Source organism: Sardina pilchardus, chromosome 11, assembly GCF_963854185.1.
Source record: "Sardina pilchardus chromosome 11, fSarPil1.1, whole genome shotgun sequence".
Lineage (NCBI taxonomy): Eukaryota > Metazoa > Chordata > Actinopteri > Clupeiformes > Clupeidae > Sardina > Sardina pilchardus.
The window spans coordinates 32343448-32413686 of NC_085004.1; the positions used below are offsets into that span (position 1 = coordinate 32343448).

The following is a 70239-nucleotide window of genomic DNA, read 5'->3' on the forward strand; positions in this document are numbered from 1 at the left end:
TGGAAGTTGTTGTTTTTCTTACTGGTGTTGTGTGGACAGGAAACGTTTTTGAAAACGGTAAGAAAAACTGTAAACATTTCTGTTAAACATCCCTCTATCTCATTATGAATTAAAGGGGAATAAATAATGCAGTCATAGAGAAGTAGATGACCTTTGTTTAAGTGGTGTGCAAGGGAAAACAAGAGATATGCCATATGCTGTCATACATTTTCACAGAGAAAGGGATACAACCGAAAACGTTAATAAATAACAACTAATTTTTGACCACACAAAAGACAATCACACATGTAACGTATGAGTATACGATGTTAACTTTATTCATCCTCAAGGGGAAATTGTGGTGTTGCAGCAGCAATTTACATAGAACACAACACACAAAAGAGGTAGATGAGGTAAATATAGAAATGAAATGGTTCATGTTTATTAAAAACATAAATTATTTGTTTATTTGTTTGTACAGTGCATCACACCTCATATTTGCTTGCATTAACTGTGTGTTTGTTGTGCTCTATGCAAATTGTTGCTGCATCAGCACAATGTCCCCTTGAGGATGAATAAAGTAATTATGTCTGTCTACCCTTTTATCTTAGAGTATACAGTACTCCTTAAAGTACAGTACACCCACTGTAGCCTGGAGACAGGAGACAGGACGCTGATACACCTGAAAGCTACCTATAGCTGTGCAGTCTGTCCGAGCTCAAGTTGTCCTGACAGACATATAGGCTACAAGTTTTCATGCAAACAGACGTCTCATCTAAAAATGACCTTAAAGGAGAAATCCGGTGATTTCAGTTGTCAGATCTCAGTTTCTCGAGGTGACGAGTACGGCCGGTACAAAAACCCCAAAACAGTTGGTTCCAGCTCGAGCTGCCGCAGCCAACCGCTCTGTTGGCATGTTGAGCCCCCATGTTCATCACCCGGTGAACACCAGTTAGGAGGAATTTAGTGCCCACTGTGTCAAAAACTCATTGACCTTTACTTCTTATTTTCTTTTCATTATTCTATAATTTTTCAAACTCGTACATGCTGTGCATGAGCTGTGTATGTTGTACAGTATGTGTGTATGTGTAAGTACAGTATGCTATGGTCCTTTGGAAACATACAATTTTAACATGCAATAAGGCACATTTAGTTAGTGATGCCACCTAGAGTGAATATGAGAATCTCAGTCACAGTTCAGTCACAGTTCATTAGGTATCAGATTAGTTTCTACCCAAGAGAGTCTGCAAACAGTTGCCCTGGAATAAATGCTATGCTGTTCTCTAGAAGATTAACTTCTACATTCTCAATGTCAAGACAATTGTGCTCTAAATGTTGTAATGTGTTTTTATGCCAGCATATGGATTGCCACATTTGCCCTGCGTTATCTGATAAATCACCAGCTCCTACATGAGGATCAATAAACCAGATTGGAAGCAGCGGGGCAAAATTACATTTCTAATTGGACCCATAATTCCCCTCGATATATAACACTATTTTATGAGTCACCAGCCCAGCTTGCTTCAGATATAGAAGCTCATTTTATTCTGCTGCTCAAGTTTCAGTTGGTCAAAAGATAAATCTCTAAAAATAGTTGGATACCCATGTCTCCCCGCTATACTAATCCTTTTTTTTTTTTTTTATCATCAGTGCAGTCACTTGACAAGCATCTCCAGATGGAGGTTCCAATCAGTATGCTGTCAATAAAGAGCTCAGGCATCAAAAGCGCCACTGATAAGCCAGGCTCCTCTGTGAACAAGCATGGCTGGCCTCTTTGACATCATGCACACTGCAGCTCAGATTAGAACAACTTTGAAGGTGAAAACATGTCCAGAGCGAGCCTAGGGAATTGGCTATTGGATTTTTTACAGGATGCAATTTTCCAAGTAAAACACACTGCTTCAAAACAGAAGGGTGAGAGTTCAAAACAGTGGGGTGAGGCTGCAGTTGCTGCTATCTCAAGATGGAGCCTTTGACTGTGCAGCAGAACAGACACACCTGCAATTCTAATCCTGTTATGCTTTCCCTGATGCAACTCAACTCACCTCAGCAGTGAGGCTGATCAGGAAAACAGCCAGTCACAAGGAGTTCATTCCTATCTCCTTTTTCAGAAAGCTTCTTAGTGGCCTGGGATATTACAGCCCACGAGCAGCTGATGGAATATAAGCTTTACAGTATTATGTTCTCTTGAAATGATACTTTTAAAGCAGTTTGCTCTTACTTGCTATGTACGTTATGCAGTTCAAGAGCTTTCAGGATTTATGAAAGAGTGACGTACATACTGCATATATTCTTGTTTTGGGTATAGTGAAGATGCAGTGAGAAATATAACCACACTTAGTTCTCTGGCATTTCAGATGTTAGGTTTTCAAAAGCAACATCAGAACAAACCTTAAATGTCAAAATACTTTGTGAGGGTTCATCTAAAAGAGGACAAAGCCCTAAGAACAGTTACAAACAATACATGTTAGAAAACACATAATAAACATCTGTGGTTCTTTAATATTTTGCCACAGACACATGTCTAGTGTACTTTGATAGCCAGCCATACACAGCATTTGGGTCGAGTGTATTTTTTTCTTTATCACACGGAAACCTTTGGAGGGGTGAACGCTATGCCACTAAATAAGCCCAATCAAACAGTCACAAGTTGAGATAGATAGATAGATACTTTATTGATCCCCCAAGGGGAAATTCAAGAGAGATAGCTCAGCAGGTGTTCAAAAAGTGATACTCAGCACAGGTATTTCGAAATGATCCATTCCTTCAAAGAGACTCATCCAGAAATATGTAGAACCCAACCCAGTTTGGTGGAGGGGACAGGTATGGCCTTGTCTGGGCCCGCATGCCGTCATTCACTGCAATCTGCTGCAGAGCTCTGGCCACTGGAGACCCTGCTGGATTACTCACTGCTGCTGAAATCCAAAACTCCCTCCAGTGGCTGCATCCCTCTGTAAGATGCTACTGCAGGCCATTCTCCACTAAATACTTCATTAGAGGCACCGGCAACGCAGCCTATTATACAACCAGATAAGCTTAAGTGAACAAAATCGGCATGAGTCATAACAGATTGCTATGTCCTCATATATTCTCTGCGCTAGTCTGCTTTTACATAATTAAGAGAAACTATTGCTTACAACTGTTTAAATCTACCTCAGCAGTGTCCATTTGTCTTTTGCCACACCCTTGACTTGACAAAAGCAAAACAGCACCATCTGCTGACAAAACTATGTGACCTACCTCAAAAAACGTTTAAGTAAGTGGGTATGCACAATGCCAGTCAAGCATATGATTGCCACCGACAAAGGGTGTGTCATCTTCAAATGATGTCAACTGTCTACAAATGATGCTGCACCTTCCTCTTCCCTGCATCCATTAAATGGCTTCTGAGTCATTTGTTTAACACAGGACATTAAGCACGAGTCTGGTGCAGATCTATTTGAAGGAGATAAGACACTTACAAATGGGAGTGACTGAAGATTGAAATGAAGTCTCCAAGAAGTCTCTGACTTAAAAAAAAAAAAAAAAAAACTGTCAAAGCCCAAACTGACCCTTCAGGTCAACAGATATGCTTCTCCCTGTGAACGTTGTGTCGCCACCCTCCTTCAGGCTAATTATAATAAATACAGTATATGCACCAAATTATTCTGTCTTTGCATCTGAGAAGTGTGTCCCAACGTGGTAACAATAACATGGATTTATGTCTCTCTGTGTGTGTGTGTGGTTTCGACACAGTGGGAGTGTGATGGGGGGGGTCGTCAGTGAGACCATGTGACTGTGTGTAACACCAGTGAAATCAGTGCGGCTCCTCACCGGCTCTGATGAGGTGAATGCTCCTCTTCACTCCAGTGGGCACCTCCTCCCTCTCCAACTGTCTACTTGCCCTTCTCCAGTCTTTGAGAGCAGGAGGGGTAGAAGGGAAAAGAGGAAGTTAAAAGAAATCAGATGCTAGAAATGAATGCCAGGCATAGCAAACAAATAAGACCTCTATTCCGTCTGTGAAGAGCTACTCCCTTCATCCCAAAGCAAGTATCTGACCAAAATGCACAGTAACACAGACAAGGTATTACCAATGAAATGCATCTAAGCAGTTTAGCAATTATTTGCATGCACTAATCCTATTCATTGACTAGAAAGAGAATTAGACACCACTTCCTCATTCCTCCTTTCTTCCTGCTTCACTGCTCACACTAATCAGGAGTGCTCTTAATTCAGTTGGAGTTTTGCCACGTTTACACTTACTTTCACTCACCTGTCTACATTCATCAGCGTAGCAGATGTCCTTGTTTTGACTGTACTGTCTGAACACCAGTGATGTACTAATGGCACGGACAGTGCTTCTCTACAGCTGTAGGGGGCGCCACATGGGTTAAAAAAAGCCCTGCACACTCAGTGGTGCACTCACTCACTGCAGCAACACATGCAGGCACATTCAAAAGGCAAACATATTCAAGAAGATCATACCTGCATTTTCTTTTGCCAATAAAACAAATCAATCTTCAGGGAGTGTCCAGATAACACACAAGAGACTGCCGTTATTGATCAAAATGGAAACCAATGAATTCAATAAATAATAAAATATATTTATTTTTTTCCTGGAATAAAGAATTTGGTGTCCATTTTTGGCATAAAGTGTGTTGGCAATGATACAGTGTTGCAGACAATACAGTAGCCCCGGGGCACTGAGAGGCCCCGAGGGACAAAGACATTATATCTGAAAATATCATATCTGTGGAACCATACTTGGCAAACATACATCCAAGATGTCAATATATGCTAATTGCTGTAAAATGTGGCACAAAAAATTGTACATTGATTACTTGAATGTGCTCGGAATCTTTGCATTTCAGAAGAGTAAGGCGTTCAGGATTTAGGAGAGTGCGCTGCAGGGTACATCAATTACATCTCATGAACCTGCGTGACAGGACAGCTATTTTCTTGATAACATTTCTGAGGACAACCCTCATTAAGACAAGTTTCTTTTTCATTGCACGTCACTTCAAATGCAAAAGATCTAAAAAGACACTTCTGAGTGTGAGGACTAAACAGTGTCTGAGCTACAATCTAACATCAAAAAAAAATAAATCATAATGCAGTGGTATAACATACTGTGTGTAAATGAGAGTAGAAGGGTAGTCGCAATTGCCATTAGATGCATTCACCATCCATGTATATTCTCCAACATTCCTCTATCAGTATTAATAAATCATGAGGGCAACCTCTCCCATATTTTTGTCCAATCCAATGATAAAAAGGGAGACAGTAAAGATAGCTGTTGCGTGGACTCTTAGCAGGCACATTTGCCCTTCTCAGGGTCCTGTGGTTCCGTGATGTCTGTGGTGCTGTGGCCGTTGGAGCGCACGGTGCCGTCGGGGATCCAGGACTTGTCCACGCAGCGCTCCATCCTCTTCATGATGAGGTCCAGCAGGACGTCCACGGCCTTGCTCACGTTCTCACCATTTGCTGCACTGGTCTCAAAGTATGGAATTCTGTTAAAAAATATATCATAATATATGTTAACATTTAGGTCCGCTTTGGTTGAATCATTTATTCATTTCTGAACGGACAAGAGGCATTCAAGAATCTGGATATCAAAGGACATCCCCACCCTGGCTCAACACAGATAGTAAATCACTCAGATGTGAATGTTCTTTCATTCAAAACGAGAGAGCAGTGATTTCATATCATCACATTTGACCTTTATTAAGTGAGAAATCGGAGTAAGCGGAGTAGGGCAAATGTTCAATTTAGCATGTGACATATAGACAAGCAGGCAGATTTTACATTATTGTGTGTAAAAGCACATAGTACACACATATGTCAAGAGTAAGAAATATTTCTTTGGGCATCAAAACAGATTTGATGGTGCATGTCAAACCTGTTCACAATACATTGCTTGAGGGACTGAAAGAGATGGTTTCATCTTAAAAATATTTTCTGTGATGAAAATGTTGTAAAAGTATCATGATATAGTCTTTGTTTCTTGGTCTCTTTCCACATATCTGCAACTTAATTACAGAATAAGACTGAATGTATGTGCCATGCCTGACACATGGTCAAACTAAACATGTTGGGATGCAAGAACATATAGCCCATCCCAGTATATCTGATGTCTGACTGACATTATATTCAAATAGAGCATTATGCAAACATTGACTTTCCAAGGAGGGCCCTGTTTACCGTGCTTATAAGTGCATGCATGTCCCTTGACAAACAACACTCAGCCACTGCCCTCTTAGCAAACGTGCGAGGCCCTTAAGTCATGACCTGATGCTCACCCATATTTCTCTGCCAGCTCCCGAGCCTCATCCTCACTGACGGCCCTTTGGTCCTCCAGGTCACACTTGTTCCCACACAGGACGATGTCTGGGTTCTCACAATACGCATGCATTTGTAGTTGACCTGTGGAGCAGATCAGCTATATTAGTGACTCAAACTACAGGTCCATGCAACCTCTTAAGACCAAGAGTCTTAAAGGTCTTAAATTGCTCTGTGTAGTGAAAATCTGGGCATTACATCTGTAATATATGTGCTGGGGTGATAAGTATGGAATTCTTGTCAACTCACTCATCCAGTTTCGGACATTGAGGAAACTCTGCTCGTTAGTAAGGTCGAACAAGAGCAGGAAGCCCATGGCGTCTCTGAAGAATGCTGTTGTTAAACTTCGAAACCTGATATTGAGGCGAAGGGAAAAAGACTCTTGAGTGACTGTTCTTAAAAATGAGCAACATGATCTCAAAATTGCTTTTGCACAATAGTACACTACCAGCCAAAAGTTTGCACACAAACACACTTTTTCTTACTCTTCCTACATCATTTTCCATCAGACTTCTTCTTCAATGTTGTTCTACGAAGTTCTTTATGAATATATAGCCTATATACATGTGTCATATTTTATATTCTTTATCATTTACCTTTATAACGTTGCATACTTTTGGCATCATTAGAGACAACTTAGTTATTTCAAAAAGTGCTCAAAATGTATGGGAATTCCTTCAAGACTGTAAGAAACCCATTTCAGGTGCCTACAGTATGTCAAGTTGGTTGAGAGTAAGTACATTTGTTTTTGTAAATTTTGTAAATTGAAATGTCATTTTTGCTTAATACATCATTCCATATGTGCTGTGTATGCTACACAACCTTCAGCATTGTTTTACTCTGTAAGAAGTCAAAGTAAAGAAAAAAAAACATGAATAAGTTGGTTTGTCCAAACTTTTGACTGGTAGTGTGCTTATGTACATGTAAGAGTGGAACGGAAATTTCTACTTTGCCTCACCTCTCCTGTCCAGCTGTGTCCCACAACTGAAGGTGAATTCTCTGCCCTCTACCTGCTGTGCCATCAGGACCATTTGATTTGTATACCTTTGGAAATTAGATTTAAAAAAACAGTATCTTTTTAATTACATTACTGCAACTACAATTAACATGCACTGTGAAAGTGACATAAATTATACAGCCCGTCTCATTTAGCACTTCTAAGAGTAAAATTATTGCCATTACCAAGGACAGGTCACAGATATGACGCCTATGTTTGGTTAAGCGGTACACACTGTTTGCACTTAAGGAGTGTGCCTTCTCTCAAAGAAGGAGTGTGTCTGAGGTACCATTAGTTAATGAAATTCCATTTTGCTGCCTCACTGAAGCAATAGATCAGTGTGGAACAAGGAACACTGAATGGCAGTGACTGATACACTGATACACACTGAGAGTTAAAATGACTGTGCATCAGTGGTTAGATGCTAAGAATTCAATAAGCAGTCATGTCCGTGTCAGTTATCCTGTCTTGAAATGCAAACAAATGAGGTTGTAGAAGATTGTGCATACAGACTTAATTAGTTCACTATAATCAACATCTGATGGACCATAGAAATTGTGTAACCTGCACTTTTTCTAGTGATTTTGTTTAAAGACAACTTTTCAACCTGTAAAAACCTTGGTGGTCTATTAGTAGAAAGGTAGAACTAGGAAATACAGACTGTGATTTGCTGGATTGGTACCGTACATCAGACACCTAAACTCAACTCCACATCAATAGACTCCCAACATTCTGTTCTGATTCGATCAAGATGAACCAGTATGAAGTGTATCAGCCTCCAAAATCAGCCAGGAATCACACATACAAGTATGGGAAAGCCTTAAATTTCACACCAGGAGTGCATTTCTAAAATAACAGAATTTATAAACCCTACCACTCGTTTTTCTCTGAAGTCAATTCCCACGGTGGTGATGAACTTAGAGTTAAACTTCCCATCTGTATACTGGTAGAGGAAGCTGGTTTTTCCCACCCCTGAATCTCCCAGGGCTAGGAATTTGATGAGGTAATCATAGTCCCCATCAGACATAGTGAGCGCTGATTTCTGACCTGGGGGCAAAACAGACATGCATTTACAATTCACTTCAACTCTCAGCGCCTGGACTTATACGGTGATGGAGAACAAAAGAGCCAATGTCCAGATGAGCAGTCACAACCCCACAACCCTGACATTACCACTCAAGATTGTTGCAGAGCTAGACAACAGTTCATAGAACATCTCAGAGATGAGGTCAGTGTTGCTTAATCTAAAATTGCTGGTGACTGGACATATACCTGGGAATTTAAGTTAAGCATAGAAACCCTTATATGTTTTATTATGATAATTTTCTAAATTAATCTTTGCCCATCTATGCTTTTATCTGCTATTACTGTTTTTTTTTTTTTTATGTACAGCACACTGAATGACCTCTGTATGAAATGCACTAAATAAATAAACTTGACCCCTGTGTGGCCAGGGAAATGGTTAATCAAACTCCAATTCAACCAAAGTGTGACACACTGTAGCCTAGATGTTGGTTCATGTGCAGACATGACTTCTCATGTTTGCTGACATTGTAACAGGAAGTTCAAAAAAGTATATTTTAAAAGTGCGCCATTTACAAAACCATCCCTAAGTCAGCACAACATGTCTGACTGTTGCCACTATTCCAAATTGAAACCTCGAGCCAGACATCTTATAACATGTTCCTATTTTGTCTTGCCAGAAATCTCACAGTCATACCCTTATTCTCACACTCTCTGTAAATTAACTTTATCAGATAAAATGTGAGGATTCTTGTTTCGATAGTGAAGTGAACACAGCACATTTCATCACTCATCTAGCACACAGGCAGGGGTTTGGGCCTCAATTCCCTCATCCCAACCCACATCCAAATTTGTACTGAAAACAGTATACACAATCTTTCACAAACAAGATGTACAACATGCACAACTTATACAAAAGCAAACAATATGTTAGCTGATTGAAAAGCAAAACACCAAGAACACACTGATAGGCTGTATTATGACATGAGGTACACTTTGTGTAGGTCTTGCGAAGGATGAAAATGCATCATATGACCACTGCATGAAAAGCCATTCAAACAAGTGCGGCATTATTTAACTGGCGGTAATAAGCCCTGTCCTGCCCTATAAGCAGCTTAATATCTTGGGGGAAGGAGGGGCTTGTTGAATCTGGTGTAAATACACTGTGACTGATGAAGCAATCAAACCTCAAAAGGAAGAGGCGCCACAGCAGAGCACACTATCAGACAGCCTAATCTACAGTAGCCTGCTAATGGCCATGTATGACACAAACAGAAACAGTCTCCTCCACACCTTCACCCATAGTGCACACTATCAGACAGCCTAATCTACAGTAGCCTGCTAATGGCCATGTATGACACAAACAGGAACAGTCTCCTCCACACCTTCACCCACAGTGCCTGAGCACCTCTCAACTCTATTGCCTTTAAATGCACACACAAATGAGTCTATGAGCACTGTCAAGTGAAAACCAGCTAGTCTTCCCACTGATGTCTGGGGAAGGTCTTCACTCTCCCACCAGGTAGAAGGACCAGACATCTCTGATTGATCAGATTAACCACAGCAGCTCTGCACAGAGAGAATAAATGCTGCAGCTATAGCCTACCCACTGTGCAGGCTTATCATATATGCTACTGCCTGATCTCTACATCTCTCCATCACATCCTCTGCTAAGCGTGAGCAAGGAGGAAAAGGGTCATTTCAAAAGACAAAATGAAAAACAGCATTGCTGCCAGAGGCCTGCTGTAATTTTGACTGCCAAAATCATATTGCCAGACAAACTTTTCACCGAAAAACACTCCCTGGATCCTCTACAGACCAGCTCTTGTAATCATGCCCCAGCATGGATCTAGTACCTGTTCTGACAGGAGGGCCCAGCAATGATGACACAGATCACTCTGTGCCGATGTTAAGCAATAAACTGCTTGCAGTGTAAAAACAACTTCCAGCCATATCAGAGAGAAGAGATTACGAAATACAGTATACTCAGAGCTTAAGTTAAACATATCAGCGCACATGCAAGTAACCACATAATGCCTGTGCAACACCTACAATAGCTTGAGCAACCCTCAAACAAACAAACATAAAACCATCATTGAAAAATGACAAAAATAAACTTTAGAGGCGTAAGCTTACCCCTCCACAATGACAGAAAGACGACGGTAAAATGTCAAGACCTTGAAAAAACACTGGAACGGCAACTCCTCCTAGAAAGCTCACACAATTACGAGTTCAACTCCTAACTTGTTGACAATCCCAAAGACATTCTGTGTGCAGACGGGTGGAGCAGCAGGCTGACACTACTCTGTTATATGGCTGTGTCCATACAGTGCTGTGGCTGTTCATGGAACACATGATCCTCTTACTTCTAAATAAGCAAGTGAGATGTGTTGTTGTGTTGAGCAGGTGTTTTGCACCAACAAGGCTTAGACTACAATTTAAACGGAATCTAGACCAATGTAATGTGATATTCTAGCAGTTTGAGTCTGTGTAGACACAAAACTACTGTGGATTACTTTTTAGGCTAATTATGGACATTTAGGCCAATTATGGAAAACTTGAAAGAACATGAGATTCACAAAGTTAGCCAATAATAGTTGTAAGGAAACACAAGGTAGTCTATAGAATAAGAGCTCAAAAGGAAGGAGAGTGCACTCTTCCTCCTCATCTCATTACCATTCCAGTCTTTCATCAGGACATGAACTTACACTAAAGCAAGTTGCATACGTTTAGGGACCCTACCACTTGTAGATTCATTTCCAGCCTTGTGGAAATCTGTTAACATATATGGGCAGAGGCAAATTTCTAAAATGACTACAAATGAACACACAGTCACTTGACACAGACCAAGTCAGAGCAAAATAAGAGTGGCCCCGGCATGGGTAGGCTAGATGTTTGTGACTTCAGAAGTCATAAACACCCTTTCAATAAACAAGAAAATGTATCAACAAGAGGAGAGAAGCATGCCACATAAAATCTCCCCATCTAATAATCCTCAGCTGGTCCTCATGTGCTCTCCCTGACTGGTCAGGTGACCCCAGATATTCAGCCAAGCCAAGAATCTTGTAATAACCATGTCTTGCTGAACATTCAACACTTCCATGAGGCTGCATTTTCTACAACTCACTGTTAGGATTGAGAGTGAGCAAAGGAAAATCGGTCATCAATTACTTATCTAATGGTGCATGACCTCCTTCTCTGCATTGCCTAGACAGTATACAAAAAACTAAAATCGAACATATTAAGTTTTCAAATACTCACATTTATTGTGTAAAGAAACAACAGTAGTAGAAACAACAAGTGGTCAAATGTTCTATGTAAACTTGCCTTGCCAATAAGAAGCTGAAGCGTGTAGCCTAAGGGACACACTGTTTTAACTTTTAACAAATTCAACAATATCGCCTTAAAAATATTTTAAAAAGAAAAAAAAAGAAAAAGAAAATCATAGTAGGCCTATAACTGGGCTGTCTACTGTGTTAGGCTACAATCCTGCTCACACGGTTAACAAGAAATCCCCCATCTGGAAAGAAGAGGATACCTCACACGGAAGAGCGACGTATTATGAAGTATGGACGAGGCATTTAATGGTTAGACATGTCCTTGGTCTGCTATTATTGGGACTTGGATATGTAGGCCTACATATTTCCACTGTGTCCACGTTGATAACTTCCTGCTTTGAGGGGGCAGCCAGCGTTGGAGCAAATTATGCCAAGTCAAGTTTTGTAGAAGGGTTTCACACAGGCCTAAAGAAACGACTTCATCAGTTAAAAAAAAAGCGTCGCGTTTTCAGTGGGTTATATAAATAGGCTACCCACCTGGAAAAACACTACACTGACAGGTTCAAGTCGCAATTCGTGTCCAATACACGCTCAGGTGGGTAGCGTAAATCTTAGACTCATGAATTTGAAGTGAACAATGTTACTGCACGTGTCAGTTGGCTTACTATAAAAACTCGTGCAGCCCATGATGCAATCCCATTACTGTAGCAGCTGTAGTCTACTTAAAAAGACTGACTTGCTTATTATGAACAAATTAGAGTAAATTGCCCATGCGAATGAGAGGCCGTGGTAAAAAAAAAAGGTTGACAAGAAAACCGACTGACTTCAATAGCTATGTTGAGAAGTTACATTTGGACAAAATACTTACCACTAGTGCGTCACTACTGTAGGTTGTTGGATTCCTCGACGCAGTAACTTTAATACACCAGCAATTTCAACTAATATACGAAAAAAATAATTTCCCTTTCCCTTGGAGTCATGAACTTGGTCTTGCGAGATTATTCCGTGTTTCAGAAGTCGTTTACTTAGCCAACTTCACATCACTTCCCGTTTTATTCAATAGCGCCCCTCCCTCTGCTACCGAGCCAGGAGGCTGAGGAGAACAGCTCTAACATGAATGCTTAACCAAAGTGTTCTTTTAGAAAGTATTGCCATTATTCAAGGTATAAGGAAATGGTCAAACCTTTTTCTGGCTATTCAACTGTCTTACACAGAGTCTAACTGCGAATATAGCCTACGTGTGTTGAACGCCATAGAAAGTAAACTGAAGTTTCTATAGCACTTTGGGTTCTGATCACTTGAGTATGGGCCTTTCAGCTGAAATCTGAGAGTGAGACGCCTAGTCGCCTACTGTACGATGTATTGAACTCTATTGATCCTTGACATTTATGATCGCTAGCTCCATCTTGTGGTTTGCTGATGTATAACCCATAGACTGTGCTCAGTCAGTAGGGTAAACATGTAACGAGAAAGTCTCTTGACCAGAAATATGTAACAGATTGTTACAGTGTATGAGAAATCTCGACTTGCAGTAACCTAGACCATGCGGTTTCCTTTCCAAGAGCACGTCAAGATATAACCTGCTTCTTCTAACAGCAAAAATATTAAGTTTAGGTTAACCTAACCAATTCTTAACGCCTCGCAGCAGTTGTAGGCCTATGTGAAATAATCCCATTTGGGTCATCGCGTGCATGCATATGCATCCAAAACACGAACATGTTATGAGTTTACATCATTCCAATACGGTGAACAGAAGCATCGACATCCAAATGATCATCGTCAATGAAGCACATCTTTACTTAAGGCATAACATCACAGAACATTTCACAAACAATGTAGCCGATATACTGTCTAACTGCATTCAACATCAGGACGATGATCCGGTAGGTTTGTCCGGTGTTGCATTCTCTTGCTTCTTGTCTTCCTGCAGTTCTGCAGTGTGAGGTTTCTCGAGTTCAAACATTGGTTTGTATACATATATGCCCCCGGCAACTCCAAGCAGTGTTGCCAACGCTATTTCGTTCAATGGTATCCTTCGTCGGAACATGTTGTCGTGAACAGAGAACTTCTTTCGTTGTTTCTCATTTCATGTGGCTATTATGCTAACGTCGATTTGGAGGTCGGTCCCGACAACTTCCATGAAGACTGTAAAGAAAAAAACATAGTGTTGGTTGCACATCTACCCAATTTTACCCACACACCACTCAGGCAGAACAATACAAGTTCCTGCTGGTCTAATATGACATGATATGATATTGGTGTTGCACTTCTTAAAGCTCACAGAGTCTGACATGGTATGGGAGAATCGTGACCGTACTTATCTTAAAACCTTCAGTTTTCAGTCAAATATAGTTGCAGATGCTTGTAATGCCGAACTCATCATATCATAATCTTATCATAATCATGATAACTCATCATTTTAAACAGTCTTTTCTTTACTCATTCAAGAAGCACTCGTAATCTTACCGAATCTTCAGCAGAAGGTCAGCAACATGAGTACGGAGCGACGGAGGGACAAAATGGACGAGGACAATTAGCTGGAGGGTTTTTATATAATATATAGAGAAAGTCTTATTCGATGCATTCAGATAATTTGTAGGTGGGTTTAGTATTTATGTAAATCTATAAAACTATTATAAACGTTGATTTCCCGCAAGCAAAATATGAATTTGATTTACAGGGGGAAAAAATATGACGTCACATCCAAAACACGGAAGTGGAGGAAAGGATGAGACTGAGTTGAGTTGTCGAACCTTACATGACATGACAGCATGTTGTTCATGTCGTATTAAACATGTAATACTACATACTGTTGCGGTATGGAACGAATTCGTGAGCGATTGAAGAACAAATCGACGTTTGCAGAGCCGGTTAAATTAAGAAAAAGGAAATCTAAACTCTACGACAATAATGCTGGTCCACTCCAGCCAGGTAGGCTACGGCTAAGAACACTCGCGGGCTTGATTTTGAGTTCACTCCAGAGGGTAGTCTACTGTTGACGAGTAGGATAATAAGGAAACGGATGCTACTGGCTATTTTCAATCTGCACCACAAATTATTCATCCAGTGGTTTTCTACGTAGCTCTCAGATCTCTCTATTTTTGTCTAATGTCATAAAAGTTGTCATGTTTATTTGCAACCTTGGACAGAAACTGAGAAGTCGTTCAACTATATTAGCCCACTCATAGTAATTTACATAGTACACAGTGATTCCCCATTTGTTTGTTTTGAGAGCAATATTTGGTGCTTAATTGTGGCTTATCGTTTATTAAATTCCGCACGTGTATTCGCATTTCTACTAGTTGCTTGCTACTTGGTTGGGTTAAACATTTGGTTAACTCAGGTGCGAGTTTGAATTCTTGCAAACTTCCTTGTTTTGCTGTGATGCAACATGCAATATGTTCAAGATGTCGGTAGGCTACATGTACAAGAACTAGGCTATTATTATAGAATCCTAATTGACAGTAAGCTTAACCAGGCTCTACTCCCCTCTTGTTGCATTTAAAGGGAAATATCAGTGTTAAACCAGAGTACCTGACACTGAATAAACAAGCTTGTTGCAAACATATTTCTTCTTCTTCTTCTTCTCTTTTTTTCTATTTCCTTATTTATTTACACATTGCACAGCCATGACCGTGGACAAAGCATTTCACCACATTGTATGTGAATAATATATTTGAATTGAATTGAGCACAATTAATAATACATTCTGTTCTGATTTATTTGTAGATTTTTTTGGCATCAATGCCTATCTATTCTCTGTGGCATTTCGTCTCATCAACTGCCTCCTGGTTCAGACCAACTTTGTTCCAGATGAATATTGGCAGTCTCTGGAGGTTTCCCATCACATGGTCTTCAAATATCCTTTGTTTGTATTTATACATGGGTACTTAAACAGCTGTTTGAACACACACATGTTCATCCTTAACATATTACCTATGGATATTTGACTTGGGAGTGGACCGAGGGAATCAGAGGCTACTCTTATCCACTCATCTTTGCAGCTTTTTACAAAATACTGCATATATTTGATTGTGATACAGTTATACTCTTGGTAAGTGTATATATTTTACTGTGACTGGGCATATACAGTAATAGTTTAGTGATGGCCATTTTACCTACTAAAGAACCGTTATAAAGCATGTAGTCAAATTTAATGATCATGACTGTTACCCTGGATTTATGAGCTGAGTCAAACATATCCCAGTTGTTTTTGGGATATGGAAGGCAAATGCTTCATTCTTTATACCCCAGACTAAATAAAGAAGAGCAGTCGGGCAACTGCAGACCCTGATGCCTATAATTGGCCAGTAAAGAAAATGAAAATAAATTATTATTCTGGATTCAGATCATGTTGGAGGAAACAAGATATAGTAAGCTTCTAGCCTACCGTTTAAGAAAACGTAAGGACTTTAAAATGGTGTGAGGGGACACACACACTGATGGATGGACTGACGGACTTGATTACAATTACCCTCCGATCCTGTCAGGGGTGATGATGACAAACACACATAAGCTAACTGCAATGACTCAACAGTGGATCCTGATCATGTTCCTAAATTGTTAATGATGCATCTTATTTACATTTACAGGTGTGGCTGCCTCGTGTCCTGCAAGCACTTCTAGCTGCATTTACTGATGTCAAACTGTATGCAGTCATTAAACATCTGGAAAGTCCAGATGTTGCAAAATTAACAGTAGGTTATTTTCTTCATATGATTAAATGCATTCATTTGTCTGTTTATAATGAATTTTGTCCATATCATTAGTGGACCATGTACCTTTATTACACAGCGTGTTTGTGTACACACACACACACACACACACACACACACACACGCACACACAATCCAATCCAATGTTGCTACTGAAATGGTGGCTATAGTGCGTGAGTGAGTGAGTGAGTGTTGAGTCCATCACACCCTTCTCAGGCTCTAGGATTTAAAAAATGGACCTCTGCACATATATTTGCTTTACAGTCAGAAATGTGTCTTAAAACAAGTCACATTAGAACAGTTATGTTTGAATATAATTATTTTTGTTAACATAAAATAAATAAAACTCAATTGATAACTTCCTAAATGACCTGTATTTGTCTCCAGTATTTCAGTCAGCTCTGTTCCTGGTTCACATGGTATTGTTGTACACGGACCCTGACCAATACCACTGAGACTATGCTCACAACTCTGGCTCTCTGCTACTACTCACTACCAGGATCCAAAACCCACAACAGGTTGTCCATATATAAATATATCTTGCACCAAATAAAGTGTCCTGTATCCTGATGTAAAGAAGCAAAATAAATATGATGTGTACTTTTGCTCTTTAGTGCAAAGTATTTGGCCTTGGTATCGCTGGCGGTGATTGTTCGTCCAACTGCCCTGATTGTGTGGATTCCCTTGTTAGCATTCCATTTCTGGAAAGACAGTGACAAGCTAAGACTCGTAATTCATTGTGGCCTTCCCATTGTGTAAGTAGGTGCATACTAATGTTTTGCATTTGATTCTGTGACCCCATATTCTGTCTTGAAATAATTGTTGGATTGTAATATTCATTTCCAGTGCCCTGAGTCTTGGACTTTCAACCCTTATTGACAGTCTCATCCATGGGCAGGTGAAGTGAAAAACAAAAACAAAAACAAAAAAACTTTGTGTAGATGTCAAAACATGTAAAAAAAAAACCATGATATTACACATGAATCCAAGAATGTATTAATTTTGTGTTTCTTTGTTCTAGTGGAACCTGGTTCAGTGGAATTTCCTTAAGTTTAATGTCTTCCATAATGTTGCTGAATTTTATGGGTCACATCCATGGCACTGGTATTTCACTCAGGGATTTATTGTTGTGTTGGGATCTCATCTTCCATTCTTTCTCCACGGCTGCTCTCTGGCTTCCAAAAGATACAGAATACTGTTGTTCACCATTGCATGGACCCTTGTAATTTACAGGTAAAACATGATGCATTACCTTTCCTATTTTCCCATTTTGGTTGTGAAGATATCTTTTTTTAAACTGAAGTTCTGATATATTATAGTTTACTAGCTCACAAGGAGTTCCGGTTCATCTATCCCATTCTGCCTATATGTATGATATTTTGTGGTGAGTGTCCAGATACCTTAAGATTCAGCAAAGAATTCCTATTCTTTTTCAAAAGTGCAATGCTCGGATCTTACAAAGTGGTTTTATTTCAGGCATATCCTTGGCGAGCCTGAAAGCCTGGAGAAAACCAGCTATGTGGTTCCTGCTAGTCACAAACCTCATCCCAGCCCTGTACACAGGCCTTGTGCACCAACGTGGGACTCTGGATGTTATGGGCCACCTCCAACCCCTATGTGACACAACATCAAACGCCTCTCAGCCCCAAGTTCTCTTCCTCATGCCATGCCACTCCACTCCGTTCTACAGGTATCTACTTTTGCTCTTGTAGTGACATGAATACAAGGCGAAGAGATTTCATTTTGATTCACATTCACTTCTCTGTGTTCATGCCCACTGTATAGCCATATCCACTGCCCATTGAGAATGCGCTTCTTGGAGTGTCCTCCTGACCTGAGAGGGGATGGGAGCACTATTGACGAGGCAGATGTCTTCTACTCCAACCCTGCAGCTTGGCTCACAAGAACATTTCCCTACAAGGACTCATTACCTTCTCATCTTGTGTGTTTTAATGTCCTTGAAAAGGTATGATGTTTTCATCTTCTACTTTCGCCTTATACAAGCTTGTGACTTGTGCTGTACAGATTATCAGGGTTTATGGGTGTGACAAGATGAACACACAGGAGTCATTGAAAATATAAGAGGGTTCAGAAAGATGACTTGTATAATAATCATGTTCTTAATAAAGGGCTTTAATTAACTTAAGTACTATTACTTCCCACAGGAGATCTCTGCATTCCTGGAGGCAAATGCGTTTATTAAACACACTGAAATTTTCCACACTCATATTCCTGAAGGGCGAGTGGGAGAAACCATCTTCATCTACACAAGAAAGCACTGAATCTGGGAGGGGCTGAATGTAAAAGCACTGTGTTGATTGCTGCTCAAGATTTATATTTTGTAACTAAAATATGATAACTGTAAAAATACAAGCTATAGAAATGCGATTTACTACTTATAAACAAAATTAAAATCTTGTTTACAGTTTTGTACACTACTTATGAGATGATGTTTTGCGTAACTGATAGTTCTATAAGCCCTGCTCATTCGGCAGACAGCTAAGGTGTTTATTTTATCCATGGGACAATCCCTAACATTGCTGTACCTACTGACTAGCTGCAACACAAACCAGGTCTTACAAGTCACCTGAACAATACATCATCACAATCGCACTTTATGGTTAAATCTAGGTCTCATCCCAGATTTAATACTTTGGGACTTGACACAGCTCAACTGATAAATGACCTAGATATGCTGTGTAGATATGTGTAAAAGAAAGACATGTCAGGTGCATTTCCATCAAACAATTTAATGGAGATTGCTCATTTTTCAAGTTAACAGCGTAACCACAAACCAAGAAATGGCATTAGGCATCATGAAAACAACCTACAATTGGAATGTTACTCAATTACTTGGGAAAGCAGAAACAAAACACAAATGGCCCATCCATTACTCTCTATCATTGTATTTTATCAATTGGAGAACCATGTCTCCAAATCTGACAATTTTGTAAACATTAATTAAAAATAAAATAAAATTTGGTAATAAGTGCCTCTTCCACACGATTCAGGTTGCTACATTAAAGTTTTGTGCAGAATTAAAATAAGTAGATTTTTGGTCCTATTGTTTTTACACCTAACTGAAATTATTTGTTCAGCTTTTTAAATATGCCAAGTGACCAATCTTAGACAGCCAATTAGAACAAATATAGGTCATTTTTTTTAAAAAGTGCATTTTCCTGTCATAAAGTTGCTCTTAAAACATTCAGAAACAATAGCAAATGTGGCTTAATCCAGCAGTAGATGCTTTTAAAGATAAAACTCTCTAGAACTCAGTAAATTGTCAAGGCTAAAGCTGAAACATTTACAATCCAAGGCAGTAATTGACAATAATTCTCAAAATGTAGATGAATGTATTATTCCTACTAACAATAATTTATGGACAAACTGTCACTTTATCTTCTTTTTTGTGCATGAGATTAGACAAGGCGACACTACAACTGCCATGGAGGCCTAGTTAGCACTGACTGCACGGATGAAGGGAGCAAGGAAACATTCCACCAGCATGAGGAGTTAACATTGTGCAAAACTACAATTAAGAGAATCATAGGTTTCAAGGACACCCCCCCCCCAAAAAAACAAAAAAACAAAATAAAAACAAGCAAACAGTTTTACCCATCTGAAATACATTTGAGATTCATATCCTAAAAATCGAATTCAAACCCTAGTATTTGGGATCAAATGGTATGGGCCCCAGCTCTATTTTAACATCTGCCATGTGTCTATCCGGGCGTGCTTGTCTACTCCATTTCCTCTCTCTCTGTGGCCGGGGACGTGCTCGCTGATGCTCTCGCCGATCTCTGGCCTCCCTGTTCTCTTTTGTCTTAGAATCAGGACCTTCAAGTGGTCGACTGTAAATTTACAAACAAACGGGAGTTTACCCTTGGGCTTCATTCCTGGGTTCACAGCATTCGTATTCAACATGCAGAACTTATTGAGTTTCAGACCTAGTGACAAACAAAAGGCAAAATAAGGCACTACTTATTAGCGTCATGCATTTGTCATAACCTCAGAAATGTCCATGCGATTAGTAAGGTTTAGTAACGTAAATTTGAATACACATCCTTACCTTGGGCCGTAACGTTTAGAATATGTATCTCCAAAGAAGTGCCTATAGATGTAGTCGTCCAGATCTTCAAACACGTCATCATGGATGTGGTACTCGTGCATGTCCTCAAGGTAGTCCTCCACTCCACTCACAAAGTCTGTGAAAAGCATCTGGTCATGGATAAATACACCATTATGAAAGAAGTTCTTGATGAATCCCTCCAGCTCATTCCAGTGGTGAAAGTGGTCCACCTCCTGTTGCAGATAGCTTTGAAGTAGCTGTTTAAACTCATCTGCCCGGATAGGGTCCATGGCTTTGTTGAAGAGACTCATAGATTCTTGGTATGCACAGTCAAACACACCTGAGCACCCTTTGGGAATACCTTTTGGACTTCCAAAGCCGGTATCCTTCTTGGTTCCAGCTTTGCGTGTGTTGCGTTCAGCCTCAGAAGGTGAATCCAGAGTGGATTTTCGAGGGTGCCGATGAAAGGCCTTGTTGGGCCTGTGCTGCCACGATGCTTCCTCTGAGCTTGAGTCGTCCCTGTGCGTTCTGAGAGGCTCTTGGTGTTGGGTTTTGGACTCTTTTCGTTCCTGGTACTTCCGTTCATGGGGTCGGCGATTCTTGTCGAACATGGTCGATGCAGAGTCCTTGAAGGTACGAAAGGTGGACTTGACAGAGTCTGAAAACTTCCGAAGATTCTCCTTCACGGCCTCTTTGGCCTTCTTGATCTGTTCTTTGTGGTGGTGCACAAATTCTTTGGTGGAGTTCTTCACTGCATCAAAGGTCTCCTTCACCTTGCCAATGATGCCTTCCTTGGGCCTCCTGGCTTTGGCCTGCCGATCCCCCTTGGCCTTCCCTCGTTCCTCCTTCGTCTCCACGTAGAGCCTCTCCCACAGGTCCGAGCGCTGCTGCTCGAAGCTCAGCTTCTTCTCCAGCTCCAGGAGGCGGGACTGCAGTTCCGCGGCCTCGGCGTCGGCGGGGGCGCGGCGGCTCAGCTCCTCCTTCAGCTTGTCGGTGGCCTGGCGCTCGAGGTCCAGCTCGCCGCGCAGCGCCTGGGCCTCCACCACCAGCCGGTTCCGCTGGTCCCAGATGCCGCGCAGGCGCTGGCGCTCCTCCTCCAGGTGCTCCTTCAGACGCCGGTTCTCCTGCAGAACCGAGTCGGCCCCGGCGCCGCGCTCCTCCAGCTGGCGGATCTGGGCGCGGAGGCTCCGCAGCTCGTCCTGCAGGGCCGACAGGGAGGCCTCCTCCTGCTCCAGCGAGCTCTTCAGCTGACGGTTCTCCCGGGACAGCTGCTCCTGGTCCAGCTCCACGGTGCTGCGCTCCTCCACAGTCGCCTTCAGCTGCTCAACCAGCTCAAGCTTCTGGGCCTGTTTTGAAACGTCACACAAAACGCTAGTGCTGTATACTGCTGCTGTCCTGTGCAGTTCAGTAAGCAAGCAGTACAACAATCAGTATCAATGCTGTGCAGACACATAAAATACTAGTAGACAGGATCTGTTTTCTTTAACATAAATCAAAAATACATTTCAACAGTGGTGAACTTTGTTGCAGCGTGCATTTCACTCTGTACAGTCTGCTGTCTTTTTCAAATGGATGTCCAGTCAGCAGAGTCAGATGAACTGATGCATGGAGTGTGTTACCTGTAACTCATCCTGTTTGAGTCTGAGCTTCTGGTTCTCCTTTGTTATCTTATCCATAAGTCCAGTGATGGACATCACCATGTTATGCTTTTCTTCTAGGTCTTCTCTTAGACTCTGAACCACTCCCTACATGTGGAGACAGTATCAACACTGTGAACACAAGCCTGGCTCATTACAAGGCTGGTTGTGTGTAGACTGTGTGTGTGAGCCCATGTGTCAAACACTAGCCTATAGATTGTAACATACTCTCACACTAACACGGCATCTGAGATGTTGCTCTAAAGATAACTATGAGTGTGTGTTCAGCTTTATAAATAGAAAGGAAGGAAATGTTTCTCTTTTTTTTTTTTTTAAAGCAAGCAGCAAATCAGAGGGGTATTTCACCTAAAGCCTAGATGATGGATTAAGCTGGGATTGTTTTGGTTATCCTGACTGAATTCAGCTTTGACTTGGTTTCACAAAAGAAATGGCACATAAGCTACCATGGAGATTTATTATGTGCAGCGGCCAGGCTTGTTAAGTCTGGATGTTCACTATCTTGTATGGTTCAGTCAGCTGTCACTCCGATCAATCCTCTGCTTTTTTTTTAAAAGAATGTTACTACATTTACAGCAACACCAATGTATGTATTTGATTGGGTAGTGCTCTTTTCTTCATGACGCTGAGCGCCAAGATGAGGATGCACTCACACGAGGCTAAATGTGCATTCAGTTGGTCTACCACGCCTACTCTTGCTGTTTTACAGAAACGACTGTTTTGTCCCCATTCAAAAAGGAAATCCTTCACTTCCTTGTTAGTCTATATCGAAAGCTGTTGAAGAAAGCTGAGAATGTAAGTAAATGTATCCCTGAATTACTTACACCTGGCTTGACCTAGTCGCTCCTACTCATTTTGGCTTGGCATGTTTAGCTTGGATGACCCAAACAAAACAAGATCAAGCCTTGCAATATCTCTTATCTTGGATTTCTTAATTCTGCTTTTGTGAAATACCCCTCAGCTCACAACGTTTCTCAAATGGTTTCTATGGTATAGAGAGGACTGGAGAAGTTTCTATAGACTCCATGCATAGCTCTGTCAAACACTTAAAACAAGCCAATGGAAATTCAAACTGTATGTAGAATTAGTATTCCTAGTGTTGTATTAGATAATGAAACTGGGTTAGAGAAATGTGCTCAGAAAATAAATTGATTGTGTTTAAACAACACAGGAGAGGAAGAGTTCAATTCTGAAAGCTGAAACAAATTTCACCCAAAAATATTTTACCAGGCATAGAGTAGAAGGATAGAACAGAAAGAGAGCATACAAGCATAAAGTCTTGCAGTCTTTTCCAACCACCACACTCCATAACTGTGTTCCTTTTGATGATCCCGAGAGAGACTTGACCCGGAAAGAGTTGCTCTGGGGTGTGTTGGTGTTCTTACTGACCTTGTTGATGTCTTCTTGAGGCTGCTGACTCTGATGGAGCTCTCTGGTGCCGCTGGGCTCAAGCACACAACCCCGCTCCACAATCCGCTGCCTTTCCTGGATCTGCACAGTGCCTGTGGGGGCAGAAATATCTCATGGATCAGTGGCCACTATCTTACATGTTTCGCAAAGCTTCAAATCACTGGGTATGGCAGGATCGCATAGGATGACGTGCTGAAAAAGACATTCCTTCTAGGGGAACATAGTCTAATAGATGAGATGAATATATATTCATGAGATGAACATACACATGCACTGCAAACCAAAATATATAACAAAATCCACCTAGTACATATGTGATATGTGATATAAACTTTCAAAGAAAAAACAAATAAAAAAAAAGTTTGCTGATCATAAAGGCACGACGATACAGTAAGCCATTATTTCATTTTCAGCGTTTGCCATCTGACACGGTGGCAGAAACGTATTATTTTTTATTGTTTATTGTCTACTACTAGAAACTTAGAGAAAATGAAATGTTGTATGCAATTGTTTACTTGGATCACTGCATCATTCCAATGAAATGGCTTTCAGAGGACCCTTCAAAATAAAATAAAAACACAAGTTGTCATGCCACAGAGTGAACATAAAAAGGACACAGATTTGATCCAATCTGTGTGCATCATGTGAAAACATGGAAGGTTCAGTACTTGACTTATCCATCTAGGCCAGCCTGTCATCCCATTAGTCCATACCTTCAAAATAACCTAGAAGGCAAAGTCAGGGATGTTTCAAAAGCATGGCAAGCTGACTCCAGACATGGTTTACGAGGTTCTGCTTTCCATTCTAACAAGAACTAATCTGACAAGGTAGACACTGAAACCATCATTTCCAGCTAGCAATCATCAGTACAGGAGAGACATCTGGGGCTTATTCTTTGTTCCTTGAATATACTGTTCACCATCACAAGAGGGGATCCCTATGAAGACATGCACCTCTGTAACATGAACACACACACACACACACACACACACACACACACACACACACACACACACACACACACACACACACACACACACACACACACACACACACACACACACACACACACACACACACACACACACACACACACACACACACACACACACACACACACTCACACACACTAAGGGTGATCTAGCCGCAGATGGAGTTGCACTCACCATAGAAGTGTCCGAAGCCCATGCTGATGGCCACCACCAGGGCCAGGAGGATGCACTTGTTGAGGGTGCCGCTGACGTGGCCCGGCGGTGGAGTTCCAGGCCGGGGGTCCTGGGGGTCCTGGTGCTCGTGGGGCTCCCCCTGGGGCTCCCCCTGGGCCTCCGCCTGCTCCCGCGGCTGTGGTGACGCCTCCTCTGGCTCCGAGCCGGCGGTGCTCCTCCTCACCCGGCGCCGGCGCACGGCTGGGCTGGCCTCCGCCTGCACCTCCTCATCGCTGCTGCTGCTGCTGGACTCCCCCACCACAGGTTGCTGCTCCAGGGGGAAAACTGTAGCACCGTGATCCACCGCAAACAAACAACAAACAAGACACACACACACACACACACACACACACACACACACACACACACGATGTTGATGAGCTCATCCCCTCATGACCAGAATAATAATATCAAATCTGGATGATGGTGGCTCAGGAACTTATTTACTCTTGGATTTTTGACAAAACTGCACATGGAACAGTTGCACAAGAAGGAGGTTGAATCTTAGGTCATTTTCCTTTGGACAAAGAACTAATTCCGTTGAATTAGAAAATTAACTATCTTAAATTCAAATCACAGTGCTTTCTTTGACACAGATCATCCTCACAGCTATATCAAAAGCCTAAGTCAGAACACAGAAAAGTCCATTATTTTATTATGTTATATTTCCATGCAATCTATCTTTTCAGTCTCGTCACAGGTGACTGCAAAGGAACTGTTGTTGGAGTAAACAAACTGTCACTGGCACAAGCTTTGGCACAGTGTTCAGTGTTAAGTACCAGCAGGAGATTATGTTAGTTCATTGCCTAAGTTCACAACAGCTTCAAACAGAAGTGTTAGTCCAAATACAAACCAATAACTATGTGTATGTGTGTGCATATATAATATATACATACATTCTATACTACCATGCACCAATAAACATGCTTCCAAGTCCAGCTATGCCTATACGCTCACAATGGCTTCATTGTGGCAGAGTTCATTTGCAGCTATCATGGCTGAGTCAGGGCTACAGTCAGAGAACAGCACAAGCACACAGCAGACTAGCACCCAGTTCACAGGGAGCCACCTGAGAAAGAATGTCCAGCGGACAGCTGCTCTCTCAGACGACAGCCAAACTTCCACAGAGTCTGAGTAAAAGTCCACCGGTTCATTTTCCCACCTGCTTTCACACGTGGACAAATCAGAAAGAAGGAAGTGTCTCCATGTTTTTTTTTCCTCTACTCACACTAATCACACAAAACATATCAGCAATTCTGATACCATGTCTAGAAACAACTCACTCAAAAGTGTATTACACAAACACCTTATTCCTGTCATTAGTATTGCTTCATCCCACTGTTGCTAAAAAGAAGTCAAAGATGAAGAGTATTTCACCAGATGGAACCAGATTCAAGCCCGATAACAACTTTGTGGTCTGTGAGCAGGAAGTTAACATGACATAACAAAAACTGCATGTATTCCGTTACAGCATAGTTTTCCCCATTCTTTCCTTAATGCACTTCACATTACTGTGCTTAAGTTCTGGCGTGTAAAGACAAGGAAAAGCACACCTGACTCTGGTGCACTGAAGGTGTATTGGCTGCTTGAGGAAGTGCCCATGTAAAGGTCTTCGCTTCCAGCTGCCACCTCTTCATCGTCATCATCATCGTCATCGTCGTCATCACCATCACCTTCGACTGCAGCCCGCTCCTCCTTGGACGAGTCTCCCAAGGTGACGATGTCGGAGTGATCACTGGAGGAGCACAGCGTCACATGCTCGTCCGCCACCTCCTCAGCACCCACCTGGGGAGGACACAAGTCACTAGGATGCCAACACGGCTCTTTCAACGACACTTTCCCCCAATGATGCTTGCATATGACACTATTAGTCCCACCTCAGAAGTGGAGTGCAATTTCCTAAGTGACTCTGCTTTTAGAGTGACATCCAAGGGTGAGTCCGCATGCTCGTCTTTTTTCTCAGCTTGAAAAGTAAAGGAAGAGATGAGTGTGATAATATCCAAATGATTGCTATATTGAAACACTGTTACTAATTCAGGATGAGCAGACCAACTGGATATTCTGGAATTTCCAGAAACTCAAACAAAGACAAAACAAAATAGCATACCACAGGCAAAGGCTGACTGGTCTAACAGTTCAGTCTCCAGTATGGGTCCACTCTCTGAGATCGCCACCTCATTTTCCAGTGCATTCTCAGGCCCCAGAGTCTCAATATCCGAGCCCTTAAAAGCAACAATGGCAGGCTTTGAAACTCAGCGGTCAAACTCACATCATACAGGAGGCACATCAATTAGACACCACAAAACAGGGTTTATTTAGACCAGTTTCACTACACTGGAGTAGTTTGGAAATCCAGAACCAAATCTAGAAAGATTTTAAGGTCTGGCTATGAGTAATGAAAATGGCCCAATGCGAGGGATAACACTATGACCAATGTTTACTGATTGATTCCAGACTTGATGTTGCTTGCAGCACTGTCATCTGTTAGGCTCGCCTCTGGCCCGCCTATATCAGATACACCAATGTGATTGCTACAGCTCGGCTCCAAGGGCATGGGTAATGGGCATCATTACTGACTGCTAGAGTGACTCGCTGAGCAAATTCAAATTCTTGCAAGAACTGGATTGCCAGGGAGCCATGGGTAGGGGTTACTTGATTTGTTGACAACATGCCATATTCATAATACTAAAGCCTACATTAGCCTCAATGTTTAGCACTTAGTGGATTCAACGTCAATTTTGCTAAAGCAACATGCAGGCCTAGTCTAATAACCAAGCATTAGACTAGGTTAAAATGAATAACAGAATTCATCGTCAGAATTGAAAAATTCAGTCGGAATTTTAATCATATGGTACATTTAAAATGTCTTACTTGACATCAACAACGAAAAGTGTTCGTATATGAATCTGATGAAAGGCTGTGTGTGTATGACTTCACAATGTCTGACCTCATTTAGATTTGCACTGACTTACCTCATTACTAATGATGGTCCATCCACAGGAGGATTCCGTGTCACTTGAGCTCTCTGACATTTCAACACTGCCTAAATTAATATAACCAAATAAAACCAAATAAAAGGTTGTTTAAGTTAGTCATCAGCTGAGGTCAATTTTCAAACCTTAACTCAATGTTATCCTTCAATGCATCTAGATGAAGGGAAAACAAGTGGGTTGTGGTTTGTTTGCTGAGCCGGTCACTCTGACCTGAACCTGTTAGATTACTGACATTTTATACAGATGTCATTAGTGCATTGTAGGGTATTATAGTCACAATCACCGAAATGCCATGAATAAGGGATAACACCACCACCCAACATCATTAACAAGCCTACAAGAAACAAAATGACTGCATGAAAAGTTATATTCTCAAAAAAGATTAATTGTCAGAACACATTCAAGGCTGGGGGGAAACCGCTTGGAACGAATGCAGAGGACTGCATTGCGCTGTGGGACAGTGCAATGGTGCATCTGAAACTGGTTGGCTGTCGTTAGCTAAGAAAAGAATTTAAGAGGCCATATCCCAGGGACATACTGTAACATTTCAGCAGTAACATTAGCTGCTACAACAATGTTCCATAAGATGTGTGACAACCATGCCACCCAGTGAAGCAAGAAAAATGCCCTTGTTTAGATTGCATGCTTAGTTGACACAAGAGCGGAACATCGGCCACCCACCCAACCAAAGCTTTTGAACAGAAACCACTGGCTAACGTCAGCTAGCAAACGAGCAAAACCTCTTTTCCTGTCAAGCTCGAGGAACAAATACTTTGAATACAAAAGCCATCTCAAGCGATGATGGCACGTTAATCTAATGTATTGCATAAATGTCGTTACCTGTTAAAATTGTCCTTGTCCAGTGTAAGTAAGAAAACGGCTGATGAAACTACAACCCAACTGTGCCCTCCCTCCTTCACTAGCCAACGTTAGCCTAATGCAACATCAACAACAAAAACATCAAACGCACTGACGCTGGTTGGAGAAGTGGGTAGCGGGGTTACTAGGGAAATGAAGTTCTACGTTCATTTCTTGGTGAAGGACCCTGTCACTATAAGGAACTATAAAACTACAGTTCCCAGCGTTCAACAAAAATCAGCTTGTTCCGGAAACTTGATGAACACAACGTGACTACTCCGTTAGAATAAATAGCCAATTTTAGATCCAATGCTGGATTCATTTAGTTATAAAAGCATGGTACTTTGACCAATGTATTTTCTTGGTAATAACAACAACGGTGCTTCAACAGTGGCTTTATTTTTTTTATTTATTTATTCATTCGTTTGAATTAATAGTGGTTGCCAAGGAAGTGTAACCACAACAAAGATGCCACCAGAGACATGAGGGAAACAAGGCTTGCTTGAAGCAGAGACTTGAAGTAGGCTTTAAAACCCTTTCACAACAAGGTATGATTGTTTGTTTTCCCCTCCAATCACACGACATTTTAATTAATTTTATATGTAACTAGTTCTTTAACATCTGGACTGCAACTAGAAAACTAATAAGGCGTTTGTACATTGTATCATAGGCCTACAAGTTTGATCAAATTGGCATTAGCCTCCTTACACACATAACCAGAGGGTTAAAGCTGATCTTTCAAAGAACTGTAATTATAATATTAGAGCCAAGACTGTTGACAACTACTGTTTCAGTTAATGCTAATGGTATAACTTAATTAGTCCTCAAATAATAAAAAAAAAGATTTCAGTTTTTATCAGTAGGCTACAGCAGTAGCCAGTACACCAATCTTTAATTGGTTTTATTTGCTATTATAATGTTTACAGAATTCTATTGGCAGCTATTCTGATTTTGCATTTTGGAAAAGAAAAACAAACACCATAACATAACAGTTATGGAATAGAATATTGTAGACAGCTGATCAGAGGTTTGTCAGAGCTCACTTCATACCTTAGCATTGACAGAATGAGCTCTTGTAGATTTGGTGTGTAATCAGACTATCTTTCCTTCATAGATTACATCTATTTATCCACTCCACAATGTCTGAAGGAGACAGAAACAGCACACACTGTGTCAACCCTGGGAACCCTGTGTTTTCTTGTATGATGAATCCAGTTTCTCAGATGTTATCTCAAGACACACAAAAAGGCATCGCTAGTCTTTACAAGAGAACATCCTCTGATTATGGACACGTCCCTCCAACATTCGAATCTTCACCCTGCACCTACCATCCTTTATCACAGAAATTCTCAGATCAGCTGGGAAAGTGTGGAATGTATCGTGATAATTCCTTCAATACTAGCTTGGACAGAAGCAAGGTGTAACTGCAGTTGGCAGTTTGATTGTTGAACTCTCGGACAGTGCTAGTTAAGTAACAGTTACTATACTGGATGTTCTACAACACATTGTAAACTAGGATGATGACAATGTAGTCTAAGTTTGAGCATAATCCTTCCTCAATAAAAAATCAAAGATGAAAGCAAAATTGTGTGTATTGTTTGTTAATTATTTATGTACAGTATGTATTTATTACATATTCATCTGACACTTGTCACATCATGATGTGATTACAGCATACTGAAGGAAAGGATGTTGCCAGTGTCACCTCATGCTATAAAAACTCTTTTATATACAACATTTAGTTGTATTTATACATGTACATCATGTCCTTTTTTCATAGAAAACATTCATCAACAGGCATTTACTTGATACATTTTACATCAAACACTGTCACCCATTGCTCCATTCAAGTAGGGGTCAGCCTGAGGCCCCTTGAATGATGTCTCTAATTTTTTGCGTGTCTTCTTGTAGTTTTTGGTTGTCAGGGTCAATTTTCAGAGCAGCATGATAGTCCTGCAGACCTTTGTGATAAAATAGGATAACTTTAGTATTTCACCAGTAGATGGCAGTAAAAGATGCAAATTGTAGTGGATGCATATTTACTGTTGTTTTAAAATATAGCAACTCTATCACCAATAGCAACTAAAATAAGTCACAGTTCTATCATTTATACAACAGTCCAGTCAAACAACTTATTAATGTCATTGAACGAGAGGCACTCCAGAGTGGAGCTATCCCTGGACATTCCGCTATGGGACATCTCCACTTGGTCTCCACCAAAGATCCTTGATTACCAACCCCACTTTCACTCATGCTATAAACTAACATGACTACAGTAATAAGGGACAGAGGTTTGGTTTCAAAGCAGGATATACAAACCTTCAACATATAGCTCAAGCTGACAAAATGCAGTGCCTCTTCGTACATGAGCCTTCAACCTGGCAACTGCATTGTCAGCAACTGGTGGTGTTAGTAATTCCAGTGCCTACCAAGACATACGTATGGGTGTCACCTTCATTTTAGGCAAGGCAAGGCAAGGCAAGCTTATTTATATAACAGATTTCATATATGGGTAATTCAATCTGCATAAAAGCACAATATATTTAAATGTTTAAAAAGTAAAGTACATAAAACAAAAGACAGAACATTGGATAATTAAAAGAGAAGAGATTACAAAACAACACATTACTGGAACACAGCCAACAACTTCGCCTTATCCTTCATCATACCTCCAGTTAGGCTATTGTATTAAATTGAGCTGTAGACCAGCTAACCCAAACAAACCTAAAACTTTGACCATCAGACAGTCTCTCAACAGGTTATTATTACTGTGAAATTTTAGAGAGAAAATATTTTGTTACTGATTTTTGATGTTGAGATGTACTAACTTGAGAGGAGTCTTCAATCGCTTTGTGAAGATTCCTTAGCTTGAGATGACATGCGGCACGGTTAGAATACAATGAGGGAAGTTTTCTGTTGAGCTTCAAAGCAAGGTTGTACGCATTGAGGGCGGCCTGGTAATTCCCAGCAACAAAGAATTTACTGGAACAAACACAAATACATAAGGGAAGATTATTTTCACAGGACCCATGTAAATGATTTGAAGTTAGCCATGTAAGACACTTGCACTTACTCCCCTTTATCTTTCAACCAATCAGGATTCCTCTCCTCTGGCTTGAGGTCATCAAGCTCAGCCAAATCTGCAGCAACTGCACGCCTGGCTTCAGCTTGCTTTTTGAGCCACTGATCAAATACAAGAGTAGAACGAGAAGAACATGCACCATGCTCTTAAGGGCCACGTGTTCTTATGTTTTCAGATTTCATCATGTGCAGTTTTGACAAAGGCATTCTGTTTTTCCACATTATATGAAAAAAAATAAACTCACTTCAAAATACAGCTGATTGTTTCTTTCATTTCCCCTAGGGATCAATAAAGTATCTCTATCTATCTACAGTATCTACCTATCTATCTATCTATCTATCTATCTATCTATCTATCGATCGATTATAGCCTATAGCATCTCTCAATCTCAGTACCCTACATTTACAGATGTACATGTCGAGTTTCTAAACATGCTCAAACCCAAAGTTATTGGAGGGGTTGGGAGTTGTTATGGACATCATTCTGTGCAGTGCAGGTTTTAACACATTTTTTATGGTTTACCCACAAAGAATGAAACATCCCTGAAATATCCCTGTATCCCATGACTAATCAGGATGAACATAAAGAAGTTACAGAAACTAGTGCTGACAAAACATAATTAAAAAATCAGTGTAAGGTTCAATAATATTATTGCAATGTAATGTAAGCATAGAAATATAGTCTATATTCTAGTAATACTAGCATTCTTGATCAGGGCAGAAAGAAGACATGTCTTGTGCCATTTATGGAGATCAAAAGTTTGGAATCACATGTTTAGAATAATTTATTTACTCATTTAGAATACACATGCACACACAACATTATTATAAGTAAAACTAATAAAATATCCTTATTACAAACACAATTATCATTTTGAGAGAAGGAACAACCACAGAACTGTACTCACCTCCTCCTCTTCAGGAACTCTGGATTCTCGCAGTGCAGTGGGAAAGACTCTTGGTGTGAAATTTACTTTAATATTGCCACAAGACCTTGGACCCGGCAAATTAACTTTTTCAGTCTTGGTGACGTTTTTCTTACCTATACAATAGGCAAAATAAAACATAAGACACAACTTATCCAAGGTCCACATGATATAAACTTACCAACCAACTGAAGCATAGCAGTCTTGATCTACTAACCTTGCTGAGGTATAACACCAACTCTTCCTGAGGACAAGGGGACAGATAACTTTTCAACTTTGCTTATTTCAGTGTTTCTCACTGATTGGATACTTTGTTGTTGTGGCTGGATAGCCTTCTCTTCCTTTGATTTGTGCTCCAGTTTCCAGTTTTCTAACTCATTTACAGCCTTCTTACACTCATCATTCTTTATTTTCTGAATTGTTGCTCTCTCCTCTTCCTCAAGCTAGACAGATCACGCAGATATGAGAGAAAATGGCACGATTAAATAGATAGAAATGGGTTATCTTGTGTACAAACACATCATTATCATAATCATCATCATTTAATCAACAACTTTGTACCTTCATCATAGTCTGCAGAGCAAATTTGCTCTCCTCCTGCTTCTGTGCTGCTTTGGCTTTTGAGTCAGCGGCTGCTTTTTCCTGGGCTTTGAGAATTGCGTTTTGCCTGATCTCTTTCTGTTTCTCTCTGTCATCTGTAATGAACACACTAGTCAGGTAATGGTTCTCAGCCATTGCATTTGTCGCTTATGGTGAAAATTCGCTAGAGTAGCCTACCATTGTTGATGGTAAATTGATTCCAGAGTTCTTCTTTCTTTTTGTGTAATGTAAAAACAGCCACTCCGTTTCCAATCTTTGCAATACATTTATCATCGTCCACAGGTGCAAATAGGAAAGCCTCAAATAAAAAGGGAGGAAAGTGTACCTGGAACCCATAAGATAACAATAATTGTTGTTAGATAACAGAACACCTGTATGAATTGAGAGGATGAGAGGATATCGACAGTAGATTATGAAGTTATTTAGCAAGCAATTACGACAGGCTGCAGGCTAGCCAGATATGGCTGCAGGCTAGCCACACAAGTTTTCGGTAACATGTTAGCTCAGTGAGAAAAGAAAGTCAGTCCACCAACCTTTAAATATTCATCCGTGGCAAAAATGTCAACATGTTTAGCATTCATTCCCTTTAAAGGAACACTGATGTAAACTTTCGACTCCGTTTGAGTCCATGAATAATCTTTGACCATTAATGGCATTCTTACACAAATAATGAAATACACTCAAGTAATGTCTCAACTCTGTTGCTACAACAGTGTTGTTGCCTGGGAGGGACTTACATTTCCGGAAACGTCACTGTCTTTCATCAAGAGATGCACTGGCTGTGGTCATCATCCTTTTTACTGTTTCCATCCAGGTGTGAAACAAGTTAATGACATCAAAAAGTTCACACTCAAACTATCTCTGGTGACAAGTCGAGGAATTATCTCTACTGAAAAATCTCGTTGAAGACACCAAAGATCATAGATTGCAGAAGACACTGACCCTCACCCAGAGAACTTCTAACTTTCACACAGTAGAGGGCACTCGCGAGCGAGCTCAGAATGAATGGAAGCCTGGGGCTTCACAGACCAATCAGCATTCATTAGCAAACTGCTAGCGTGTTATGGGCAAAGGTCAGATTAACAACATTTAGTTAATGCATATACATCAGTGAATATGTACATATTTTTAAATTACACTATGACAACCATAGATATTATAAAGCTTTATAATATCTATGATGACAACATTTGCAGTAATTTCTGTCAAGATCACATTTCAGAATAACTGTGATGACATCATAAAAATTAAGGAGGTAGGCTTAGAGTAGACAACTATTTAAAAGAAGTATGTCCTTGTCCAGGCTACATTTCCAGGCTACATCTTTAAAAAAAAAAAAAAAAATGTTTGGGTGGTTACACAAAAGTATCAGGAGCATGTAGAATTTCAGATTTTTTTTAATCAACACCACACATTATCTGATGACAGCAGAATTTAAATCTAATAAATTAACAGAATTATTCAACATAAATATAATTGTTCGTATACTGAGGACCAAACGTGCTATTTGGCTGTGATGAAAATCAACATTCAGAGTATTAGGGAATTATATTGGAGCTTCATGTACGTCTAATGAACTGTAGGACCAGTACTACATTGTAATGCAGCATCTTGTTCAACAGATTACCACACTCAGATACAAAACAGATTACATTCACAATGCCACATTGTTTAGGAAGATTAAATGGCACATTTTTGAGCAAACGCAAAAATCTGAAAATTATTTTGGAACCATAAAAAATTGCACATATGAAACAAATTATATGTTTAACAATGCATAGGCCTATTCAAATAATACACAAATAACCTATACATGTAACATTATGAAAGTTCTGAAACCATTCTTAGGGTCACAAACTATGATCTGTTACACTTTGACTTTAAAAAATATAATGAATAGTGTGCATCATTATGAAACAAAGGGTTTACAGTATATTAGTAGGGTGAAGAAACACAGAAAAGCATTGTTTAAAGCCTATATATATAATTCTATCTTTAAACAGAAAAAGTAAAAGAGTGGAAAATAGAGTACTAACAAAACATCTGTTATCTGATCACCATTGATATTTAAAATACTCTATGAGCTCTGAAGAACATATTGAATGAAGTGCTTACAGCAAAAGGAACATCTTAAAGAAAAGCAATATGAAAAAACATAGCATATTAGATATATCTGAAAATGTCTAGATATATGCACGATTGTTCCATGCTAACATATATTAACTCTATGTCCGTACATTCACATAAATTATTTTTCTCTGGACACTTTAATGCTACATTCCAGAAAAAAATTAATTGCTACATTCAATGCCAAAACTGATGGGAAAATATGACTATGTTTTATTCAAACAGTTCAGATGATACTGGTAATTTCCATATAAGGCTTTGGAGAACTTCAGCTGCGTCAAACATCAGCCATAACAGCACCATTTCAACACAGATTTGACATTTTTGAGAGACTCAGGCTCAGGGCAGTAAAGTGAACCTACTGTAACATATCATAGGCCACCTTTGACAGGAAAAGTGCTCTGGTGTAATTGCTTGTTCGATTATATCTCATGGCATCTAGTAACATGGCCTCACAACGTAAAAACTATCTTTTTGAAATGCCTATCCATTGTCTGCTGAAATACCTTCCCAGCAATGACACTCAAACACAATAAATCACAGATAAATTCATGGGTCATGAAAGTCATGAGACTACAGAACATTGTTTACTATTGAGCTTTGACTGAATGGGAATAATAAACAACTTTATAAACAAGGAAAATAATTCTGTGCATTGCATGTTCATAACCACCCACTGCTTTAAAGGTACAGAGTGAACATCCAAGGAATACAGTTATGTAATACAGATATGCGTCTCTAACCCTCACTGCTGACTGTGGGTGGTCCAGTGGTCTCCTTCGATCTGACCAGCTGCGCTCCCTTCTCCTCCATACAGGTGTCACAGCCCCAGACGGCTGCCGCCTCAGCCGCCAGCAGGTTGTAGGCGGTCTCAGTCATGCCTGTGCAAATCCTATGGAACCATTTCTGACACGAGGCGTCACACAGGATGGCGTCCTGGTCATCGTTCACTTCATTTAAGCAGATGCCACATGGGTACACGGGCTCAACAGATGAAAGGCTCTGTCGACTAGGGTGCGCTCCAAGTTTGTTTGCACCAGTCATGCCAACACCAGCACTGCTCCTTTTACGCCTCTCCTCCAAAGAGCTTGTGTCCATGGGAATACAAGAAGGTGGAGACTTTCTCAGGGTATCATTAGTAGGGTGGATGATACCGTTGATCTTTTCTGTAGAGTTAGGGTGCACCCCATCTTGATTGATGGGTGCACCCCTGGTTTTGGACTTCAGGTCAGAGGACTTGTCCATACACACATTCTCCTCAGTGTTTTGGCCTGGCTTGTGTGGTGAAGTTGTCTGGGACATGCTTTTGCCTGAGGAATCACTTGCATCTTGTCTGGGCATTGGTGGGGTGGACTGTAAAAAATTGCTATGTTGTTGTTGTTGTTGTTGTTGTTGTTGTTGCTGTTGTTGTTGCTGCTGATGCTGTTGTGGTGTAAAACTGGGGTTAATATCTGCGCAGGCCTTCCCTGTTGGATTTCCACTGTTATTAGCCTCGGAAACAAAACTCGTGCCTGTGTCTGGAGGTGCACTTTGGTTGACATTATGAATCGGCATCTGATTAAAGTTCTCTCCTGGGCCTGGTCTGAACAGCTGACCCAAAGGAAGTTGCATGTTGCTGTTGTTACTAAACATGGACTGGTTTCCATAGTTAGGATTCTCTGGGTGCCCATAATTAAACCCTGGAGGTCTATTGAGAGTCATGCCCATCTGATTCTGGGCAAATGGATGTAGCTGGTTTCGCAAAGGATATGCTCCCCCATAGGGTGCAGGCATTCTGTTCTGGATATGTGGGACCATTCGGTGTGGGCTATAGCCGCAGAATCCTGGGTAATTTGATGGGCCAAAATATGGGTTTGTAGCCGACAGTGGCTTATATGATGGCACACAAAAGCCATCATCAAAAGGGTTGGAGGCAACTAAGTGATCAGCACTTGGGTTTGGTGGTGGTGCATACTCCGAGAGAGGGGCAAATTGGAGTGCCTGAAAACGTAGAGAAGAGTTACTGACATGGAATTGTAAAAGGTATTTTTTCTATGATCCTTATTACAAAAATAATAGACATATTTTAATTGTTACAATAATTGTTACAATTCATGTATGCACTACCTGTGTGCTTGACTTGCGTTTTTTCTTATCGGGACTCCCAAGAAGTAAGCCTGGCCCTCCTAAACCATCAAGCCCACCATCACCACCTGTAAGGACATAATGGTCCTCCTTATCATATTGTAAGTCTACTCTTAATAATGATGCCTATTAAGATACTGTTATGATTATTATTATTATTATTATTATTAATAAAAATAATAATAATGTTTACAATTGGACACTGTCACAATAATTAGCCTATAGGCAGTTTTGACTTTTTTATTTATTTTTTTAAAAAAACGTGGAGCCATGACGTCCCCCTCCTGTAAACTAGGCCATGGAAAACAGTTCTCTCCTTGAACTTTTACATCGTAAAGAATAAACTGTGATGCAAGAAGTGTTCAGTTTATAAACCTGATAAGCCTACTATTTAACTAGCCTTGTACAACATAGTCGAAAATAAGCGCTGAAAAATGAAAACGACAATGCACCGATAACCTATGAAATAAACTTCAAGAGACGCTGTCTTCAGCAGTGCATTTAGGCTATCAAGGCTATCGTATTCGTGAACGAGTTGTGAAAGTTACCTTTAGAGCGACTACGGTACATTCCGATAGGCCTATAGTTTCAACCCCATACTTTACAGAAGTTTAGACATAAATAAATTAAGTCCGCTTCTTTGCCTCATTATTTTCACCACTATCAGCAATATCGCTGCTTCTTCTGAGTTTCATTCAATTCTTCAAAGGCCTTGAGGTAGGCCGTCAAGCTCCTTCACATGCGTAATTACGGTCGAGACTTGTGTACAGCGTTTGCCCCCACAGACACTCCATACCACGCTCGACCGAAAATACAGAAAAGCTACGTTACCTCTGTTTCTTTTTAGAGAGAAGGTATCTTTATCCTGTTCTGTGGACATTACAGGGTTCCTTACATGACTCACAAAAGCCAAAACGAGCAATATTATTTAAGAGGTTGGAAAGGTAACCGCACTCGTCTTCCTCTTCGCAGCAATCACAGCTATCTCTGTGTGTGACCAGGAAAGCTGCAATCGTTTGCAAAGTTTGGGAGGAGCGGACGAATTCAACTTAGCGATATATTGTAGTATGCGGGGAAATTTGTATAAACATGGCGTGAGTGTGGCATACTTAGCAACAATTAACATAATCGATTTCCAAAAACTACACTTTGACAGTTTTGAAAAAGCCGAACAGTAATGTGGAAGAACAGATACCCCTCTACATTAGCATGTGAGTGTGTCTGCACAGCTCCGTTTGATGAGGTGCCGCTCAGACAGTATGATGAACCGCTGATGTAACACTGCGACTGGGTGAAAGCTATGATCCCACCAAACAAATCAGTGAATTGGCGGGAATTTTTTACCTTTTTAAATGCTGATTTGCTACATAGCCTACATTTTTGAAATCCGAATGGGACTGTGCTGTGAAGTGGCTATTAAGACTGTCCGACAGCGCAGTGCATTTCCATGGCAAGTAGCCTACTATCAAAGCCGCCAGTAAACATCAAACGATGCGCCGCCATTTCTGACCGCCATGCAACTTTTTTCCCTAGTCTTGCAGTTATTTGATCTACATTGTAACATCATCAATAATAGCATAGCCAGTGGCCTGTGCAGTTATCACAGGCTACCCTAAGCTTTAGCTCTAGTCGGAAGGTTACATAATTATTCGACCTGAGGGTAGGCTACTTAAACAGAAAAAAAAACCTACACAGCATTCAGCTGTGGTACCAGGCCCCTCTGAAGGACAGTGTCCTGATAGGCAAACCTGCCTGCTGGGGTCTGAAAATAATTAGTCAGACGGCACCGTACTTCACCACCAAGCTGAGTGGCACGGTCGGCCGTGAGAACGTCCTGTGCGGAGAAGGTTGGTGTCCTGCAACTGCCTGCCTCCATTCTCCCTGTGCATCTTCAGCATCAACATTGACAGGAATGTACCTTGCCCGCTCAGTTTGGTTGACAGAAATTAGAAAATTGTGTAGAGCCACACACACTCTAGTTGCATCCTCAGCAGTCTCCAGTGAGCACTCCATAGGCTTTCCAAAAAGCCTCCACCTGGCAGAAAGAATGCCAAAGGCGTTTTCAACCACCCTCCTTGCTCGGCAATGACGGTAGTTGTAAAGTAGGTCTGCTGAACCGAGAGGTTTGTGCCTTTGAGTAATGATTACAGTGCATGAAAATGCACTGTACTGTTCTTCCTATTCTTCTTATTATTATTACAGTGCATGAAAATGCACTGTACTGTTCTTCCTAGTCTTCAACTTCTTCATCTTCTTATTATTCTTCTTCTAACGCACGCAATTCAGCTTGAACCGTTTAACGTAGAAACTTCATTCAAACTGTGTTACGTAGATCTTACTTACGCGATGTGGGCTTTGTATATATCAACTTTGTAACTTTTATACTTTTTAAACTATTAGTTAAAAACTATTACAATTTCCCCCATAGACTTAACATTGCTCATTATGACATCACGGCAGCAATTAGAATCTTAGGCCAGGTGGCCGGCCACCTGGGCACCAACTGTCAGTTTCTCTGGCTTTAGCATACAGTCTCTCAGAAGACTACATATCCTGTTAACTGTTTCCTCTGTCCACAACTATTTCAAAATAAATGTCCTCACTGCAATAATACACTATTAAATCATTTAACCATTGAAACTACTCAACTATTGAACTGTTCAACCATTCCAACTGTCAGTTATCATCCACTATGCCTCCAGTCAACTACATGAAACCTCCATGTACCTAGCAACCAACATAGCAACCATTAAAATTAAGTGTTTATGACCGTTTCCATAGCAACCAACATGATTATACTGCAGTAACTTCTTGTTTCCTGATAGTGGGCACCATGGATACCCTAGCAACAAATGTTTCAAAATAAAAGTCCTCACTAGCAAGTTAGCTAGTTAGCATAGTTAGCATTTTTAGCATAACTGCAAAAAATCATCAACTAAGTTAGCTAATCAATCTGGTTAGCATTGTTAGCAAATTTAGCATTGTTAGCATAGTTAGCATTTTTAGCATTACTGCTAGAAATCATCAGTTAAGTTAGCTAATCAACATTTTAACATGAATAGAAATCATTAGTTAAGTTAGAACTGGAATGTTTCATCTTTAAACAGTCTACCTTCACACTATCAACTCTCTGTAAACTATGCAACCACCATGTTTACCCTAGCTACACCTTAGTAACCATATCTACATTATTTATCTATTTTTGCATTTTCATGCACTGGTAATTCCTTGGAATTGCATTTCTAGTTATTAAACTTCTTCTTCTAACGCTCGCAATTCAGCTTCAACCGTTTAACGTAGAAACTTCATTCAAACTTTGTTGCGTAGGTCTTGCTTATGCCATATGTGCTTTATATTTTTCAACTTTGTAACTTTTATACTTTTTAAACTATTAGTTAAAAACTATCACCATTTCCCCCATAGACTTAACATTGCTCATTATGACATCACGGCAGCAATTAGAATGTTACCCCAGCTGGTCAGCCACCTGGGCACCAACTGTCAGTTTCTCTCAGGCTCCTCTCTGAAGACTACATATTCTGTTCCCCTGTATCCTCTGCGCACAACAGTATCAAAATAAGTCCTCCTAATTCCATCCAACTTTATATCCATTCATCTTCTTCAAACCATTCACTCATCCACCCATTCTAAACAGTCTGCCTATCAACAACATCAATTAGACGCTCTACATTGAACTTTTAAACAATCTACTCTGTCTCAGGCTGGCTCTCTTAAGACTAGCCAGTTAAATTGATTACACCTGTATCTGTATCCACTACTCTCAGTAGAGAGCTGTGTCTCTCCATTCTACAAGAATATAAGGCACATTCCATCCAACATTCTATCCATTCATCTTCTTCAGACCATTCACTCATCCACCCATTAAACTGTCTATCAACATCTATTAAACAATCTGTCTATCAACATCCATTAAACTTTAAATTAAACATTAATTAGACTATCTACATTCAACTTTTAAATTATTTACTCTGTCTCAGGCTTTAAGAGTACTCTGGCACTCTTAAGACTAGCCAGTTAAATTGATTACACCTGTGTCAACTACTCTCAGAGAGCTGTATCAGTGTCTCTCTTAACAAGAATATAAGGCACATTCCATCCAACCTTCTATCCACTCATCTTCTTCAGACCATTCACTCATCCACCCATTAAACTGTCAATCAATATCTATTAAACAATCTGCCTATCAACATCCATTAAACATTCTGTCTATCAACATTAATTAGACTATCTACATACAACTTTTAAAGTATTTACTGTGGGTCCCTCTCAAGCAGCGTTTATATGTCCTCCCTCGCTCCTCGATCCTCAATGATCTACATAAAGAAAGATAGAAGAAGGGCTAGACTATCCCATTGTTGCCGCTCCATCATTCTTTATGTAGATCAGTGAGGAGCGAGAGAGGACGCGTAAACGCTATGAGAGGCACCTTCTGTCTCAGGCTTTAAGCATACAATCTCATTAAGACTACAGATCCTGTTTCACTACTTCCTCTGTCTACAACTGTTTCAAAATAAAGGTCCTCACTGCAATTATACACTATTAAATCATTTAACCATTGAAACTACTCAACTATTGAAATGTTCAACCATTCCAACTGTCAGTTATCATCAACTATGCCTCCAGTCAACTACATGAAACCTCCATGTACCTAGCAACCAACATAGCAACCATTAAAATTAAGTGTTTATAACCGTTTCCATAGCAACCAACATGATTATACTGCAGTAACTTCTTGTTTCCTGATAGTGGCCACCATGGATACCCTAGCAACAAATGTTTCAAAATAAAAGTCCTCACTAGCAAGTTAGCTAGTTAGCATAGTTAACATTGTTAACATAGTTAGCATTTTTAGCATAACTGCAAAAAATCATCAACTAAGTTAGCTAATCAACCTGGTTAGCATTGTCAGCAAATTTAGCATTGTTAGCATAGTTAGCATTTTTAACATTACTGCTAGAAATCATCGATAAGTTAGCTAATCAACCTGGTTAGCATTGTTAGTAAAGTTAGCATTGCTAGCATAATTAGCATTTTTAGCTTAACTGCTAGAAATCATTAGCTAAGTTAGCTAATCAACATTTTAACATGAATAGAAATCATTAGTTAAGTTAGAACTGGAATGTTTCATCTTTAAACTGTCTACCTTCACACTATCAACTCTCTGTAAACTATGCAACCACCATGTTTACCCTAGCTACACCTTAGTAACCATATCTACATTATCTATCTTTTTTAGCATTTTCATGCACTGGTAATTCCTTGGAATTGCATTTCTAGTTTGTATTGTTATTTAGGACACTTTCATCCAAAGTGGCATTGAACAACAAATTAACATCAGATTAGTCTTTGTATAGGCTGTTGATTATCATAAGGAAAGAGGAAAAGAACACTTGTGACACCCCAGTAAATAATGCTTTCACAAATTAACAGTCTTTGTTACTGTGCCATTAAAAATAGACTACAACCACAATGAAGGATAGACATTTATTGTGACATGCATTATTGCAGAGTGTACCAAATGCAGGGATATTGTGTGTGTTTGAACACAGGTGACACAGAAAACAGAGTAGCCTACATCATTGACTAGATTTAACATTATTTTCATCATCGCATAAACTAACATAGTGATCTAGGCCAGTGGTTCTCAAACTGTGATACGCAGACTCTCTGTTATAGTACTCAGGGAGTCTCCAAGGTGTTTCATTTCATACAAAATAATCACTCCAAATGTAATGTAATGTAAAAACATATGGAACGACAAATCATTACAATAAAACTAGTGTTTATCTTTCTTGAGAAGAACTGAACAAAACAATGCAAAACAATGTACACAATAAAATATATTATTGGCTTACGCTACTGTATTTTAATGCCAGTCAGAATGGTGGTACTTGGAGTGTCAATTGTTCTCTGAGGTGGTACTCATTGTGAACAGTTTCAGAATCACTGTTCTAGGCTATTTATAGGTAGGCTCTTAAGTGATAAACTCACCTGGATATGGTCGCATCAAGTTGACTTTTAATGGAAAAGCTTCATCAGCAACAAAGACAGGTGGACAAAGTACCTCACTCTCAGGTAAAACAGCTGGAGGTGGCAGAGACAGCTTGCCCTGTATGAGTTGACGGCCAAACGCACATATGGAAAACACCCCAGCATCACTGTCACGACCAGAGGCACCAATGTCCAAAAAAATGAATTGATACCTGGCATCGCTGACAGCCATCAAAATGAAGCTGAAATAACCCTTGTAATTGAAAAACGAACTTCCAGTGTTGCCTGGTGCACGGATGCGTACATGCTTCACATCAATCGCTCCCAAGTAGTTAGGAAATTGCCATGCATGACGGAAATCCTCCTGAATCTGTCTCCATTGCTCCAAACTCGGGTACGCCACATAGACATCTTTCAGGGCTATCCATATTGCCTTGCAAACTTCCTTGACAATCTTGCCTACTGTTAAGGATCCAAGTTTGTAGCTGGCAGATAAGGCTCTGAAGCTCATCCCGGAGGCTAGGAACCGGAGATTGACCGCCAGTCTCTCAGCAGCTGTAATTGGAGCTATGTGTGTGGTTGCATGTTGAATGAGAGGCTCGATTCGGGACAGCAGGTCATCGAATGTAGAGACTGACATTCGGAAATATTGTCGATGTTTTTCCTCGTCTATTTGACGCATTGGAAGAACAAGGGAGACGAATTCTCCGTCTTTGACACGGCATCGATTTAGGGGCCGCACATACCGCCTCGACGTTTTCTTTTCTGCCGTCGTCTTAACAATAGCTAAATTATCAGTTCTTCTTCCTCTTCCAGTGTCTCCATGTTGTTAGTTTACATGAGCACGTGAGGTGATGTCATAACCGGCTTTAACGTCCAATTTTCACATCTGATATTACTATAGTCTCCCCCTAGTGAAGACCAGTGGGGTGCGTAATGCTGCAGTGAGTCTGTACACAGGACACAGCAGGTCGCACACGGGCGCATACGCTTACGCTTGGTCTAACGACAAGTATAAACCCAGCCTTAGGCCATTGCAATTGTGATGTGCAAAAAGTGCAGAATGCTGATGGCATGACAATTAAGGGAAAGGCGGACAAGTCTGTAGTCTGTCTTACATTGTGATGTTGTGTCCTCTCAAGGAAAATTCATTCAGACTAGGAATAGCTGGAGCCTGATGCAAGAGCCAAAGCAGCTCTACAGGTGGTACACACAGACCTGGCAGGCCTATAGATAGACCCACAGTCTATAGATGGGTGTAGGCTGGTTGTACAGTATCATTCACTGATTGTTCCAGTGCATTGTTGTGTAAATGTATTTGTTGTTCAGCTTATACAACTCAACAATCAATTAAATAATGTTTTAATAACAGCCAGACTGTATTAAAATGTGTAGAAATTGGAACAATATGTTGCATGAATACCTGATTGACAAGTAGTTCAAGTTGAATGAAGCAGATTGTGTTTACACAAAGGAAATCGTTTGATGTATGGGTTAATATGGTCATTGCTGTCAGTGATGAAAATGCACTGAAGATTGTGAAAGAGATGCTCACATCAAAATTGAAAACGAGAGACTTGGGTCGACTGAAACATTGAACAGTGTGATGAATGTGTGAAAATATTACTGAAGAAATATGTGGAAAAATTACTAGAAGGGTTTAATAAGCAATGCTGTAAGCCTAGAGCCACACACACACCCTGTGAACAAAAGATGAGTTTCACTAATAATGCAGAGAAAATTAGGTGATACAGAGAAGTGGTGGGTAGTTTCATATATGACTACATGTAGGCCTACTCAACCAGATCTGAGTTTTACAGTTAGCAACAGTCACAATATTTTGATCAATGGGCTACTGTGAAGGATGTGATGAGATGTCTTACGGTGCGGACAGACTTGTACGACATATGTGTTGGAAGGTGTCGCCCGTCTTCCCCTCGTTCGTCGTGAGTGGGCGTTTCGTTTGAATTGTCAGTTAACAGTTCATAAGCAGTTAGTTTAAACTTGTCTCAAGTGTTTCTCACAAATGGACCACCATTTTAGGCATGTATTTAACAGCATACGAAAATATTAATAGCCTACACAAACTATGCAAGCCATTTTGAAATCTTGTTTTATTTAAACTACTCAATGCAATTTCAAATCCTCACCAGAAACACCAACAGTCAATGTATTTCTCCAAATCCAAGTTTCGTTTATTTTATGGACTACTAGCTGGTCGTGGAAGAGTTCGTTAAAACATGAATTTGTCTTGTATACGGAACCAAGTTTCACGGGCACTGTTGTACTACAACAACGGACCTACTACCTCGTGCCTTCATTGGACAGACGGCTCGTGTTCAACGGACTCATTTGCATAGAGCTGGGGATCGGCCCGCGACACGTTTTCAAATGCAGCGCTGCCTTCCCGGAATGCTTTGCGGGTCCGTTAAAGTCGCTTGACGTCACCCATAGGGAAATAGCGGGTTCCGACATGACAGAGTGAAGTGTCGGACAAATGTGTTCGCACCGTTACCGTGCAGTCAGACGCTTGCGTCCGCCAACGGATGCCTCATTTTGTCACATTTCCATAAACGCGAACTGATTGGTTTGTCAGTGTTCGAAAATTTGCATACACGGAATTTCATTGGCTGGCGCTTGCGCGATCCGTCAAAAGTTGAACATTTCTCAACTTTTTAGCGGAGGCAACGTATCTCAGGCAACGCATCGGACCCACAATTCAGTGCGGCATGAAATGAAGTCCAGCCAATGTAAAGTGAATGGGAAAACAACGGACGAACGTTGGCCGACGCAAGCGTGTGACTGCCCCGTTACCCTGCATTCACACTGTCTCCGTCCGTCAACGGATCTCATTCACTTTGCATGGGGCGGACTCGAAATGCATTGTGGGTCGGTCCGTCGCTTCAGCTCCGTTGCCTCCGTCAAGAAAGTTGAGAAATGTTCAACTTTTCAGGCAGCGACGGATCCGTCAGCCAATCGGATCACGTGTATGCAAATACACATACGGCAGATCCAACCTCCGTGATCCGTTGACGGACGGAGACAGTAGGTGCACTCGACATGTCAAGTCTGCTGCAAACGCATGCAGTCGAATGCAAACAGAAACGTAATTTGAGTCATATGCCGTGCATGCTGGTTAGACGTGTTGTTCAACTTGAAGAAAAGTTGTGATCATGTCACAAAAATGCGACCATGTCACGTCACTCAAAACTCGCGGGATGAAGACGTGCACAGGCACTTTGCGCAATTCTCCGCATCTGGTTTCAAACGCCTGCAACCGGCTGGATCCCACCTCATGACGTCAGTTCAAAGACGTGATAGGGCCGTTTGGATCAGGTTTGGAAGGAATCTCCCCGTGACGATTATGACAGGGGTCTCGTTCTGCCTCCTTACCAAAGATTCTATAGCGGAGCAAGATGTATCAGCTAACATTTTAGGACAGCCCTGTATCAGCGTCTGGGACGACACCTGAGCTTGTCAAAAGTGATCCATCTTGCTCTGTTGTAGAATCTTTGCTCCTTACGTTAGAACGTACTAAAATTAACAGATATGGAAGGGATACCTTCTTATTTGTGATTTCTGGAACAGCGGTAGGCTAGCCTACTGAAAAAGGTTTTGACATTCTGCTGTTGTATGCTGTTGGTTACATAAACACACGGAAAACACTTGATATTTAATGAGCTACAATGCAGGCCTGTTAACTGTATGACAACAGTGGTTTATTTAAACTACTTCATATCAATTTATTTCGTCAGTCATCATGCTCATTTTAATGAGTAAGAATGAAAGTTAAATGAATTTAATGCACACAAATTCCGCGATATCTCCTGCGAGGTCTCACGCGAATCACGTCTGTCAAATTTGCTAAATCGTGTTCGGGACCATCTGCGTCTAAAACTTTCGCCCCTCCCGGTGAGACTCAAGCTCTCGTTGACGTATGCACCCAGCCGAAGTCAGCCGTTTCCGAACGCGAATGCACCTAGTGTGTACGCGGGGTTAAAGAGTCACTTCACCCAGAGCCCCTTTAGGGAGAGCCGGTCCACTTCCTATTAACTCCATTGTACCGGATTGTTCCTGCAATCTGTTGAAATTCCGCTAGGGACGTTGCCGAGCAAGTGATAAGTGAATTGTGGTCTATGGGGCTAAGCGGCTAGAACTCGTTTTTTTCACAGTTGACAACTTAGGTTAGGTTACGGGAACGCTGGCGAGACTGACGCCGCTCTAACTGGCATGTTATTGTTTGACACTTTTAAAAGTTTTATAATTTCATGTCAATATTTTCCCAATCAGTATATAGTATTATTTAGTGTACATATTTCGCTCTTTATTTTCGTTATTTTTATTGCATTTTCCGCCGTGGTAACGGAATATCCGAAGAAATTGCTTTTTTTTTGGCTGTCATACCAGAAGAACGGTCATCGGCGAACCAGCTGGCCTATACTTGCTGCGCCGCTTGCCTGCCTGACTGCCTGTCTCTCTGCCTGCCCGGTCGTTGTGTTTGGTGGATCCTGCACGTCCTGGCCTAGGAGGAATAACATCTAGCCTGGCCTGGAAAGAGTTGAAGGCTTCTCACTGCGAGTTGTGCTGCATGATTGAGCTTGTGGCAGTTTTCTCGAATTTTGGCTACACAGTGCCTCTCTCCCTCCCCATCCTGTCGGCTGAGATTGCCTTGTTAGTCGGTGGACTAGCCTAGGGAGATCGAGGCTTTGTGCTGTGTCTGCCTGCGCTGTTGCGCGTGAACACATCTGCAGCTCCACACCAGGCTACATGGGCGGATTTCGTTATACCGCAGAGCAACTTCGTCAGCATGCATCCTTCACCACCTCCATCGATGAGGATGTGCTCCACCTTTGCCAGGCTGAAGGGATCCTTCGGAGGAAGCGCTACGTGCACAGAGGGTCACGCCGCTCCTTCACCATCCATCGAGCGACGAAGGATGCCATCCCGACTCTGCAGTCTCGGCGCGACTCTCCTGGACGGTCCAAGGAAGTCCCCCATCAACACCTCACTCCTATGACCGTCAGCACAGCCTCTCCAAAACTGCGGGTCCGAGGCGGCGGAGTGAACTTCCTGAACATCCGCCCATTAGAATATGTGCGACCTCCACAATCTCTCGAACTGTCACCGGCTAAGTTTGCACTGCTCAACGCAAGGTCTGTGTTTTCCAAAACGTTCATTCTGAAAGACTTCTTTATCCAACGACATCTGGATATTCTGTTTTTAACCGAGACCTGGATAGGTGCGGGATCGGGTGAGTCATCAGTGTTCGGCGAACTCTGTCCAACGAACTGTTCATTTATCAGCACGCCCAGGGCTACTGGACGGGGTGGCGGTATTGCTATGATTTTTAAGAACAATTTCAAACTAAGGAGTATATCTGTTGGGTCTTTTTCAACTTTTGAAATTCAATGCGTAAAAGTGGAATCTGCTTCACCCTTAGTGTGTGCCCTGGTTTACAGGCCTCCTAAACCAAACAAAGACTTCATGAAAGAGTTCTCAGACTTTTTATCTGATTTTATTACATCTTATGACCGTTTGTTGATTTTAGGTGACTTTAATATCCACCTCTGTTGTCCAGATAAACCCTTGGTTAAGGATTTCTGTCATCTTATGGATTCGTTTGATCTGGTGCAACACATTAATCAGCCCACACATATACTTGGTCACACTCTCGATTTGATTCTGTCTCATGGGTTTTCTGTTGATAATGTGCATACTGAGGAGGCCTCCATCTCTGACCATAAACCCATTCTGTTTAATGTTAACCTACCTAACCCTCTGCCTGTAGCTAAACCCCCTGGTCGCTTTTCACGTCATGTAAATTCTCTCACTGCCTGCCATTTCTCTGATTGCTTTCTGAGTAATGATGTTGCTAGCTCCATCTCTACTGCTGTTGAGCTCCATGACAACATTGATGACATAGTGTCTCTATTTAACACATCTTGCTGTAACATTCTAGATTCTATTGCTCCCCTTAAACTCAAACATCCCAAACCTAAGCCTCAACCCTGGCTTGATGACACAACGCGCACTCTCAGGCAGGTCTGTCGGAGAGCTGAGCGGAAGTGGAAGAAAGATAGGCTTACAGTTTCTCTTGACATCTTCAGGAATTCATTAGCAACCTTCCAGAGAGCGGCTAAGCAAGCCAGGGCCAAATATTTCTCTGACATTATTGACAAATACTCCCACAGACCCCAAATCCTTTTTAGTACCATTAACTCAATCATTAACCCCCAAGTCTCCCCTGAGGTCGAAACTTCCACAGTCTTATGTGAAACTTTTTTGAAATTTTTTATTGATAAAATAGAACTTATCAAACTGTCTTTTACCCCCTCTGTTTCCCCCACTCCACTGTGTCCTTTACCTGGTGCTGTGTTCTTTGACCATTTTTCACCAATGACCCTAAATGAGCTGAATGATATTGTCATGCACATGAAACCCTCTACATCCCCCAATGATGCTATCCCTGCTCAAATGATCAAAGATGCCTTTGAAACCATTGGTCCTAGCATTTTGGTCATTATAAACACATGCCTTGTCTCTGGCACTGTTCCCTCATGCTTCAAGCATGCAGTTGTCCAACCGCTGCTTAAAAAACATAACCTTGATGTCAATTACCCAAAAAACTATCGCCCCATTTCTAAATTACCATTCATCTCCAAAATACTAGAAAAAGTAGTCCTCTCTCAATTACTGCCTTTTCTTAATTCTGCAGATATCATGGAGCCATTTCAGTCTGGCTTTAAAGCACGCCACAGCACTGAAACAGCTTTGCTGAAAGTTTCAAATGACTTGCTCCTCACACTTGACACAGGTGATAATGCTATCCTAGTCCTACTAGACCTCAGTGCTGCATTTGACACCGTAGACCACCCCACTCTTTTAGGCCGTCTCCATCAGTGGGTTGGTATTAGGGACTCTGCTCTGCAGTGGTTCTCCTCCTACCTCACCCATAGATCCTTTTCAGTATCTATAGGGCAGCACTCTTCATCCTCAGCCCCTCTTTCCTGTGGTGTCCCCCAGGGGTCCATTCTGGGTCCAGTCCTATTCTGTTTATACATGCTCCCATTAGGAAATATAATTAGAAAATACAACCTTTCATTCCACTTTTATGCTGACGACTCCCAACTATATCTCCCATTGAGATCCAGTGACTCCCTTCAGACTCTCTTAGAGTGTCTCAAGGAGATTAATGTTTGGATGGGAGAAAATTTCCTTCAGTTAAACAATGACAAAACAGAAGTAATCATTTTTAACCCCTCCAAAACAAAAACCCCCACAGTAACTGACCTGGGTAGTCTGACATCTTTTGTTAAAACATCTGCAAGAAATCTAGGTGTCATTTTTGATTCTGAGCTCTGCTTTCATAAGCAAATCTCTGCCGTGGTTAAAAACAGCTTCTACCAGCTTAGAATTATAGCCAAAATTAAACACTCCCTGTCATATCATAATCTGGAAACAATTATTCATGCCTTTATAACATCACGGCTGGATTATTGTAACTCCCTTTACCTTGGTCTCCCCCAGTCCCTCATACAACGCCTACAAATGGTCCAGAATGCAGCAGCAAGACTCTTAACTGGGTCAAAAAAGTGGGATCACATCACACCTGTTCTTGCATCCCTTCATTGGCTGCCAGTGCATCAAAGGATCCACTTTAAAATAGTACTAATGGTGTTCAAAGCCCTCAACGGCCAGGCCCCATCTTACATTTCAGATCTCCTAATACCCCACTCAGCCACTAGATCCCTGAGATCTTGCAATCAGGGTCTTCTACATATCCACCACTCCAGACTAAAACAAAAAGGTGACAGGGCCTTTGCTGTTGCGGCTCCACGTTTGTGGAACCAATTGCCACCACACATACGTGATGCCCCCTCCATCTCTACTTTTAAATCAAGGCTCAAAACCCACCTTTACACCCTTGCTTTCCATCCCCCTTAATTTGATGGTTTTGTGTTTTAAGTGTACTTTTATTTAGTTTTGTTATTTATTTATTTGTACTTATTATTTTTACTTATCATTATTATTATTATTATTATTATTATCTTATTTTATTGTATTTCATTGTTTATTGTAGGCCTATATTATTTTCATGTTATTTCTTTATTTCTTTACCTATTGTTATTACACTATGTACAGCACTTTGGTCAGTGTGAACTGTTGTAAACGTGCTTTATAAATAAATATTACTTACTTACTTACTTACAACTTAATTTCTTAATGTACATTGTCGTAGTAGCTACCTGAGTATAGGTTTTCCACTGGAAATGAAATAAAAAGTCACTCATGTCCTTTCTGCTTTTCATAGGATGGGCCGTTTTCCCTGTAACATGCTAGCATTTAGCTCATGGATGCTCGCGACACTCGCGACCGATTACGACCGTCGTGAAGCTGAACCTTCTTTTAGGTCTATGGCCGTAAAGTGGTTCGCTTGTGTCACGTGACATGAAAACTTTGAAAGGGTTTTTAGGAATAACAACACATATCGAAAATTGTATTGGTCAGCTGATTGTCAAGTCAAGTTATCCTGCATCGCATGCATTAATGCAATTTTAGGAGAAAAAATTATATAACGACAAATGTGGTACTGGGGGGTTCAGCTCCATTGCTACCCATTCATTCATCACTTGCTCGCGATCGCCCTCTAGTTGCAGTACCATGCGGAAGTATTTCGCTAGTGGTCCTTCTCCCCTTATTAGACATTCTCTGCTTCACCCCATAACTCCGGGGACGAACTATTGGTCCGACATTCCATTAGTCCGACATCCCATTCGTCCGAAAATGAACCATTCAATAGAGATCCCATTAGTCCGACATCTCATTAGTCCGAAAAAAAGAGAACCATTGGTCCGACGTCCCATTAGTCCAACCATACACATAGAGATGCATGGAGGACTTGAAACTGAAAGATGCAAAATTTGCGGAAAAGAGGAGACGTCTTTTTTTTTGCAGCATCGTGTGTCTAACAACAGGTGGAAATGTGCTAGCCTGTTGTAACAATCAACCTTTTACCTTCGGCTGTGTTAATTAAACACACAAGGGTTTTTTAATGACTAATTATGAATGGCAATAAACAGATCATTCTGAGAATGAAGTAGGCCTAGGCTATTGATTATAACAATGAAACAATGTCGCTTTCTTCGGTTTAACAGTAAAGGAAGACACACACCAAACAATAACCCAGGTCGTGCACAGCTGCGCTTTATATTCACACAATTAAATGTCCCAAACAATCCCAAGCGTTGCAATTCCCCCTCTCATTCAGTCCCGAAAATAAACCTAAAAGTCTAAACTAAACGAAAGATGTCCTGTATTTTGCCAGGCGCACAAGTATTTTGCCACGCGCACAAGAGTCAATAATCCAATCCAGGAAAAAGAAAGGGCCACTGCCGACAAAACGTCCCGCGATGTAGCAAACAAAAAATAAAATTCTCAGAAAAAAAGGGAAAATGCGATTGCTGTCTCTCTGCTAGACCAATCAATATGAAAACACAAAAAAGCAATCGATCTCACCAAATCTGGTGAATGCGCCAGCAGTCCGCGAAGGCTTTTTCTCTTTGTGCGTCCTCTGTTTGGTAATGCACTGGTCCAAACTGCGCACAGCGTTTAACTAATGTGAAAATACGTTTACTCTGTAATCTTTTATTGTTGTTTGTTTCAAACTCACAGGAAAACATTTAAAAACACTCGTTGCCGCAGCACTGAGTAGGCTAGGCCTACTGGCGCCACAGATTAAAAATCTCACACACGCACTTGCTACCCAGACCGCCCCCATCACCTAGCGCATTCGGGTAAGGTGCGCGTGTTAAAAAAAAATACATAGGCCTACAGTACATACTGTACGTACATGTGCACACAATGATATTACATGAGAACTACAGAGATATTATATGCAATTAAACAATGTAATATGTAATATTTAAGAAATGTGGCAGTGTGTTGTGCGACATCTTGGGAAGCCAATTTAAAACGAATTGTTTCTGGAGTGAATCTTTGAATTTAGTCAGACCTGATAGAAGAATATGGCAAAGCTCTATTTCTAGCTATCGAGAATGCACGATGGAAATAACTGTGGACTAACTGTGGATAACTTGTAGCCTAGACCGGTAAAGTTCATTGTCCTTACGTTTAGCTATTTGAAAGGCTAATTTGTGGTTTTGTCGTGTGAAAGTAGGCTAGAATGAAACACGTTAGCTTCGATGTTCATTTGCAAAATAAAACACATCTAATGCTAGATGAAGTTCATCGCGGGATGCGAGGTCACCTGCGTGACAGTCACGCACCCATCCACTAACCTATGTCCCTGCTATTGAAATCAACTACAGCATTACATCAGTCTAACTGTAAACAGTGGCAGACGGAGTTTTTAGGAAATAGACCAAAGTCTGGATTTGCAACACGGTCTCACACTCAACTCGTCGAACGAGGACGCATGGTCAAGCCCCCTGGCGTCTAGATCGGAAGCCGAGGGCGCCCCCCTGCGTTCATTTGCAACGCGAAGGGCTGCCATAGGCATGAATGTAAATCCTTTGGCGTCAAATGTAGAAGCAAGAAGGCAACGGAAAATTCTCGGGCAAAACCATCCAGAAAACCCGCGATATCATAACATTTGCTGTTTCCGGTTTCTTCTATGAAATAAAAAGGTTACATTTTGGCATTGCATGTAAAAAGAAAAAAAAAAATGATCAGCTCTCGCATCAATATTGATAACGACGTCATTATATTTTAAGTAAAGTGTAGGCTACTGCATGAATATGTATGTTAGCCTATTTGTATTTGTTTATTGCTTAAGCAGGCCAGTCCCAAACAAATAACGTTTGACTTTGCTAAAATGCAGTTGGAATAACATTAAGTTAAACCCTTCTGAATATCACCTGATTTCTTTTTGATATTATTATTATTTTTTTATGACATTCTGGAAAGTGATGTATTATCATCCTATAGGTGGCGGTAATACGCTAAATGGAGTCTAATCCGCCATAAAACAACGAAGAAGAAGAAGAAGTGGTGTTTTTAAAGCCATATCTAAATATACGTGTATTTTCATAATTAAAACATTACGTTTCTATTTTTCATGTTTTTTGAAAGGATAAAAAATATGAAATAAAAAATATGAACACTATACTTTTTTATTGTAATTTATTTTGGCGCGATTTCGTGCACCACGTCACTATTTGTGCGACGATCCCAGGAGGCACCATTGCTTTTTCGCGACTTCAGGTAAGCAGGTCCAGGGAAAGAAAAGATAAATTATTAAGCATTTACACGTCACAAATGATGAAGTTATGGCCAAAAACATATGTTGTCGTGTTTGTTGATTTTCATCCCATTGTAAGATCTGTTTTTGAAAAGAGAATGACATGATATATCTGTTTGTTGCATGAAAAAAGCAAATGCACATATGTAGGATGCATCAAAGTGGCTAGCCAGAGCCTCTGCTAGCTTGCCAGATTTGCCAACTTTGTTGCTCAGAGCTCTATTTGACTTATTGGTATACATTTAGACAATCATGTACTTTTGGCATTGGCAGGTATTTGTGACAAGTGACACACACTCCTGCAAAATGTGTCCAGGGCTAAAGTGTTGTTGTTGTTTACAGAATTTGTGTAAATAAATCAAGAGTATCACCTAAGAAATGTATTTGATCTCTCAGGCTAAATATTTCACTGAGATTGCTGCCAATATATCCAGGCATACAGAATATGAGTCCATTGTACTGTACATTGTACTATACAGGCCTAATATTTATTAAAATCACACTCAGACATCCCCACCTCATTCTAAAATATAAACAAACAAGATTACTATGTTGTCTTTCTCCCTCTCAGCAGATTCCTGATCTACTTCTGCAGCATTTGGACAAACAAGGCAATTTCCATTCAACCTTCAAAAAAGGCACTTTTAAGAGCCATTCTCTCTCTCACACACACTCTCTCTCTCTCTCACTGTCTCTCTCTTTCACACACAAACTCACACTCTCTCTCTCTCTTGCTCTATCTCTCTCCCTCATCCCCTCTTTCTTTTGCCATCTCTCTCTCTCACACACACACACACAAAACACACACTAAAAAAAAAAAAAAAAATCTGTTTTGCATCTTATTCCCTCTCCCTTTTGCCACCTCTCTCTCTCTCTCTCTCCCCCCCCCCCCCCCCTCTCTCTCTCTCTCTGTCTTGCCCTTTTGCATATCTCTCTCTCCCTCATTCCTCACCTTTTTGCTATCTCTCTCTCTCTCTCTTTATTGTGTTGTTCTGTTTGTTATTCAGTGTTTAGTGTGTCCTCTACCAGAAATAATGAGTGACACAGAGTTGGAAGAATTAAAAAAAAAAGTCACTGATCTCATTGATGAGGAAGATCTGCTGATGCCATCCTCACCGGAGCCAGCCCCATCCACCAGCCAGCCCGTCAAGTGGGTTAAGAGGGAACGTGATGGCAACATCATCTTTGACAGGCCCAGGTCCTCTCGAAGACCACCTAGTGAGAGGGCTGGTGGTCAAAGCCAACATCGCCATCGAGCCCATGCCAGGGCCACAGAAAGCACCAGTGCAGATGCTGCCACAGAAAGCACCAGTGCAGAGGCTGACTGGTTGGGTAGTGATACCACTGGTATGATCTTTTATGGTTTCCATCGGTGCAACACTATGTTAAATGATTATTTCTAGGAATAGAATGTAAATGATACTGCAAATTTCCTGTTGTTGTTTGTGGGTTGAAAAGTATATAAGAAATGAATGTATATTAATCATAAAATGACCCCGATATAAAGAATCATGATAGTTCAAATACTTCACGATAACAGAAATCCAGACAGAATATTCCCATTACAGAAGTGAAGTTGCAGCCATCAACATGTTGATGTTGTCACTATGTCTATGTGTTTTGGCCTGTTGGCCTGTTGTACTGCTCTGCAGTATTGTGAATGTGATTTCAGTACCAGTTTTGGCCACAAACTTACGTACTGTTCCTTTAAATATTTAATTAATTTAAATATTTAACTTTAACAGAGTCCTTCCTGCAAGAGTTGCAGCAATCAGTGGCCACCATGGAGGAAGAACCAACACCACAAGCTGCATCATGTCATTGGGGCGCTCGGAAGGCCCTGCATTTTGATTGGTGGGTCAAAGAGAGGCCCCAGTTCCTGAATGCTGTGCTGGCAGCACAGCATGGTGGAAGGCAAGTCTGCCAACATTGTGGACGTGAGGATGCTATCATTCGGTGTCGTGATTGCCGACCACGTCCATTCTTCTGTTCACAATGCGATGTCCACAGACACAGTGTGGATGTCCTCCACAACAGGGACACAACTGTGTCTGGCTACTTCCAGCCTCTACCTCCCACAGAGTGTCTATCGGAGGGGACTATTACTCAGTGTGGTAAGTTGTCAATTTGTCTCATTGGCATATTCCTTATCCTATAATTGGCCTATTCCTTATCCTAGATACAAGATCAATGATGAGGTGTTGGTGTGTGGTCTTGCTTCCCAGGCCTTCTTTGCTCTCCATGGCTGAGATTTAAGCCTTTCTGGAGCTGTGTCTTGATTTTTGTTGCTGGCTTTAACAACAATACCAATGTTATACTATTTGGTAATAGTATTTAATACTATTTAATAATATTTGATAACATCTTTCTTTTGTTCTTTCAGTGCGTCTTGTACCTCTCGAGATGCCCAAGACCATTTGTGGTTGTGCTTTGGGATCCCAGAGTGTTCACCCTGGGAAATCTGTAGCTGTGGTCACAATGAATGGTAAGAATTAGGTTCATTCTAAGGAATGATGCAGCTGCTGCATCCTTGTAACATTAAAGGCAGTATTACTGGTAGTGATTCTGCTGGATATTGTGTTTGTTTGGTTTTTTATTTAGTGTATTTGCTTTTCAAGGCCGATATGATCTCAGTTTGCCTGAAATGAAGTGTGCAGAGTGCAATGCCTCATGGATTGCTGAAGTGGGTGACTTGGTCAGGAGTGACTACTGGCCGGCTACAGAGCATTTTGCAACTGTATATGCAATGGATGTGTTCTCCTCCTATGAAGACATGAAGATGGCGGCTCCAGGCCTTTCTTGCCAGGCATTCCTAAGGATGATAGACCAACGAACGATCCGCTTCGGCCGTGTAGGTGTTGTACTGACAATAGAGATATGAATACTCCATGTACGTATTTGTACATCTAAATGAACAGAACTCTTTTTTTACACATCTCATTTTCCTTTTATTTGTCCTCGTTTTGAAACAGAGTGGCAAGGTCATAGCGGATAGCTTCCGCAGGAGCTTTTTGGAGTGGGAGGCGGTCCAATTTGAGGTGGACGGCCTGTGCAAGGAGGACCATTTTGCTTGCACTGCTTGCACTCCCGAGATGCTTGCCATCTGTGTTGATGGGAACCGTAAGCATTATCGGTTTAAGAGTGCAGCAAGGTACTTAATATGTTTGTATTTAACTCTTTAAACATTTATTATGAACGAGAATAGTTTGAATGATCTGTTCTTGTGTTGTATTAAGAACCGAGGAACAAACCCCAATATTTGGGGATGCGTTCATCGCCCTAGATGAGGAGGTGCAACGTTTTGTGGAGGCTGTTCGCTCTATGGCCCACCATGTAAGCTTGCATAACTATTTCATCAAAGTTGTATAACCATAGTGGACATTTTTTAGTTTTTATGTGAGCTATTTTATGTTATAGGTCCCTGGAAGTGGTTTTTGTGGGGGACAGTGGACAGCAGCGAGGGAGACCTCACGCAGGTCTAACAGCAAAGTGGATGAGGAGGGCCTTGAGCTGGCAGTTTGCAGGCACGGGGTCCTTCTACATGCCCTGAACATGTTCAGAGGGGAGATTTTCGCGTACCCTATGTACTTGCAGAATAAGCTTGCATGTAAATCTCCAAAGTTTTTTGCGATGGATGTGTGCTGCAAATACTGGCCATATTTGCAAAAGGTGGCAGAGAAATGTCCGGAGCTGCAACACCTCCTCAATATGAAGCCTTTTTTATCAGTGTTCCACGCTAAAGCCCATGACTTAAAATGTGAGGTGAGGAAAACTATTGTCTTTCACTTAACAAATTAATATTTGATATTTTGGAAGATGTGTATATTTATTGTCTTTGTCTCTGTGTCTCTTCTATTTTAGGTCAAATGGAGTGGGGCCTACCAGGAAGGGGCCGGATCAACACTTGGGGAGGAGGTTGAGCAATGTAATGCCTTCCTCTCCAGGATTGCAGTGACAACGAAACACATGTCAAAAGCTGGTAAGACAACCACACACTACTACACTACTTATATTGAAACAGCAAACAAGAAGATGGCTGTAGCAAATGTAAATCTCAAACCATCATCCTGTTAACAAAAGATCCTTACTACTGAGAGCTTTGAACATTTGTATAGTCATGTGATGCTATACCAACTGTTATGAAATTAAAGTTACTGTATCTGTTGAACAGGAGACCAAGACAGACTACGGTTAGAAAAAAAACAGTTTTATTTACAGTGATGTGCATCAAGGGGAAGCATCATGCTTCACATAAAGATGCACCATTAAAGGGGAACACCGGCACGTCCCAACCTGCATTTGAGTGGTAGCGGTGGTCGAATACTATCAGCTGCGAAAAAATTAGCCACAACGGTGCTACCTGAACGGAATTGTAGCGGTTTTAGCGAGGCAGCAAAATAGCAGAACCATGTGGGCAAGCTGTTAATGTTGCTTTCATGTTAGCTACTTGCCCACATCACTACACTATTTTGCTGCGTCGCTAAAACCGCTATAATTCCGTTCAGGTACCACCGTGTCGGTTCATTTTTGGCAGCTGATAGTATTCAACCACCGCTACCACTGTACCTGTAACTTTATGTTGGGACATGCCAGCATTCTCCTTTAACTCTAACTAGACTAGGAAATAGCCTGGCTATAAATATAGTAAGAGGTTGATGGAAGGTGGCATTGGTCATCCCAGCTGACATGGCCCGCACTGAATCAGACCATGGTTAGTGGTTAGACCATTGTGCAAGCACTGAAACAACCTAATGACCAAATATTTTATCTTAACAAATGACAAATCTTCCATCCTCAGCATATGACTGAAAATAAGACATACATTCTGATTCGTCTCTCACAACCTACTCTCCTTCCCCACTTTCCTGGCCCACCAAGTCTCCTCTGTGCCAGTTTTTAAGTAAAAGTAAAGACTGCATGTGAGTGACATACTGCTGTACAACACAGTAGATGATTATTCTTATGTCATCTACAGGACGTACAGATACACTTACGCTGATGGCCATGCGGTGGAATCAGCAGAAGCTCAATAACTTGGCTACTGCACTTGCTGGCCGATATCAGAAGGTATAGATGTGAGTAATTGTTATGTTGTAAATGCCTTACATTCTATGTCTTAATATTTTCTCTTTTTTTCTGTTGTATTTTGTTATTTGAAGGCCACTAAAGCATTGGAAATCCATGTTCAGGACCTGGAGGTCATGAAAAGACAACTATCAGTGACACAGGTTGAAGTTGCGGGCTGGGTCACTGATATAAAAGAGTGGGCAGAAGGTGAGTAAATTGGAAATGGACTGCATTTATATTGCGCTTTTGTACAAGCACTCAAAGTGCTTTAACAAACAATGTATGCCTCACATTCACCCATTCACATACACACACCCTAATGATGGTAGGCTGCCATTCAAGGCGCCAGCCTGCTCACCGGGAGCAATTTGAAGTTAAGTGTCTTGCTCAAGTATATTTTGATGGGGTCAGGTGAAGCGGGGCTCAAACCTGCAACCCTACCGTTACTGAATGGCACCTCTACAACCTGTTGCATTATAAATCTGTTAATTCTATTGAATTGTAGATGGGATCAAAATTTCAACCTAATTGGTCTTGATAAGTCTTAAATTTAAGTTGTTAAAACCAGCAGAAACCCTGATATATGTGTGTACATTGTTTCATTATTCTCCCAACTCTCAGCAACAACGTCTCATTTGGATGTTGATCTCCATGCTGTGGCAAGTAGGATCGAGGGGCTGGTGGCGAGTATAAAGCGGAGATCCCAGCGACTTTACAGAGACCATGATGGCTGCAAAAGTCGGGCCCGCTTTCGACGGAAAATAAGAGAGGAGAAAGCCATTCTCAAGACTGTGGTTGAAGTGTACAACACCATGGTCCCAGACGGGGAAAAAATTGAATTTGACAGTGTGCTTGACACTGAGACAGTCTGGCCATGGCATCTTTTGCATGGTGGTATGTACACAAATGTGTTGACTATTTCATGATGCACATAGTGGCATAAAACCAAGTATGCCTTACCCTAGACCTCAGAAGTTATTTGAATGATAGTCTTACGTAACTGTTTTCCAGATTCGGTAGACATGAAAACAAAGAGGAAGGCATTTGATCTGGCGATGGCCATCAGCAGACTTGAGGAAGAGCGGAACATCGTTGCAAAAGAAATGCAGAAACACTGGCAGTCTCTCTCCACCCAGACAGACATATTGAAACAACTCTCTTGCTCCCTTTCCACAGATTCCTGGAGAAGTAAGTGTAGTTATACATTGCAATGTTAGATTGTTCATTGTAATGAGTGGTTTCTGATTTTTTCTTTGTTTTATACCCATTTAAGGTGGCCTATCAGGGCTGGGTGAAGAGGCAATGAAGGGGCTCCATAGCGTTCTCCTGAAAAAGACGAGGAAACTCATGGGCATGATGGAGCATGCAAGGCACTGCTACGCCAAAGTCCTACAAGGGGCCAATCTAGACATTACTGAAGACTCGGATGATTTTGACAGTGATGGTGAACTGTCAGAGTGAACCCTGATTGCTTTGCCCCATAATCCACTCACTCACCAGAAGAGTCAGTCTTTTGGCTTCTGTCCCATGTGGTGAACATTATTAGAATTTTTAGAATTCTCAGTTGAAAATATTTGGGAAAATCTATAGGGCTACTGTATATATATACTATATACTGTACACTGTTTGATATTTGTTTTTCAGTATTGCTCACATGCTTTTTGTGTATTTTTAGTTATAGAAACTGATTAGACAAGCGCTTTAAGATTTCTGTGTGTTAGTGCATGCATGCTTATCGTGCATATTTTTAAACTTGTCACCAGTTACACAAACTGATTACACAGAAGTGCTTTAAGGTGTGTGTGTGTGTGTGTGTGTGTGTGTGTGTGTGTGTGTGTGTGTGTGTGTGTGTGTGTGTGTGTGTGTGTGTGTGTGTGTGTGTGTGTGTGTGTGTGTGTGTGTGTGCGCGTGCGTGTGCGTGTGTGTGTGTGTGTGTGCTTGTGTTTGTTATCATGACATATTTGTGTGAGCTCTAAGGTAAGATGAAAGCTTATAATGCTTTGAGTAGTGTTACATTTAACAAAAGGTGGGAGGCATTTGACTTTTTTTTTGTAATGTTTGATTTGTAATATTTTGACACAAAGAAAATCAAAAGGATATTCATATTTGAAATCCTTTTAATCACACATTGACATGACCCATACATTTCATGTTGACATGTTTCTCTTCTTTACCTTCTTTACATCCCTGTTTGATGACCCTTTTTCTCCTATATTCATGACAATTCACTGACCTGATGTGGAAAAGGATTTCTCATGTCTCATCTTTCATCCAACTCATTGTTTTTGTATTTGGGACACAGTCTTTGTTTCAATTGACACCTTGGAACACTTTCAGGGATGGTAATAAAGTGTGATATACCAAAGGAAATTTGCTGTTTTCTTTTCATACTGACGGATTACTCAACACGCACTGCTGTCTTTACTCTGGGTGGTATGAAACTTTAAGAATATACTATGCTGATACTTTGGAATGCTTATTGTGATCAAGTTGTCATTCCTTAACAACCCACAGCCCACATGTTGACATTACTTGATTGATTTGTTAACTTGATAAAATTCTAAAGAACATACATGTGTGTATCAGGATAAATACATACGTACATATTTGGTTAAATATTTGGGTACTTTATACAACACTGAACTAGTCATAATTCAAAACATGCATGTATACATCACTATCAGTTACAAGGATATTTGAATGGTTTGAGAATGCTTTTAAGTATTGGTCTTTAGGCAATATCCTACTAGACTATACTGTTGCGGGTTGCTTGAGCCCATTGTCCTGTGCCACTCACCCACTGTCCCACGCCACTCATCTACTATCCCATGTATTATCCTCTACATTCATCTACTGTCCTGAGATCTACGGTACCCCCCGCCCCCGAACCCCATACACATAATTCTCCCCCTCCTTCACTGTCCCACTACCTTTTCAACCCTGGCATCATCTATGCCCACCTTAGGAATCCCCGTTCCACACATACACTTACAAACACACACAGTCACACATACACACATAAAGGTTCCATCAGCATTATCCCAGGTAGTTGGGTTGGCCCCTTGTGCCATGGGTCTGTCCAAGGTTTCTTCCTTACACAAAGGAGTTTTTCCTTGCTCCAGTTGGTCTTTACAATAGTAATCATATTAATATGACAAATAAACTTCCTTGAATCCTTGAGTACTGTCCTGCGCCACTTAGTAGGCTACTGTCCTGTGACACCTGGCAACTATAACAAACCTAACCCTGAAAAACCCTAATTCTAAACCTAAGACATGGTATGAGTGGTACAGGACAGTGCACAAGACAGGAGGCCAGTGGTGTGAGGCACCAGAAACATTACAGTACAGTCACAGTAGGCACTGTTTGTCACATGATACATGGATGAGTACCATGGGAGAGTCCGTGAGGGACACAAGACCCCTGGTGCATGACAGTGCACAGGACTATATGCAGGTGGCAAGACAGTTTATGTGTGATACGGGACAGGAAAAAGTGGTTGGCAACTGAGCAGTGCTTTTACTCAACTAAAGATCAGTGAGAAGCCAGTTGGGAGGGTCACATTTCCAATACCTGGGAGTACATATAGCTGATGACGTTGTGGTCAAAACATATTCTGTGCAGACAAGTAGGTGGCTCACTGCGGTTTTATTTACCATACCGGGGCACCAGCCAATATACAGCACACAGCTGTAAAGTGTGCTATCTAACAAGTCCATCAGCTTGGAGGTTAGAATTTCCTCATATGCCCCACAGAATACATCCCTGCTGAAAAAAACAGCAAGAAACCAGCTTATGCTTGTAGCTGGTTTTAGCTGGTTTTCTTCCAGCTATTGCTGGTCTTTGCTGGTGTAGCTGGTTAGGCCACCAGCTAGACATGCTGGCGTGACCATCTGAGGAAGCTGGTCGTGCTGGTGTAACCAGCCTGTCGTTTGGGATACAACTGGTTTAAGATGGTCATGCTGGTGACCAGCCTGTCAAGCTTGACAAAGATGGTCAAGCTGGTTTTCTAGAATGACCAACATTAGCTGGCATGACCAGTAAAAACCAGCAATATAGACCAGCAACACCAACTAAAATGACCAGCTTGAGGTGGTACGACAATCAAAACCAGCTGAATTACCACCATACGGTGGGTAAACCAACTGAAGGTATGTTTTCGCAAGAGTTTTGCTGGTCAACCATCTTAGGGTGGTCAAACAAGCTGGTTAACAAGCTGGTCAACCAGCAAACCACCTTTAGCTGGTCAGGCTGTTTTTTTTCAGCAGGGATATCCCATGTTAAACATGCTCCAGACCCCTTTGCCCCTCCCTAAGGTTCCATCCAGGTCGAGCCATATGATTACCTGTCTGGACTTACTCCAACAGCACAGTCTATTATCTATTTCCCACATTCCTAACCATATATGGCTTGGTTGGTTGGTTGTCTTTATCCTCAGGATGGGTGTTATACAAGGCATGGATTTAGTGTCTTATTCTTCCCTCATTAATTTTTTAGGACAATATTTCCTACAATGTGGGTGGTTAATATCCAACACACAGTAAATACTTCCTGTGTTAGCTAAGGAAATTCTGTGCATCCATCCTTGTGCCTTGAAGCTGTTGGGAGGTCCTCACAGGTAGCGTCACTTAGTATGGGACTATGCAGTGCTCAGATGCTTTCAACTGAATTCAACATCAGATCACCTTTTGCTAATCTGCTTTGAATGTCAACAAAATGGGAAAAAGTGGTGGGCTAATGGAAACAACTAAAGATCAGTGGGAATACAGTTGAGGGGGCCACCTGTCCAATACCTGGGAGTACACCTTGCTGATGACCTAACATAGACGGTTAATATCCAGCACACAGTAAGGACTTCCTGTGTCATGTGAGGAAATTCGGTGTCAGCATACATGTTGAAGCCTTCAAGCTGTTGGGAGGTCATGGCAGGTAGCATCATCACTTGGTATGGGACTATGACTGTCAAAGAATAGTGCTTTCTGATGAACTCACCATCAGAGCACCTTTTGCTAACCTGCAGGTTATCAATAGGACAACCACCCTGGACCCATTACAATTTGCATAACACCCTAACAGATCCACAGACGCCATAGCCCACCCACTCTAATTCACCCTCACCCAGCTGGACACCAGACAAGTCAGAGATGATTTGGGATTGGTGCAACAGAAAACAATATCAAATTAAGAATGAACAAACAAGTGTTTATTTAATTGGTTCACCAGAGAAACAAACACATACAGAGAGAGAGAGAGAGAGAGAGAGAGAGAGAGAAGGCTAAGAGGCAAACTAAGAAGGTCATAGTGCTAAATGAGTTTGTGTTCAAAGTATGATAGGTGAGGTTGAGAGAGGTACACATACATAATCAAACATAACATAACATAATCCCAAAATTCTGAATCCCAGGAGATTAGGAAGAAATATTCCACAGATTGACAGTAGTTCTTGCTGATATATGCCAGTAAATGCAACAAAGTTAGGGACAGTGAGACGGACACACATATGAGCATAAGTACAACTACCAACACATCTGTAAACAGTACATAATGAGATGAATTGCAGTCGTATCCATGCAAATACACATAATAAACACATCCCATGAAAACAAACAAACCCCATATACCCTACAAATTCAAATACAGCAACACTCATCTTCATCCATACATACTGTACATATACATACAGTATATGCACAAACGCGTGCACACACACACACACACATTCACCCACGTACGTACGTGCATGCGCACACACACACACATACGCACACACACACACACACACACACACACACACACACACAAACACACATTCACCCACGTACGTGCATGCGCACACACATATACGCACACACACACACACACACACACACACAAGCAATGTACAGTATTGGTCCTGCCACTGTCGAACAATTGAACTGGATTGGGAAAGAGAGAGAGAAGAGGAAGAGGAAGAAGAACAAAAGAATAATGTTTGTGCTCAGATCTTCCTCGATGATGAAACCAGGAATCTGAAGCAGCTGGCTCGCTCTGCTGCAGAGCCTCCGATGTTGGGGTGTGCATTTTGTGCCGTGGCTAAAATTGTTGTAAAATAAAGTTATGCATTAGTTATTGATTGCTTAATACTCTGCACATATTACATGATTACATCTACACCGAGTACACTTTTTTTTACTTCCCTCTTTTATTATGCCTCAAATTATATACCATGGTTATACTACATTACAGTGTAAACCATGCTGATTTACAGTATGAGTAAATAAAATAGAATCTTAAAAAAATGTGAACATTGTTATTCCTGTGGGGGATGTTGTAATTGAGAAACAGTAACACAGATACAGAAATGTCATACTTACTTGGTCTTACATGGGCAGCTGAGGATTCAGGATGGTCGGGGGAGCAGGACAGAGGGATTCTTCTTTGGTTTTAACTTGTCCTTGTCCCTTCTCCTCTTCTGGGGTTTCTGGTGTTGCTGAAGGTGCCTCGTCTGTGGCTGGAGTGGCTTGAGTGGCTGGAGTGGCTGGAGTGGCTGCACTGTCTGTAGCTGGAGTGGCTGCACTGTCTGTGGCTGGAGTGGCTGCACTGTCTGTAGCTGGAGTGGCTGCACTGTCTGTGGCTGGAGTGGCTGCACTGTCTGTGGCTGGAGTGGCTGCAGTATCTGAAAGTACCTCGTCTGTGGCTGTAGTGGCCGAAGGTGCTGCAGTGTCTGTATCTGGGGTTGTATGAGTTGGAGTGCCCAAGGTGCTGCGTCTGTTGCTGGGGTTGCTGTTGCTGGGGTTGCTGTTGCTGGGGTTGCTGTTGCTGGGGTTGCAGTGGCTGGGGTTGCTGTTGCTGGGGTTGCAGTGGCTGGGGTTGCTGTTGCTGGGGTTGCAGTGGCTGGGGTTGCTGTTGCTGGGGTTGCTGTTGCTGGGGTTGCAGTGGCTGGGGTTGCAGTGGCTGGGGTTGCTGTTGCTGGGGTTGCTGTTGCTGGGGTTGCTGTTGCTGGGGTTGCAGTGGCTGGGGTTGCAGTGGCTGGGGTTGCTGTGGCTGTATCTGAGGTTCCAACTTGAAGTTAATGCAAACTCAAAGCACACAATAACAGTGAATATGTAAAGGATAATAAACTCCACAACATTTATATATCAAAAGGTTGTACAGCATTTGAGTCCAGTCAAGTTATTTTGAATAATATATTTACTTGTTTCAGATTTCTGAATCAAAGATGTTAACCCACTCTCACTCCCTCTATTTTGCTTAATTAATGCATGTTTGAGAAAGCAGTGTGACCATTACACTTTTTGGTATCCAAATGTTTTGAAGTTCATCCATTTAAGACTCATGTATAAAAGTATATTACCTTTTTGTTTCTGTAGTATCCGTTCATAACATATTTTCATTGTTGAAATATATTCAGCGACTTTTCCTGAAAGTGGCACATAGGTTATCACATCTGCCACCCACCTCCCAGTGGCCTTTTCGCTCTTTCCCATAAACAATATGGGTGCATAGCCCAAGGCCTCAAGTTTCCGCACCTAAAGGATGATAAAAACACAAATGAGTATAAACTCCTATAACAAAAACACATATTAACTGAAATTGTAATTGATTACATGTAATTGTATGTAACATGTCTGCAATGTCATATAGGGAATTCATTTCAAAGAAACGTATATGTTTATGCACATGTAAAATATGTAAATATATTGCAAACCGCATTACTAGTATAAAAATGCTTGGTTTAGGAAATATAGTAGGGTTTTTTGATGTGGTGGTTATTATTTGGGTATTCATTCACATTTTTCACTTCTCATCCTATTTCTCATCTTACTGAGTTAAATTCATATACTGTTTGGAGACCAGCCAGTCATGTCCCAAGTGAAAACTACTGTATTCAAAAAGCAGTAAAGGTTTGAGATTTGAGGCGTATTCATGACCCTGCAGCACTGTGCAGTGCTGCTTCAATCATGATGCATGCTGGTTAAAAATGTATCCAAAATGAGCTGGATGAGTGTGGTTATGTCTCAGCTGTCAATATCAAATGATCTTAAGTTGTCGTGAGAGCAAGAAGGCTGCTGAGCAGTTGCTCTCCAGGGTCAATGTATGAACCGTAGCAACAAGGTTAATTCAACAGAAACAGAGTTGCGTTGAATACTTCGTTGCTCACGCAGGAGCAGCTGAGACTGTAGTCACTTGCTATTTGTTTTGCGTTTTTATCTGAGCGTGATTAATTGCATATAAACATGGGGATTACTTTCTTTTCCACTTTTCACTGTTATCAAGAAAACTGCTTGAAAAACCCAATGCTTTGAAAAATGCATATTTGAGATGGCTGTCTTGCTTAATGCAAGCTATGGTGAGGAACAATAAGATCATTTCATTGGGCAACACTTGCAGCATCTTAAGTTAACAAAACATCCCCTTCAAATCAGCCCATTCCCAACAAGTATGATGAGAAAAGGTGTAATTTGTGTCACAGGAGATTCCCTGGAGATTCCAACTAATAGGAATAGACGTTATGGGGTGGGATCCAGACGCTTGCAGTCACGTGAAAACCAACTGCAAAGAACTGCTGTGAATCATCTGGCTTTAACCATATTTTGAGTTATGTATCTATGTTACAACATCTGATCTCGCACACTGCGTCTAACGAGCATGTACTGCACATAACCCTGTATACTACAGTCGGCTTTCCCAAGTCAAACAAGCCTACTGACAGCCTGTCAGAGCTGAGGAGGACCTAAAAGAGATCTGAGTCATTATATGAACACAAAAAGACCTGAGCCTCTGTCCACTGAAACCATATGCTCAGTTAAACATTTCTGACCCACTTCAGGTACATTCTTATTAATCAGTATGTGAGCCACTATCAGTATGTGATCAATCAGTATGTGAACTACTACATGCACTATGTACTTCACAAAACTAAAGCTTAAATTACTTACTGCCATTCTAGCGGAGTTCACCACTCGGGCAGAATTGCGTTTTTTTTGGACATTTTGGCCCCACTCATGGTCCAGCTTCTCTTCTCTTTCTTTTGTGTTACTCTTAGAGAGACTGAAGAAGCAGGCATGGCAAGTCTTACGGTTAGCCTGATTGGGGACTTGGCATGAGGGACAGGGCCTAAATTTTGGCTTCGTCATGGTTAAATCTACAACATAAAGCACACACACAAAACAGATTATGAAATTGAGAGACAATTCTTACAGTTAAGCAGGCTGACATAACTGTAGCTGTAGCTGTAATTTCCTGAATATAAGCAGCACATTTACCTCTGGTAAAAGTTTTATGCAAACAAAAAAAAACAAAAAACAAAAAGGTATTAACCTGACACATATTACAATAACCTCACCCATGTATTAACCTCAGTTTACTAGGTATTAAGTATAAGTATATATATACTTTTTTGATCCCGTGAGGGACATTCATTCTCTGCATTTAAACCAATTTCACCGAATTAGTGAACACACACAGCACACAGTGAACACACAGTGAGGTGAATCACACACTAACCCAGAGCAGTGAGCTGCCTGCCCAACCAGCGGCACTCGTAACCAGTAGGCCATGGCTGCCCCTCTTACTGATCATGATTTAATGATAAAGTAGAATGATGGGAAAAAAAAGATTTCACCCATCCACACGTTATCCTCACAAATAATAAAATTATGCAATATCTATGTGTTAACAATTGGTACACCAAACTGGGCATACCTCTCAGCTATGAGCACAGGTGGTGGAGAAAGAAGCCTACCTTCTTAAGACAGGAAAATCTTAAAATGCTGCATTACTGCATTCAACTAGGTATTGTGTCTATCAATTGTGATGTGTCAAACAATAAAAAAAAAAACCCTCAGGGTTCTTATAGATGACTAACTTTAGAACCTGGGAGTGAATCGACATACGTCTAAAACAGAGAAAAAGACAGAGACAGAAAGGTGTGGAGAAAGGCCAAGAGCTCTGTGGCTAACTGTACGTTCACACCGCAGCCGACTTGAGCTTCCAAAGATTCCAGAAGTCAAATCGGCTTCTGGAAATCCGTCAGCGTCGCGTTTTGGGCGTCTTGAGTGACTTGAGAAAGTTGAACGTGGCTCAACTTTATGGTAATGAGCTATGACGCGGTTCAGCGACCAAACGACCAGCAAGGAACATGATGGAACTGTAGAAGGTGGTAGAAAGTGAAACCGTGGAAAAGTATGATTGTACCCTTACGGTTTGCTAGACATACATCTAAAACATACTTGCTTGATATCAGCTTGCTCTAAACCAAATAAAAATGTGCAAATGCAGCAATGAGAGATAAACTTATATGAAAAGAATATTTACTCAGATTTTCAAAGTGTGATTCTGCTTAAATAAAAACATGTAATTTTACTTAGAATAGAAGTATGATTTTGCAATAGATTATAAAACTGTATTTTTTACTTAAACTTGAAAGAATAACTGTTTAGACTTAAAATGTATTTTTTTCCCTTGAATTTGATAGAATGTTTAATCAAAAGATTTAAGTGTTTTAATCCAACTTATATAGTATGTCATGTTTAATGAAATGTGCTTAGAATTAGTATAGAG

The 70239-nt window shown here is 41.1% G+C and overlaps 7 protein-coding genes and 1 long non-coding RNA gene across 12 annotated transcripts; 4 read left to right on the forward strand and 4 right to left on the reverse strand.

Annotated features, from left to right (window-relative positions):
• Positions 1-4541: 4541 nt before the first annotated feature.
• rab27a (RAB27A, member RAS oncogene family) lies at positions 4542-12667 on the reverse strand. The gene is made up of 6 exons (XM_062549689.1): positions 12464-12667; positions 8169-8341; positions 7256-7341; positions 6547-6650; positions 6258-6381; positions 4542-5468 (listed from the first exon to the last, which is right to left on the reverse strand). Exons 2-6 carry the CDS (start codon positions 8319-8321, stop codon positions 5267-5269), a joined length of 669 nt encoding a protein of 222 aa, XP_062405673.1. The 5' UTR covers positions 8322-8341; positions 12464-12667; the 3' UTR covers positions 4542-5266.
• Positions 12668-14294: 1627 nt separating this feature from the next.
• pigb (phosphatidylinositol glycan anchor biosynthesis, class B) lies at positions 14295-18748 on the forward strand. Of its 2 annotated transcripts, none has more exons than XM_062549688.1 (12): positions 14295-14526; positions 15325-15454; positions 15532-15649; positions 16188-16292; positions 16698-16828; positions 16925-17065; positions 17157-17208; positions 17428-17543; positions 17630-17694; positions 17787-18000; positions 18096-18276; positions 18476-18748. In XM_062549688.1, the coding sequence occupies exons 1-12, from the start codon at positions 14415-14417 to the stop codon at positions 18590-18592; spliced, it is 1482 nt and encodes a 493-aa protein (XP_062405672.1). In that variant the 5' UTR covers positions 14295-14414; the 3' UTR covers positions 18593-18748. The 2 variants fall into 2 exon arrangements, with proteins under 2 accessions (XP_062405672.1, XP_062405671.1); XM_062549687.1 differs by having other exon boundaries at positions 14296-14526; positions 17332-17543.
• Positions 18749-19044: 296 nt separating this feature from the next.
• Positions 19045-28574, reverse strand: ccpg1 (cell cycle progression 1). 4 transcript variants are annotated; one of them, XM_062549683.1, is made up of 11 exons: positions 28483-28574; positions 27622-27692; positions 26757-26871; positions 26527-26612; positions 26203-26434; positions 25719-25811; positions 24611-24934; positions 23424-23536; positions 21999-22124; positions 20380-21725; positions 19045-20161 (listed from the first exon to the last, which is right to left on the reverse strand). In XM_062549683.1, exons 2-11 carry the CDS (start codon positions 27679-27681, stop codon positions 19975-19977), a joined length of 2682 nt encoding a protein of 893 aa, XP_062405667.1. In that variant the 5' UTR covers positions 27682-27692; positions 28483-28574; the 3' UTR covers positions 19045-19974. The 4 variants fall into 4 exon arrangements, with proteins under 4 accessions (XP_062405667.1, XP_062405668.1, XP_062405669.1 ...); XM_062549686.1 differs by having other exon boundaries at positions 20019-20257; XM_062549684.1 differs by lacking the exon at positions 25719-25811.
• Positions 28575-28793: 219 nt separating this feature from the next.
• Positions 28794-30085, forward strand: LOC134095669 (uncharacterized). The gene is made up of 2 exons (XR_009940589.1): positions 28794-29048; positions 29615-30085. It is a non-coding gene; the product is annotated as an uncharacterized LOC134095669 (long non-coding RNA).
• Positions 30086-30124: 39 nt separating this feature from the next.
• dnaaf4 (dynein axonemal assembly factor 4) lies at positions 30125-33776 on the reverse strand. The gene is made up of 9 exons (XM_062549329.1): positions 33641-33776; positions 33285-33432; positions 33069-33202; positions 32725-32950; positions 32490-32623; positions 31574-31683; positions 31329-31482; positions 30820-30925; positions 30125-30461 (listed from the first exon to the last, which is right to left on the reverse strand). Exons 1-9 carry the CDS (start codon positions 33761-33763, stop codon positions 30358-30360), a joined length of 1239 nt encoding a protein of 412 aa, XP_062405313.1. The 5' UTR covers positions 33764-33776; the 3' UTR covers positions 30125-30357.
• Positions 33777-34494: 718 nt separating this feature from the next.
• Positions 34495-38536, reverse strand: pygo1 (pygopus family PHD finger 1). The gene is made up of 3 exons (XM_062549803.1): positions 38190-38536; positions 37341-37426; positions 34495-37214 (listed from the first exon to the last, which is right to left on the reverse strand). Exons 1-3 carry the CDS (start codon positions 38236-38238, stop codon positions 35973-35975), a joined length of 1377 nt encoding a protein of 458 aa, XP_062405787.1. The 5' UTR covers positions 38239-38536; the 3' UTR covers positions 34495-35972.
• Positions 38537-55664: 17128 nt separating this feature from the next.
• Positions 55665-57812, forward strand: LOC134095323 (uncharacterized). The gene is made up of 5 exons (XM_062548773.1): positions 55665-55977; positions 56376-56744; positions 57014-57115; positions 57249-57481; positions 57603-57812. Exons 1-5 carry the CDS (start codon positions 55665-55667, stop codon positions 57810-57812), a joined length of 1227 nt encoding a protein of 408 aa, XP_062404757.1.
• A 448-nt stretch (positions 57813-58260) lies between these two features.
• On the forward strand, positions 58261-62042 carry LOC134095324 (uncharacterized). The gene is made up of 7 exons (XM_062548774.1): positions 58261-58392; positions 58492-58609; positions 59606-59697; positions 59790-59904; positions 60319-60591; positions 60709-60885; positions 60971-62042. Exons 1-7 carry the CDS (start codon positions 58261-58263, stop codon positions 61156-61158), a joined length of 1095 nt encoding a protein of 364 aa, XP_062404758.1. The 3' UTR covers positions 61159-62042.
• The last annotated feature ends 8197 nt before the right edge of the window (positions 62043-70239 follow it).

Bases quoted from the DNA above. Each gene is read 5' to 3' on its own strand.
- rab27a (XM_062549689.1), bottom strand. From the start codon at position 8,321: ATGTCTGATGGGGACTATGATTACCTCATCAAATTCCTAGCCCTGGGA. The intron at 7,342-8,168 runs GTAGGGTTTATA...TAATTTCCAAAG, and splicing joins ACTTCAGAGAAAAACGAGTG to GTATACAAATCAAATGGTCC. The intron at 6,651-7,255 runs GTGAGGCAAAGT...CCTCAATATCAG, and splicing joins GACACAGCTGGACAGGAGAG to GTTTCGAAGTTTAACAACAG.
- pigb (XM_062549687.1), top strand. From the start codon at position 14,415: ATGGAACGAATTCGTGAGCGATTGAAGAACAAATCGACGTTTGCAGAG. The intron at 17,066-17,156 runs GTAAGTAGGTGC...ATTCATTTCCAG, and splicing joins CATTGTGGCCTTCCCATTGT to TGCCCTGAGTCTTGGACTTT. The intron at 18,001-18,095 runs GTATCTACTTTT...CCCACTGTATAG, and splicing joins CACTCCACTCCGTTCTACAG to CCATATCCACTGCCCATTGA.
- ccpg1 (XM_062549683.1), bottom strand. From the start codon at position 27,681: ATGTCAGAGAGCTCAAGTGACACGGAATCCTCCTGTGGATGGACCATC. The intron at 26,872-27,621 runs GTAAGTCAGTGC...GTTGCTTTTAAG, and splicing joins GGACCATCATTAGTAATGAG to GGCTCGGATATTGAGACTCT. The intron at 26,613-26,756 runs GTATGCTATTTT...TTACTTTTCAAG, and splicing joins CCAGTCAGCCTTTGCCTGTG to CTGAGAAAAAAGACGAGCAT.
- dnaaf4 (XM_062549329.1), bottom strand. From the start codon at position 33,763: ATGCCATTAATGGTCAAAGATTATTCATGGACTCAAACGGAGTCGAAA. The intron at 32,951-33,068 runs GTACAAAGTTGT...TGATCTGTCTAG, and splicing joins CTCTGCAGACTATGATGAAG to CTTGAGGAAGAGGAGAGAGC. The intron at 30,926-31,328 runs GTTAGTACATCT...ATGTCTTGGTAG, and splicing joins CGATTGAAGACTCCTCTCAA to GCACTGGAATTACTAACACC.
- pygo1 (XM_062549803.1), bottom strand. From the start codon at position 38,238: ATGTCCACAGAACAGGATAAAGATACCTTCTCTCTAAAAAGAAACAGA. The intron at 37,427-38,189 runs GTAACGTAGCTT...ATGTCCTTACAG, and splicing joins CTCTCTAAAAAGAAACAGAG to GTGGTGATGGTGGGCTTGAT. The intron at 37,215-37,340 runs GTAGTGCATACA...CTACGTTTTCAG, and splicing joins AACGCAAGTCAAGCACACAG to GCACTCCAATTTGCCCCTCT.
- LOC134095323 (XM_062548773.1), top strand. From the start codon at position 55,665: ATGAGTGACACAGAGTTGGAAGAATTAAAAAAAAAAGTCACTGATCTC. The intron at 56,745-57,013 runs GTAAGTTGTCAA...TTGTTCTTTCAG, and splicing joins GGGGACTATTACTCAGTGTG to TGCGTCTTGTACCTCTCGAG. The intron at 57,482-57,602 runs GTAGGTGTTGTA...GTTTTGAAACAG, and splicing joins GAACGATCCGCTTCGGCCGT to AGTGGCAAGGTCATAGCGGA.
- LOC134095324 (XM_062548774.1), top strand. From the start codon at position 58,261: ATGGATGTGTGCTGCAAATACTGGCCATATTTGCAAAAGGTGGCAGAG. The intron at 60,592-60,708 runs GTATGTACACAA...ACTGTTTTCCAG, and splicing joins ATGGCATCTTTTGCATGGTG to ATTCGGTAGACATGAAAACA. The intron at 60,886-60,970 runs GTAAGTGTAGTT...TACCCATTTAAG, and splicing joins TTCCACAGATTCCTGGAGAA to GTGGCCTATCAGGGCTGGGT.